This window comes from Schistocerca americana, chromosome 3, assembly GCF_021461395.2.
Source record: "Schistocerca americana isolate TAMUIC-IGC-003095 chromosome 3, iqSchAmer2.1, whole genome shotgun sequence".
NCBI lineage: Eukaryota > Metazoa > Arthropoda > Insecta > Orthoptera > Acrididae > Schistocerca > Schistocerca americana.
In genome coordinates, this window is record NC_060121.1 from 459,508,295 (window position 1) to 459,574,727 (window position 66,433).

The 66,433-nt window shown below is 39.6% G+C and overlaps 1 protein-coding gene across 1 annotated transcript; it reads left to right on the forward strand.

The window, feature by feature from the left end:
• Positions 1-32,270: 32,270 nt before the first annotated feature.
• LOC124607214 (putative DENN domain-containing protein 10 B) lies at positions 32,271-60,709 on the forward strand. The gene is made up of 8 exons (XM_047139484.1): positions 32,271-32,717; positions 32,840-33,039; positions 33,161-33,389; positions 46,595-46,698; positions 49,853-49,951; positions 54,466-54,583; positions 57,450-57,585; positions 60,462-60,709. Exons 1-8 carry the CDS (start codon positions 32,678-32,680, stop codon positions 60,595-60,597), a joined length of 1,062 nt encoding a protein of 353 aa, XP_046995440.1. The 5' UTR covers positions 32,271-32,677; the 3' UTR covers positions 60,598-60,709.
• Positions 60,710-66,433: the final 5,724 nt, after the last annotated feature.

Here is a 66,433-nt window from a genome sequence, read left to right on the forward strand (position 1 = left end):
AGTTGGCGCGGTGAACACTTAGTGTGGTTGTTCTCGAACGCGTGGGTAATGGGTTTGTGATCGGTGAAAATGGTGAACTGTCGGGCTTCTATGGACGGTCGGAAGTATTTCACCGCCGCATACACCGCAAGCAACTCTCGGTCATAAGCGCTCCAAGCACGTTGCGAATCGGAAAGCTTTTTAGAGAAAAAACCGAGAGGCTGCCAACTCCCGCCGACGCGCTGTTGTAACGCCGCGCCGATGGCGGCCTGGCTAGCGTCCACGACTACAGCTAAGTCCGCGTCATGTACCGGGTGCGCGAGCAGCGTCGCTTCCACGAGATTCCTTTTTGAGTCCGTGAAGCTCTGCTCCATTGCATCTGTCCAATTCACAAGGGTCTTTCCTTTTGAGGTAGGACCTTGTAATGCCTTAGTCAGCGGCTCTTGCACTGCTGCGGCGTTGGGCAGGTGTCGACGATAAAAGTTCAACATGCCGAGGTAACGTCGTAATTCTTTGTGCGTCTGCGGACGCGGCATGTTCTGTATTGCCTTCACTTTCTCCAGTAGTGGTGTCGATCCGGTGGGTGTAATTAAATGGCCAAGGAACTCAATTTCCGTCACACCGAACTCGCATTTAGCTGGGTTAATGACGATGTCGGCTTCACTCAGGCGCTGAAAGAAGGTCGTTAAGTGGCGGCGGTGGAGTTCGGGCGACTTGGAATACACCAAGATGTCGTCGAGGTACGCGAAGCAAAATGGCAAGCCTCGCAAGACGCCGGCCAGGAACCGCTGCCAAGTCTGGGCAGCATTCCGAAGACCGAAAGTCATAAACAGGCTTTCGAAAAGCCCAAAGGGCGTTACGATGGCTGTTTTTTCGATGTCTTCGGGCGCCACCGGAATTTGGGTGTATGCCTTTGCGCAGTCAATCTTGTTGAACACCGCGCAGCCCGCCAAGGCGTAGCTGAAGTCTTGAAGGTGTGGGACTGGGTAGCGGTCCGGCACCGTTCGCGAATTAAGGGCGCGATAGTCCCCACACGGGCGCCACGAATTGTCTTTTTGGGCACTAAATGCAACGCCGATGACCATGGGCTGCTCGATGGTCGCACGATGCCTTGCCGCAGCATGGCCTCGAACTCTGCCTTTGCTGCTGCAAGTCTGTCCGGCGCGAGTCGATGTGGGCGACACGATGTGGGGGGTCCGGGTGTGGTTATTATGTGGTGCACCGTCGAATGTTTGATGTCTCTCGGTGCACCGGCTGGGCGGGTGAGGTCGGGGAATTGTTCAAGAATGTCAGCGTACGGTCCGGGGCACTTCACGGGTGTAACGCTGTAGTATGCAGCCTGCTGGCGCTGTCCCGCTGTCTTTAAATTAGTCGTGGCGTCGATGAGCTGGCCGTTTGCGATGTCGGCTAGTAGCCCGTAGTGGCCGAGAAAGTCTGCGCCCAGGATCGGCTCATTGACGTCGGCCACGGTAAAAGTCCATGAGAACGTGCGCCGTAGGCCTAGATCTATATTGCGGCTGTGTGTGCCGTAAGTTTTAATAGCGGAATTGTTCGCCGCTGTAAGGCAGAGTGCCTCGACCCGCCTGCGGTCTCGTAACATAGAACGGGGGAATATCGAGAGGTCCGAACCCGTGTCGACGAGGTACCTCACGCCTGCCCCCCGTTCCGCAACAAACAGACACTTCGATATCATATTGCAGCCGGGTGCGCCTAGGTCCGGTCGCAGCTGGCGTTTGGGTGCGAGCAAGGAGTGCGGCACCTGGTTGCTTCGTTGCCGAAGTGGGCGTGGTACCAGCAGTAGCTGCTTTGTGCATGCTGTGACGTCGGCGGGGTACCGTTGGAGCGGCTGTTGCTGCATTGCCGGCTGCGCGAGCCATGCCGCCTGTCGCCCAGTCTGCTGCCGCTGCGGCCCGTGCTGCCCTCTTGCTGCGAGCGCGCCAACCGGTCGACTTGCGTCGAGAGAGCTGCCACCTGTGCGGTCAAGTGTTGCACTAGCTGGTGCAGGTCGGCATCCGATGCGGGTGCGGGAGGCGCTTGCCGCCACGGAGGTGGGAGGGACGGAGTCGTAAGCTGCCGCAGCCGCGGTGCTAGGCGCCATTGTCAGCGCGTCGTGTACCCTGTCGGCCAAGTTAGCGACGGCGTCCAGCTGCATCTCCGTCTGTGTGGCTATCACTGCCTGCACCTGAGCTGGGAGGCTGCGCACCCAGATAGTGCGTAACAGTGAATCTGGCACCATATCGGACTGCGCGAGTCTCCGCAAGTGGCGCAGGAACTGCGAGGGCCTCCGATCGCCGCATTCCTCTTGCTGCAGCAGTTGGTGCACTTGCTGTTCCTCTGACGACGAAATCCGCCGGATCAGCTCTTCCTTGAGCCATTTGTAGCTTGACTGCGTCGGCGGGGCGGTGATTATGTCCTGCACTTCGGCCGCATAGTTCTGGTCCAGCTGGCTCACTACGTGCCCAAATTTCGCCAGGTCGCAGGTCACGTGGTTGCTCATAAATACCGCCTCAACCTGGCTGAACCACATCACACGGTCGCGCGGCCAAAAGGGAGGCAGCCTGATCAATGCCCGTCCAGCGCTTGTCGGCGTTCCGGCGGTCATAGGAGGTGTCGGTGTGGCGGGGATTTGCGCGCCAACATTGTCCTGAGCTGTCTGCGGCTGCGCGGCGTCCGCGTGTGTAGTCTGTGCCTGTAGCTCATTCTCTAGCCTCGTGTTGCGTGCGAGCAGTTCTTCGACGGTCTTTCGCAACTCCTCTAGTGTCGCCATCTTAGTTCAGAGTCGAATCCTCGTACAAGAGGAAAGTACACAGTGAAAATAACACAAGGGAAACACACGAAAGGGAAAAAAAAATAACACTAAGCAGTCCGCGATCAAAATATACGCACACAAAAACAATACAAAAAAAAGTTAGTTAAAAAAATTTTTAATACGGAGCACTGTTCGGCGCGGGCGTATACGCGCAAGCCTACTCGCGGTTCCACGTATCTCGTACCGACGAACGTTCGTGACCACGTGTTTTTTAGCCTCAGATCACGTCGGGGTCACCAGTGAAGCGGGAACGTGTTGTATCTCCGCTTACAGTCGCTCATGTGCAGTGAACCGGCATTTATCGCCGCGTCCACGCTCTATGCTCATGGGAGAGGCTTTGTGGCAATAAACGACTAAAGCGGCTTCTGGACAGGACACATTTATTCTTCCTGCCGTTACAATAAATGACAAATAATATACTTCGCTTATGTCCGTCTATATAGGCGCGTTGCACTGGCGGCACGGCTCGGTCACCGATCCCGGAGGGTGTACACTCCAGTGACGAGCCCTGGCGCGACCGCGTGGACCGAGCGAGACAAAAGGCCGCGTCACAGAATGTTCTGCTCTTGGCGCGACCGGAGGCGCCGTAACGTCCGCGAAGAAGCGAAAGACAATTTAACGTCAACTGCGTTTACGACCGCGTGTATGCATTTACGGCGGACTCACGTTGACTCGAAGCACGTGGTCCGCGGCGGAAGAACTGGGGAGACGTGTGTCGCGTCGCGTCGAGTAGCTCGAACTGCTGGCAGCTTTGTTCCCGTGCGGCCCGGTGTGCGACGCACCGTTGTCGAAATTCCGCTTAACAGTACAGCTGCCCCTACTTGTGTCAGCAGTGCCGTAGTTCAGCCCTTCGTGCGTTGGACGGTGCTGCCGCCACAGATTGACTGTTTATGTAGACATTGTTAACATACACAATGACTTTTCTATTATCATAAATACTCATTAAACTGGTTGAATTTGGAGGGTATCGCATACTTCAGTAAAGTAAAGCCTTTAATATGTTCCGTTACAGGGGTCAAGATTGAGGAAGGTAGCATGTTGGGTTAAGAAGGACAAATTGAAGTGTTTCTGTGGGAATAAAGATGGGGTGTCCTTATCCTTGGTCCAGATCAGTCTGGCCACAGTAGACAGAGACAGTGGTCATGTGTGTGTGTGTGTGTGTGTGTGTTTTGTGACTCTGTAAATATGTATGAGTTTTCTATTTCAGAGGTAGGCCTTTTGTCTGGAAGCTTAAATGTATTGCAGTCTTTTTGTTGTGCCTGTCTGCGGTTCACCATCTCCTCTATATAGTGAGCAGCAATTTGACGTTTTTCATAATATTGTTGTTATTCCAAACTGGACTCTCCATACCTTGGCACATCAAATGGACTTGCATTATTGTAACTACACTTAAAATATCTGTGAATAAACATGGATCACTATGTTCAGAGTAAGTTGAAATTCAGAACAGGGCTTCAGCTATTGAATTACACAATTTGTTTTTATTTTACTTGCCTCAGAGAAGGGGACTAAGAGTATTTTCTGTAATTTAATTAAAATAGCCCAAAAACTTCTGAGCTATTGGAAAAAATTGTATGGAAAAGCTTATGGCAGTGGAATAAAAAGTCATAATGTGACACAATTCATTACAGAAAACTGAATTAATTTCAAATGAAAATGAATCTTCTAGAGTTTTTAGGTAATGAAGCCATCATCTCATAAAGTATTGGCAAAGAGTATGCAATGAAAATGTTATTAAGTCTCTGAGACAGGCCTTAGTTGAAGTTGTTAGAGCAGAGGTCATGATACCAATAAATTACTTCTGATTTTCTGCTTGAAGTAGGTAGTTAATAAACATAATATATCATACCCCCTAATATTAAATGTGATAATCACACAAAATGCAATGAATTAGTCATTAGAATTAACATTGAATCAACTGTAGGTTCTTGGTGAAACATTATAAATTAACTAAATTAGTAATGTACTTGAAAATGGGCTTGTAACTAAAAACCTAGGTTGTGAAGTAACCATAATAAAATATGTCTGCTTGTGTCTGTATGTGTGGATGGATATGTGCGTGTGTGCGAGTGTATACCTGTCCTTTTTCCCCCTAAGGTAAGTCTTTCCGCTCCCGGGATTGGAATGACTCCTTACCCTCTCCTTTAAAACCTACTTCCTTTCGTCTTCCCCTCTCCTTCCCTCTTTCCTGATGAGGCAACAGTTTGTTGCGAAAGCTTGAATTTTGTGTGTATGTTTGTGTTTGTTTGTGTGTCTATCGACCTGCCAGCGCTTTTGTTCGGTAAGTCACCTCATCTTTGTTTTTATATATAATTTTTCCCACGTGGAATGTTTCCTTCCATTATATTGATATCCATAATAAAATTTGTAATACAAGTCAAAAAACAGTATTTCTTTAGTTATCCATTAGCCTTTGTTATATTGATTAAAGTAATTCTTTCAGTAATGAATTACTGTTGACTAACTTTGGCATACATATCATATTATACAAATAAAATGAATTCTGTCTTTCCTGAAACAAATTCAGTTTCTGGAGAGAGTAAGATTACTTTTATGATTTGTACTACTAAATCCACTGTGATTCCCTAGAAAATACAGTGCAATGGGGAAGGATATAAACACAACAAGTTTGTGTTCTTTTGGACATCAAGTTTCTGAGAAATGTAGCCTTTGATCTGTTGGATAAGAATGAGAGAGGGAACTGACTCTTACTGTGAGTGTGTAATCATCTTGACATTTGTCTGAAAAAGTTTAGGGAAATCATGCAAAACTTAAGATGGCTGGAGGTAAATTTTGAACTTCAGAATACTGGTATCAAGCATCAAATTGACTTAGCAAAATATCAAAAATCTAATTAAGGGAGGTAAGATTGCTATTTCGAGCTTAGAAGTTCCATGTATTTCACTGTATAGATTTCAAGCCTTAATGCTAGCTGATTTAGCATATTATTGGTGTCTGCTGTTGTCTGGATGTTTTCTGCCACAATGGCACAAATGTAAAAAGAAAGAATTATTCATTCAAGTAAAGTGAGCATTAAAAATATTGTTTTAAGAAGTTAACTGCACTTCTTTCCGAGACCTCTTCAAAGATTTGGAATCCTTAGTCTCACTTTTCAGTGCATTTACTTTCTGTTGGTACTTGTTGCTGGTAATAAATATCAATTTTAAATGAGATGCATTTAAGATAACCACAACACAAAATCCCAGAATCAGTTTGTGCGTATACTTCTCTTTTCTAAAGTCCAAGTGAAGTTCTATATTTTGGTGGGAAGGTGTTCAGTGAACATACATCAGACATTAGCAAAAACCTCTGAACAAATTACATGATGATCAAGATAAGATCAAAGATCTCTATCATTTGGATGAGCTTGGCTTCCTCACCTGATAGCTGAATGACTAGATTGGCATGAGACTGCGATTGCAATTTCATTCATCTCAGAGATGACATTGGTGTTTTCTTACTGACCCAGCAAGAAGTTGTATTCCTCATCACTACCTTGGCGTACGCCTTCACAGTGCACAAGACTTTTCATATCTGGGTCAACTCGAAAAAAACAAGAATATCATTCATAACAGATGCACTCAAGTGAGTCACTATATTAGTACATTAGTAGCTTACTCATTCACTAATACATATAAAAACAGAAATGAAAAAAGTGACTGACAAAGCTCATGAGATAATTAGCTGTGGAAAACACCATAGTGGTCTAGAATGAGGATGGAAATTAGGAGTTATAAAATGCATCTTCCAGCAAGCATTCCATGTGCGGCTCCATCCTATATGTACTATCAGCCGAATTCCAAATCAACATCTAGCACATCTTACTTATTTCAAAAAAAAAAATCAAAAACAAATTTCATAAACAAAAATAAATTTCAACCACATATAAAAATAATAAAAAATCAGAAAAATTATAAATTTTAACTGAATACGAAAATAAATGAAAATAAGTAAATTAAGTATTTTTAAGTGAATCAAAAAGCCTGCACATGAAAAACAATTAAAATTTCTTGAGAATAAATTTTAATTTTTTTCACTTTTCTTTTTCAAATAAATTTTTATTTTTTGTTTTATTAATTTTTTATTATTTCTAATAAATGTTTATCTAGTAAATTATAATAAATAAAACATGACTTATATGTGGGACAAATTTAAATGTGATAAAAATATTTTTAATAACCCAAGAAAGAAAAATTTGAATGTAATATTTGTATTGTAAACTATCTTTAACTATAGAATATTTGATAAGTAAAAAACAAAAGGAGGGTATTGATTATATGAAAGAATACGGTTATGAATTTAATTTTACTTATAAAGAAAATATTATAGACATTTAGGAAGAAATAGAAAAGCCAAATTCTCTCTTTTTCATGACATTTACTCAAAACATATAGAGTTTATTATAGTTTGCCAAATATAATAAAACATTATATAGATGTTTATATATTATTTGTAGAAGTTTTTCGAAAAATTAATATAAAAATTAAACATAATTTTTTAAAAAATTTAAATTCTATTATTTTTTACATTTAACGCCCATGTTTTTAAATGTTTACCCTCTGTTTAAGTTTCATTTGACTTTCTTTTGACATTTTGTTAACTTTCCTTTGATCTTTGTTAATCTTTGTTTGTCTCCAAGATGCCCTTTGATGAAATGTATGATTGGCTGTAAATAATAAAATGTTAAAAGATTCCTGTCCTTCCTATGATTATTTTTCTATGGTAGTGTTAGAAATGTTAAAATTTAATCCCTCTGGTAGAATTCCTAAAACATTGACACAAAAATATAAAGATTTAACTATAATTTTTACTTTAGGTTCCGGTGCTGGAGATGTTATTCTTAGATGACCTGATAAAAATAATGCTGGAGTCGAAATAAAAGATACAACACCAATTGAAGCCTAAAATGTTATTGAAAATGTGGAAATTACGGTGCCTATTGTTAAATGTGATCCTTATTATGAACTATGAACTAGAATGAGCACATCGAAGATTTAAATGTATATATTATTTTTAGAAGTTTCTCAAAAAATAAATATAAAAATTAAAGAAGATTTTTTTTTAAATTTTCCATTTATATTCTATATTGAATGTCATAAGTTACACTCTTTTTTCCATAAAAATTATACAAACTAAGGTATCACTTGGGATTTTATCATTAAAAATAGCTCATAATTTCATAGTCTTTTGTATTGTGGCCAAGTTGTTTGTTAACTCTTAGACTTGTTATTTGGCGAGCAAATTTATTGTAGATTTCAACTCTAGAATTAGAATTCATCTATCTTAAACAGTCTCTTCCAGTGTTGTCGTTGTTAACTATTAATAACTTCTTCTTTATATGGTCCTTGCATACAAAAATTACAATTATTTGTTAGTCACACATTTTCCCTTTAGTAGAAATACATGAAAAATCTTGTGTTATGTCTAAATCTTTTTCAAAAATATAATAAAATTTTTCTAATCTAATTGGTAGCTGAAAACGAAATGTGCTAAAAATATTATGTGTACTACAAATAAAAAATATTTGGTAAGAGAGCTTCTTGGAAATAAAACAAATCACCAAACAGAAAATTTAAATAATAAAGATATTATATTAAAAATTTAGCAGATATCATCTACACAAAAGGAAAAAATATATTGGAAGAAATTAAACCAGTTACAGAACCATTTTGCGACTCTATTATGATTGTAAAAATAACAAACTTTTTTAGATTCTAAAGGAGAAGCGAAAAATGGAAATATCTTTAATTTTATTTGGTTTATTAATTTTAATTAGTTGATTAAGATCTAGATTTTCTAAATATCATTTGTCTACTCATGGAGTTAAAATAAAAATTCCATATTTGTTAGATTCCTATTTAGCAAATTTAGAAGCAAATGTTACCTTTAATCTTTTGTCTGGACAATTTAAAAGATCTACCTATTATTATATTTGGCAAATTACAATAATCACAACAGTTTTTGAGTAAATCATAATTATCACAATAAAGAAGTATTAATAAATTATCATTATTTTATGATAATTTACATTTTTTTTCCACTCAAAGAAAGAGAGATTTGATTTTTCTATTTCTTCCTGACTATATATAATATTTTCTTTATAAGTAAAAATAAATTCATAACCATATTCTTTTATATATCAATACCCTCATTATGTTTTTTACATCTCAAATTCTATAATTAAAGATGGTTTAAAGTATTGTTTATTATATTACCTTTAAGTTTTTCTCTTTTGGTTTATTAGAGATGTTTTCATCAAATTTGAATCCGTCACACACAACAGTCATGTTCTTATTTGTTATAATTTATGAGATAAAACATTCATTAAAAAGTAAAATAATAAAAAGAAAAAAGAAAAATAACAAATAATAAAGAAATATCAGAAAAATAAAAATGTTAAAATTTATTCTCACAAATTATTGATTAACTGATTTTCTTTTATTTTCATATTCAATTAAAATTTATTATTTTTCTGATTTTTTATTTACATTTGGATAAAAATATACTTTTATTGTTGTTTTTATTTATTTTTATTTATGAAATTCAGTTTTTTTTTATTACTATCGAAATGAATACGAGGAGCTAGATGCTGATTTGGAATTCATCTGATAGCAGATATAAAATGGGACTGCATGCAAAATGTGTGTTTCCAGAATGTGTGTTGGTTGCCACATTTTATATCTAGTGAAATTGATGAAGTCCTTTCCCAATCAGCTCTCCTTGTTTCCACCTTAAGTAGATTAGAGGAACTGTGTGAAATTTAGATTTTAATGACACGACAGACTTTTAAAGTATGCTGTTCTTGAACATGAGTCAGTGCACTAACTACTAAGCCAAGTTTCTGAGTCTGAAAAGAATCTGTGTTGAAGAGGATATGCTGCTTTCATCATTTGTGATTCTGAGGTGGCAGTTATGTCACTTATTCTACTACCAACAAAGCTGCATATTGTAGCATTCCTATGACTTGATCAATTAAACTGTAATGTATCTTCTAAGCCTGTAGTGCTGGAGTTTCATAGTATTAAGTAACTAATCTGGATTTTTTTATGTACATTAACTGCAATGTAGGGGAATGCTGAGGCACATCCTGTCAGTTTGTGGGTGAATATGGTGCTGTAACTCCCCCATATAATTCACCAGTTCACAGTTCCTTGTATATTACACTCTCGATCATGACATCTACAATTTACATCTAGATTTACACTCCACAAGACACTGTACAGTGTGTAGTGGAGGGCATTTTGTGTACCGCTGTCACTTTCCCATTTCCTGTTCCAGCTGCTACTGGTACATGGGAAGAACGACTATTGGTGACATTTCATGTGTGCTTGAATCTCTTAGGTTTTACCTTTGTGGTCATTCTGTGAAATTTATGTTGGTGGGGTTTTCTAGGAGCATACTACATTCTTGGAATTTAATAGAAAATGAAATGATCATGTACAACTGTCTTGTAGCGTCTTCCACTGAAGTTGGATAAACATATCTGTGAGACCTAGACACTTACTAAATGAACCTGTAATGAAACACATTCCTTTTCTATCACTCTTCTGTAGGGCTGTTCTCTCTACTACTCCTACTTTATAAGAGTCCCATACTCAAGTGGAGCCTACTGGTTGCATGGGATTTTCCTGAGCTATCAGTGACCCATGACCTATGCAGTTTGGTCCCTTTAATCTTCAAACCAACCGACCAACCAACCTGAGCTATCGCATTCATGAGTTAACTAGACTTACTAAGGGTTCTTCTAATGAATGTCATTCTGTCATCTGGTTTTCCTATGCTAGTTTTATGTGGTCAGTTCACTCTGTGCATAAACACCCAGATGTGTAAGTGTTTCAACTGTTTCCAGTAATTGTTTGGCAGTCATGTAATCTTTTAGCCTATTTGTCGGAAGGTATTACATTTGTTGTGTGTTGACAGTCAGCAGCAAATCCTTGCAGCAAGCACTGAAGCTCTGTAGACATTCCTGCATTTCGCTACAATTTTCTGGCATTGAAGTTTCTCTAGGCATCATCATCAGCAGCAGCACCAAGCAGCCTCATACAGCTTCTGATGTAATTCGATTCCAATAAGTCGTTTAGGTACACTGTGAGCAGTAATGGCCTTAAGACACTCCCATGGGGTATGGTGGAAGCTCTATTAAGAATTATATACAGTGTTCTCTGTACTGGAAACTCTTTGGCACAGTCACAAAGCAGTTGTGATATTCTGTGTGGTAGTATTTTGTTCACCAGATGACACTCTGGAATTGTACTGAGTGCCTTCCATAAGTCCAGGAACATGACACCAACCTAGGCGCCAGTAGGGGGACATATCTTCTGCCTTACAGGACTCATGGATGGCTAGGGTGAACTGGGTTTTAGATGAGAATTGTTTGCGAGATCCTTGTTGATTATTACAGAGGAGATTTTTAGTCCCCAGGAATGTCATAATAGGTGAGTATGAAACATTGTCCAAAATCATAAGTGAACAACGTTAGAAATATAAGCCTATAGATGTGTACATCTGTTCGCCGACAGATCTTGTAAACAGGAATGACCTGCACATTTTTCCAGCCACATGCTTAGTTCATTCCTCCAGCGACTTAACAATAAAACTGCTGCTAGATGAGGGACAGATTATTTTGCATACTCTATGTAATTGTTCCACCAGATCCAGTCATCTTCTCCTGTTGAGCGATTTAAATTGATTTGCCATCCCACTGTCACCATCTCTGTGTCTCTAATATTGGTGTTCATGTGGCCTAACTCAAGGAAAGAACTACAGAACAATGTTCCTTAGTGAAACAATTTTAGAAAACAGAATTTAGTATTTCAGTAGTACTCCTGTCATCCTCTGTTTCAGTGCCACTATGGTCTCTAAGTGATTGGGCAGTTGGCTTAGATGCACCGTCAACTCAACATAAGATTAAAATTTTTCAGGATTTTCTGTGAGATCTGTTAATAGAATTTTACTTTAGAATTCGTTGGATGCTCCATGCATCACCCTCGTTATGTACATTTTGACATTGCTTACTTTCGGTTTATCTATAAGGCAGGGCCGGTCAGGGAACATTCTTCCACACAAACAACATATCATTATATCATTCACCCATCCCCATTCACCCCCCCCCCCCCAGCTCCCACCTCCCCCTTTTCCCTCACACACTTTCACCTGCATCAATTTTCTCTACTAATTGTGATACACACCAGCTATGAGGGTGGTTTGATAAGCTGGTAAAAACAGCAAAAAAAATGTTTGTTTCATAACAACTCACTTTACTTCTCGACATAGTCTCCTTTGAGGGATATGCACTTAGTCCAGCAATCCTCCAGCTTTTTCTCTCATCAGAAAAATATGTCCTATGAAACTCTGCAAAATACTTGTTGACTGCAACTGTTTATTCTTCATTTGATGAAAATTTCTATCCAGCAAGCCAAACTTTTAAGCTAGGGCACAGGGAGAGGTCACATAGGGCTAAGTCTGGTGAACAGGGTGGATGAGGAACCAATCAAAAGCCCAATTCATGCATTTTCGCTATTGTTATAGTTGATGTGTGGGTTGGTGATAGAACATTCTTATGTGCGCCAGCTTGCTCTTTTTTCAGCCAACGAAAGTATCAGAAATTCAACCACAAAGAATAATAGTGTCCAGTTATGGTTCTGCCTTTTCCAAGTAATGTATGAGGATTATTTTTTGGGATTCCTAAAAAACAGTGGTATTCATCACCTTACCAGCCAACTAAATGGCATTTGGCTTCTTTGGTGCACTTTCACCAGTCTTTGTTCGTTGTTTTGACTGCTGGCTTGTCTCTGGTGTGTAATGATGGATCCAGGTTGCATCGACAGTCACAAATTGGAGCAAGAAACCTTGTGGGTTGAAATTAAATGTCGCCAGACGTTATGTTGAATTGTTGTACTGGATGTGCTTCTAGTCAACTGTGAGCAATTACAGTGACTGCCTCCCACACAGCTTCTTCATGGCCAATTCTCTGCACAAGATGCTATGTACTCACTTAGTTGAGATGCACATCGTCTCAGCAATCTCACGAATTTTTATTCGGTGGTCTTGCATTACCATATTGTGGATTTTGTCAGTGGTTTCCTTTTAGTCCTTCAAATCCTACATGTATAGAATATATACAAGGATATTGGACATGTTTAGGTATTTACAAGATAAAATACAGTTTGTATTGCAATCCTAAGGACTAGATATTGAAGTAATTTAGCAAAGATTCATACATACAACAAACTAGTGATGGGCTAAACTGCGATTTTCCGATATCAGTGATTTCTGTGGATGCTACTTTTCAGTATCTGTTATTCTCAACTGTGATTTGTCGCAGTTAAGGAACCTAGGTCGTGTATCCCTCCGCCACTGCTATTTCTGCTACTTCCGGGATTTCTGCGACTTCTGTGATTTCTGCTACTTCTGCGATTTCTGCGACTTCCGCTACTTCTGCGATTTCTGTTGCTCCTGCGATTTCTGCGACTTACCGCCGTATGAAAAAGTTACATCTGTCCACACAGAAAATTGCATCTCAACAAACCTGTCATTGGTAAGTATGTTTTACGTTTGTTGTTCCGTTGGCTTTAATTTTGTATTGAAGAAACAACTGTGAAAATATTAATAGTGTAATTAATATGTAAGTAGCCATACAGTAGCGTAATAGTTCGTGTTCATAATTAATGAATTCTACCATATTGTTATGTTCACAGGTACGCGAACTACATTTTAGTCACTCAGTAATGTGATAACTCAAAATATCATTGTCAACAGATCTGGAGAAATTGCCACTGCGTCTTTAGACCGTTTTCGTCAGACGAGAGGTTAGTTTCTAATGTTTCGATGGACTTAATTACTTCAGTGAGATCGTTCTTGCAAATGTGAAATATACCCCATTGAGTGGCTTTCATTAGAGCAAATTTTAGCACTCTACTCTGTCAATTATATTACTTGTAATTAGTGACAGCAAAAATTGTTTAATAATCCTTGCGATTTTGCAGACACAGTTCTGACTCTGATTACTGGTTGCTGTACGTATCTATCCACATCAAGGCTGTTGAGAGAGACTCGTGAAGATTCAAGACAGCTCTTAGAAGATTTTGCAGTTTAAAAGTGACATTATTGTGAAGTAAGTGTGCAGATGAGTGATTAAACTGTGATTTATTGAAGTTGTTGTGCGATTTTAAAGGAATAATAAATGTTAAATACAGTGAGTGAATAATGAAAATCTCATTTTCCACATGTTTAAGCCGTCCTATACCCGTAATTTTCCGCCACTTATTTACTGGTAAACACTAGTTGGAGAGTGACATGCCGCTCTCCCCCCCCCCCCCCCCTCCCCCTCACAACAATCTTGGTGTGACACTGACCTGTAACATATCCCAAAGTCTACAATATGCATTTTGAGGCTGTTGATATGAAAGTGAGAAGTACAGATCTTCCATTTAAATCAGGAATAGGTTAAGTGCATTACTTGAAAGTAACACAGGAAAAGCTTACTTATGTAGGTGGTAGTAGTGTCGGCAAAAAGTTCTTGTGTGTGAAGTTGCCATGTAGAACACCAGGTGTAAAACTTTTATCCCGAGTCTTGAACTGTGTCGGAACAAAAGTGAGGCATTCATATGACCCAATAATACTGTTTTCATTTCACTACACTTATACAGATGTCTGAGTTCCTCTGTGTTAACATTGCAAAGTCCTGTAGGCATGTGGAGTATTAAGCAAAACTGTCATATTGGAAGCAGAATCAAACACATTTGTTACGTTGCTTGATATTTTCGGGAGAGAAAGGCAATGTTGCTTCTTATTAATATAATACTTTCAGAGTCACAGCTGTGTTTGACCAACCATAACTGATGCTGAATGTGCACGTCGTCATATAATGTGAAGGGCTTATTTCAATAGTGGTACAAGTCAATTACCTCCACTTTTCTGTCTATAATGCTTCTGAAATTAATGATCCAAACAAACATAAATAAAGGTTCATCTCTAGCAAGAAGCCATATGCTTGAATATTTCTGGTATCTCAACTGCAGATTTTTCAGCGCACATTTAACTTTACGACTCTGTATCTCAACGTGAACAAAAATGCACACACAGCACACCGATCTCGTGAGGCACAAAGCTCTCATAACGAAGTACGTACGTCGGTCAACAGATGGCACTAGGAAAAGAATGTTAATTGCGCTTTTTAGTTGCTACTTGCGACTCTTGCGATTTGTCACAGAAATCGCAGTTTCTCGGTAGCGAATAGCGTAGCATAAACTTTGCTCAACAGATGGCACTGCTAACTGCGGTTTTTAATTGTTACTTGCGACAATTAGTTGCGACTTGTCACGGAAATCGCAGTTAGACTCGATATCGCATCGCACGGATAGACGTAGTACGAACCTTAGCCAACAGATGGCACTGTTAACTGCGCTTTTTAGTTGCTACTTGCGACTCTTAGTCGCGACTTGTCATGGTAATCGCAGTTGGACTCGACTACAGGCGTCTAAAGCTAGCGAAATGAGGGATGCTCAACTACCGGACCTACCGATAGATGGCTGTACCAGCTGATTACTGTCGTCTGTATTGCCCGCCATATTTGAATTTGCCACGAAGTTTTTTCTCGGTCTGTACGGTGTATAAGGAATTAAGGATTATCGAAATGGTGATTTCTTGTTCCGCTTTCAATTGTACGAAGTGATGGAGTAAGGAAAGTGACTTACCATTTCACAGGTAATAGGATTACCGATACAAGACGACAACAATACAGACTTAGTGTGTTTGCTAATTCGATGTTTTTGAACAGGTTTCCTCTGAAGCACCCAGAGCTGCTAAAGAAGTGGATTACTTTCGTGAAGCGGAAAGATTTTAAACCTACGTCTTGCAGTTTTCTTTGTGGAAACCTTTTCCGACAAGATGATTACGTAGTGAGCCCTGGAACGTGGAAGAAACGTCTCAGACCCGAAACAGTGCCATCAGTTTTTGACTTTCCGACACATTTGATGCCACCAAATAAACATACACGACGACGTGTTTGGATTTTGAGTGACAACGATGCTTCTCCATTTGAGGTAGCTAATTAATTTATTGCTATGTGTGTGGTTTTGACATTTGTGAATTTATTTCGTACGGACACAAATGGGCTACATAGGTCTAAGCAATGTTGTAATACAGTTCCATATTTTTGTTTTTAGCGTTCTGTCCTGGAGTCTGTGCTTCATTTGCCCTCTACAGAAGCTACTGATTGCGTGGAAAATGTTGTCAATGAGAATTCTTCCCTGGAAAGCATGTCCCATTTATCCAATGCAGAAGCTGCGAATTGTGTCGAAAACGTTAGTATAAGGATGTTTTCACACCCCCAAAGTTTTCTTATAATATTTTTCATCAAGCCTTGAGTTATTTCAATCATATATAACGAAATTATTTCTTTATTTCAGAGTGCAGTTGGTTCTCAAGTAATTGATTGTGGTATACAGTCGAAAGTAGAAATGGAAGACAAGTTATCCGAAACTTGCAATTTTTCTCAGACATTGTGCACGAATTAAAACGTAAACTGAAGTGTGTCTGTGAAAAACTTCGAAGAAGAGAGAAGAAAGTGTTTTCCATGGATGACATCATAAGTTCATCGAAGGAGAAGGGGCATCTTCCTGAGAAGTTACTTAACTTCCTCAATCATCAGAAAGGAACACAAGTGGAATCAGTGTGCAATTTAGTGGACAACTCTCTCTCGTTAATGGGTAATAGTTACACAACAAATGTGAAAATGTTTGCGATGACTGTGTACTTTTATTCACCAGCAGCATATGAATACCTGCAAAAATTAATGCCTCTTAAATCATTGATTTCCAAATGGGTGGCAAGTGTCGACTGTGAAACTGGCTTCTTAAAAGATGTTTTTAAGTACGTTGATTCGAACCCAATTGTAAGGGACCAGTTCAGCGATTCTTGTCTAATTGGAGATGGTGTGGCAATTAGGAAGCAAGTAGTTTGGGACCAAGGAACTATGCAATACACAGGTTTTTTAGAGTTTGGTGGGGAAGTGCCTCAGTCAAAAGAAGTAATAGAGGCATCTGAGGCTCTGGTTTTCATGCCTGTCCCTATTAAAGGCAAATTTATATGCCCGATTGCATATTTCTTTATCAAAGGTGTACAGGCAAATAATCGGCCACACTGATAAAATCCGCATTAGAGAAGCTGCATAGTTCTGGCATTAGGGTTTGGTGTGTTACATGTGATGGCTGCAAGGTAAATATAAGCACTTTATGTACACTTGGCCGTATTTTAAATTTTTCCAAGGGTGATTTTAAAAGCTACAATGTTTATTGTATCTTGGAAATGTCATATGATTAAGTTTGCCAGAAATGCTCTAGCAGAAGTATCTGCTATTGAGTCTCCAACTGGCATTATTAGATGGCATTTCGTTGAGGAATTGAACAAGGTACAGCAAGAAGAAGGTATGACATTTGCCATCAATCTATCAGGACAACATATAAGTTATGTAAATAGAAAAATGAATGTTTCATTGGCTCCACAGACTTTGGGTTCTAGTGTGGCAGATAGTATAGAGTTTTTGAGGAGGGTTGGTGATCAAAATATTAAAGAAAGTGAAGCAACAGTAGAATTTTTTTATAATATGGATAGGATTTTTGATATTCTGAACTCCAGAAATCCATTAGGTAAAGGGTATAAGAGCCCCCTGAGACTTGACAACAAATCTTATTGGCTAGGTATTTAAAAAAAATTAAAAAATAAATAAAATTTTAAAAAAAAGGCTCTGAGCACTATGGGACTTAACATCTATGGTCATCAGTCCCCTAGAACTTAGAACTACTTAAACCTAACTAACCTAAGGACATCACACAACATCCAGTCAACACGTTGGTATATTCAGACACACTGAAAATTATATCAAAAGCTTAAAAATCATTGGTGTTCCATTGCTGCTCCATGCAAGAAATACTTTTGCTTTGGGGATAATTTTCAATGTGCCATCAGTAAGGCACATAGCTCTGACAAGTATGCTTCGTGTTGAATCTCCTTTGAAGTATTTGCTAACATATTAACTGTCACAAGACCACATACACCTTTTTTCCCCTGCATTTGGTCCAGATGTGGTTGGAACAACAATCCAAATGCATACCAGTTTAAATGTGCCATGAGAAAGTTGCTCTTGGGTAACAGTGTCACTGCAATGAATGGGAATTTCTCAAATTTTAATGTGTGTTGTTTGCCACCTGTTTATGATTTTCATGCAAGAAAGCATGTAGTAGAAAGTGATGAAAGTGCTGCAGAAAATGAAGTAGAGGAGTGGTGTGCACTTCATGATGATAAGATAAAGTTCTCATTTCACAAGTAAAACATACTCTATTATATTGCAGGATATGTGTCATTGCGCCTTTCAAGGCAGATCACATGCAAAGACTGTCTTCACATACTGAAGCCACCAGTAGTTAAATCTGCATTAGAATGTGATTCTCTCTATGCTTTTCCCAATATGGCCAATAAAACTGCATTTGTAAATTTTGTTAACTGGGGAAAACTGGTTAAAACAAGTGACTACGTGTACTCTGTTGTAGAATACTCAGAAACTGTTTCAGATGTTTGTGATTGGTGGGGATATGCGACAGAAATACACTCCTGGAAATTGAAATAAAAACACCGTGAATTCATTGTCCCAGGAAGGGGAAACTTTATTGACACATTCCTGGGGTCAGATACATCACATGATCACACTGACAGAACCACAGGCACATAGACACAGGCAACAGAGCATGCACAATGTCGGCACTAGTACAGTGTATATCCACCTTTCGCAGCAATGCAGGCTGCTATTCTCCCATGGAGACGATCGTTGAGATGCTGGATGTAGTCCTGTGGAACGGCTTGCCATGCCATTTCCACCTGGCGCCTCAGTTGGACCAGCGTTCGTGCTGGACGTGCAGACCGCGTGAGACGACGCTTCATCCAGTCCCAAACATGCTCAATGGGGGACAGATCCGGAGATCTTGCTGGCCAGGGTAGTTGACTTACACCTTCTAGAGCACGTTGGGTGGCACAGGATACATGCGGACGTGCATTGTCCTGTTGGAACAGCAAGTTCCCTTGCCGGTCTAGGAATGGTAGAACGATGGGTTCGATGACGGTTTGGATGTACCGTGCACTATTCAGTGTCCCCTCGACGATCACCAGTGGTGTACGGCCAGTGTAGGAGATCGCTCCCCACACCATGATGCCGGGTGTTGGCCCTGTGTGCCTCGGTCGTATGCAGTCCTGATTGTGGCGCTCACCTGCACAGCGCCAAACACGCATACGACCATCATTGGCACCAAGGCAGAGCGACTCTCATCGCTGAAGACGACACGTCTCCATTCGTCCCTCCATTCACGCCTGTCGCGACACCACTGGAGGCGGGCTGCACGATGTTGGGGCGTGAGCGGAAGATGGCCTAACGGTGTGCGGGACCGTAGCCCAGCTTCATGGAGACGGTTGCGAATGGTCTTCGCCGATACCCCAGGAGCAACAGTGTCCCTAATTTGCTGGGAAGTGGCAGTGCGGTCCCCTACGGCACTGCGTAGGATCCTACGGTCTTGGCGTGCATCCGTGCGTCGCTGCGGTCCGGTCCCAGGTCGACGGGCACATGCACCTTCCGCCGACCACTGGCGACAACATCGATGTACTGTGGAGACCTCACGCCCCACGTGTTGAGCAATTCGGCGGTACGTCCACCGGCCTCCCGCATGCCCACTATACGCCCTCGCTCAAAGTCCGTCAACTGCACATATGGTTCACGTCCACACTGTCGCGGCATGCTACCAGTGTTAAAGACTGCGATGGAGCTCCGTATGCCATGGCAAACTGGCTGACACTGACGGCGGCTGTGCACAAATGCTGCGCAGCTAGCGCCATTCGACGGCCAACACCGCGGTTCCTGGTGTGTCCGCTGTGCCGTGCGTGTGATCATTGCTTGTACAGCCCTCTCGCAGTGTCCGGAGCAAGTATGGTGGGTCTGACACACCGGTGTCAATGTGTTCTTTTTTCCATTTCCAGGAGTGTATATACAGGCCAAGATTTTGCATTGTGTTAAAATTAAATTTGTAGATTACCCATCTCCTTCTCCTGCTCCTGCTCTTGGTCATGGTTACCATTGTGAAATTGGGATTGAGGACTTACATCAAACTCAACTTGTTTGTAAGATTGCATCCCTATACTCCTGCATACGCTTAAAAACATGTGGAAAAAAAAGCCTGCTGAGAAAATTTTAAACAACAAATCAAGTATAAGGCAGAAGTTAAATAAGCTCATATTGTTTAATCATGTATAGTGCTCAAATTGGAAAAATTATGTAATGGGACATTCCATGCAGATGGGTGTGACATTTTGACAGATTTTTTAAAACTATTTTGTTCATAGATTTGTTGTTGTATTACACAACAACAAAACTTCAAAAGATGAATCACATTGAAGTAAAATTAAGTCTTTACGTCCTGTGTAGATATTGTAACAAAATTATAATTGTTTATTATATAAGCTTATTTTAAGATGTTTGGCATTACAAAATATGCACTTGCATTAAAAATGGGTGATTTGTGTGAAATTAATGAAAAAAAAATGTTCTGTGACTTATTTGACAGATGGCTTTCAGTGTGAGAAAATATTTCCCTCAATCACTATGTTAACTTGAATTTTTCACTTTAAGAAAACAGTTTAATCACAGAATGGGTGTGATCTAATGGAGTATGCAGTGGCCCTATGTTTCAAACAGTAATGTTTGTGGATACTCTGCAACATAAGAGCAATAAAATTGTTACTCTGTTAATTCTTGTTTTAATTCTTCCTATAATGAACACAATGTTCCAGTTGATCATAAGCATTCTTATTACTTTATAACAATTCTAGAATAAGGGGGCCTGAGTCAGGCAAAACCTAATTTTCTGAATCTTGTCTTTATTTTGCTAGGATGTCTTTCTATTATATTTTCCTGTGTTGAGGGGAGGGGGGAGGGGGAAGAGAATGCAAATAATCATATAGAATTATCTTTCTAGCACTACAAAGGGAAATACGGAAGCGTCTGATCCCACCCGTCTGCTTTGACCCATGACGTCACAAATATGGCGGAAACAAAAACAAACACACACACTTCCCACAAGAAGCCTAATGACACTAACGGGACAAGCGCGGGAAATGGGGTGTTTTGGGTGGAGGGCAAACTAAATATAAACAAATTTAGACGCCTTGCGTAGCTACAACGTGTAAGTGAAGACAGCCATGCATGAATACCCACCCACCTCCCCAGGGGTCGTAACCCCTGCAACCCATAGAAGATAAAGATGCTTCAGTAGCTGATTAGTGTTTTTTGTCTTAAAAAAAAAAATCTCACGGGATAGAACGAACAGATCAGAAAGATAAATATAATAAACTAAAACAGAAATTCGAGGAAACAGATTATTAAAATAAGCAATAAGTGTTTTTAAATTTTAAAAAAAATCTCACGAGATAGAACAAACAGATCAGAAAAGTAAATAAAATAAGATAAAACAGAACTGGAGACAGCCACACTCAAACCAAACTCCGCGCCGTCATGACGTCACACACGACAACACCCTTACGTCACGGGTCAAAGCCGACGCGTTGGATCGGACGCTTCTGTCGACCCCTATAAAGTACAGAATACAGTGATTACAGGTACACGTGGAAATCTAGAAAATATCAGTATTCATGTTACATGCCTAATTTTCATCAACATTTACCTTAATTATACGGTTACACTTTTTGCTGATTTGAACTGTGTACTACATGTAAAAAGATTTTGTTTGGTCATAGTAATAAAAGCATTTCATTTTGTTAGTTCTTATGTCCCATACGGAACTGAAATTATCGAGTTATGATGACAAAGGAAGGAAATAACATTAATGAATCTTACTTTACAGAAATTATGTAACAATAGTTACACTTTTTGCTAGTTAACTTTAACATAAACCATTTAGTTTTCCATTAAGAGTGAAAGCAGTTGCATGAGTCACATAAAGAACATAGTTTCCCATAGTGAACTAAAGTATTTTATGTTTGAGTTATTGCAGACCCAAAGTATTGTGATCTTCATATTTCTATTTAAAAATGTTTGTAACTCAAATACACAGACATTTTGGAATCTGTACATACATGTGTGTAGCAAGGTACTTTTCATGTGCCATGTGGAACCTTTAATTTTCTGGTTTAAATATAATTTATTTCATGAATTACCTTTAATACCAACACTGTCTGAATGCATTATTTACCATTTAGAAGAAGAAATATTAGTGTACAGAATAACAAACCTCATGAAAAATGCGAGAGATTGTTCTGTACAGAACTTGTAATGGCTCTTTATCAATAGCAGGTAAAAAAGAAGGCTTCTATTAAATGTTCAAAGAAACCAATTAGTACCTCTTTAATTCACCATAGAGGTGATACAGTAATAAAACAATTTACTTTTTTCAGAAGTATTAAAAGTGTGGAGACCTATTCAATTAGTATTTGCTTTACCAATAACCTGTAGTACAAGCACACGTATAAGCAGATAATTATGGGAGTCAAGAGTTATGTTAAAATTAAAGATAGTGACTGTTATTACTTGCTCACAAACCATTGTAGTTGCTATACAGTTTATGCTGTATGTGGTGTACCCAATGTGATTCCTGGAGGACATAATATTCTGTTATCCTATGGGAGTGCACTGGTACCACACCTATTGAAAGTACGTTTTGCTGTGGAATAGTTGTATCAGATGTCTGTACCAGAAAACAAATCTCCACTGTGACACCCTCATGTTCTTGGTATGCTATTAGCTATTATTACAGGAATACTCTTCACATGGAGGAGGAAGCATAGTGAGATTTTCTTTTTCATCATTTCCAACATTGTACACAACTTTCTTGCACTTTTGTGTTATCACATTTTTCCCTTGATAATCGAAAAGAGAGAGAGGGGGAAAAAAAATTTAAGCGAGCTTTCATAAAAACTGAAAACTCTACTTGTGTCATTTGTTATTTTCAAAATGTTACTCCCTTTCCAAATACTGTTCTATTTCTTCAAATCAATTTTGAATTTCTCAGGTTATTACATATTATTTACTGTACATTGTCCACCAATACTTCTGTTGTTACCAGGTAGTTTGTAATGTGGCACTACCTTTGTGCCACTGGTATTGGCTAGTGTACTTTTGCAGATAAGAAAATCGACTGGACTATAATGGATAGTATAGGACAAATTCAGACAATATGGAACTTTTTACACTAAATTTGCAATATAATGTCACCCTTGTCTCACACAGATTGTAGCAGCCATTTGGGTGCCTGTCTGGCCAGCTTTCACTTTCAGGTTTGTTTTTTGCTTGGGCCGTATACTGACAACCAGTCATTCCAGTGATTGACACCATGTCAAAGACTTTTTTTTTTTTTTTTTTTTTTTTTTTTGAAACCTGTATTACAGGCAGGCCTGCAGCAGCACACTACGCCGTTCTTGGGCCGCAGAGAAACACAAATAGACAAATGAAGACATTTCGAGAATAAACAGGGTGGACATAAAAACGAAGACAAACACTTTTTAAAATACAAGGTGCCGCTCACGCACGTAGAGTCCAAGATAAAATTGTGCATACACTTGGACACAGACAGAGATGAAAATTGGCACACGTGAACGTAGGTGCACAAAACGAATAACACTGAAGCACTTAAGCACAAAACGACGGCACACACAGAACACGAGGCGTTGATCTCCGGCGCGCTAATGTTCACTAACCGTGTACGAGTCTGGGGACCTGCCAAGAGAGGAGGGGGTGGGGGGTGGGAGAGGGAGAGGGGAGAGCAGATGCCACGGGCAGGGGAGATAGGGGGAAGGTGGAGGGGAAGCCCGGGGGAAGAGGGAAGGAGGGAAGGGATTGGGGAAAAGGAAAGAGAAAGGAGGGAGGGTGCCTAAAGGAAAGGACACCGGAAGAGGGGGGAGGATCAACGTTGATAGGAGGGGTAGAAGGAGGGGAGGAGGACATCATCAGGGAGGGGGAGCTGGCGGAAGCCACCTTGGGAGAGGGTGTGGAGGGTGGAGAGATGGAGACCAGGTGGGACGTGGGAATACAGGCATGGCAGCGGGCGGGGGTGGGAGAGGATGGGTGAGACAAGCGGACGAGGAGGATCGAGTTTGCGGGAGGTGTACAGGATCCGTATCCTTTCAAGGAAGAGGAGGAGGTGGGGGAAGGGGATGAGATCATATAGGATCCGCGTGGGGGAGGGGAGACGGATGCGATTGGCGAGGCGGAGAGCATGGCGTTCAAGGATTTGGAGGGATTTATAAAAGGTAGGGGGGGGGGGCGGAGATCCAAGCCGGATGGGCATAACAAAGGATAGGGCGGATGAGGGATTTATAGGTGTGGAGGATGGAGGAGGAGTCCAGACCCCACGTACGGCCAGAGAGGAGCTTGAGGAGACTGAGTTGGGAGTGTGCCTTGGCTTGGATTGTCCGGAGGTGGGGAGTCCAGGAGAGGCGACGGTCGAGGGTGACGCCAAGGTACTGAAGAGTGGGAGTGAGGGCGATAGGACGGCCATTGATGGTGATGTAGAAATCAAGGAGGCGGAAGGAAGGGGTGGTTTTGCCTACAATGATAGCCTGGGTTTTGGAGGGATTGACCTTGAGCAACCACTGGTTGCACCAAGCGGTGAACTGGTCAAGATGGGATTGGAGAAGGTGTTGGGAGCGCTGCAGGGTGGGGGCAAGGGCAAGGAAGGCAGTGTCATCGGCAAACTGGAGAAGGTGGACGGGGGGTGACGGCGGCGGCAAGTCCGCCGTGTACAAAAGGTACAGAAGGGGGGAGAGGACGGAGCCTTGGGGCACACCGGCGGAGGGGAAAAAGGTGTAGGAATCTGTGTTATGGATGGTGACATAGGAAGGACGGTGGGAGAGAAAGGAGCCGATCAGACGGACATAGTTAATGGGAAGGGCGAAGGTTTGGAGCTTGAAGAGGAGACCGGAATGCCAGACGCGGTCATAGGCACGTTCGAGGTCCAGGGAGAGGAAGATTGCGAAGCGACGGGAATTAAGCTTTTCGGAAAGGAGATGAGTGAGGTGAAGGAGAAGGTCGTCGGAAGAGAAGGACGGCTGAAAGCCACACTGGGTAACGGGAAGGAGGCAGTGCTGGCGGAGATGCTGGTGGATGCGTCGGGTGAGGATAGATTCCAGGACCTTGCTGAAGACTCAAAGACTGGAACCAAGATTCACAGAAATAGAATTCTATGGTTGTAATTCAAACTGTAATTAATTTTGCTCACTGACATGTTTTGAATTCAATTCTAAAATGGTTTGGGTGTCAGACTGGAAAATTACAGTTTTAAGACACCCCAACCTTAAAATTAACAGCTGTGATCAGGGTTATTTTCAACAAGTTCCTTCACTTACTACATCATCATGGATCAGTCCAATATAGTATTATTACTAGACTTAACTTCCAAATGATACAAGTCATGCATTTAAGAGGCGCCTTAACGTTGGGCTTTGTGTTTGTCTCATTTAAATGTATTTCTTGTCTCGTATCAAAGACTGAAGCACTGTTAAAAACTAGTGCTTCTACCATAACACTCAGTTTAAATACACCGCGTCATGTACAGGCGTTAATAAAATCATGGCATTTAAATTACTGATCAAAGAGAGAGCCAAATTCGTAAGTGCATGTTGCAATTACAGTGTCAGCATATATCCAGATTGGTAATGCATCACTTCAGATAAAGAAAAAATAACGATTTTTTCCATTTATACGTAAGTAACACTTTAATAGTTCAGTTGTAATTTCTGTTGTCAGTAAAGATACCCCTAAGCAAACGATGTCAACTTTTTTCAAGAGACGTCTTCACTGTTGTCCACACTTGATTTTCCGAATTATACCAGTAGTTAAAAGCCTCGGCAAGTAAGGTAATTTGTTGACCTCCATTGAATCTTAAAGAGTGTTTTAAAACGGGCAAATAAGTAAAGCACTCATAAAATAGTAAACAATTTATAGGTCAGCTTGTCAAACTTTCAAAACACACTCGAATTTAGGAATTTCTTAGCAGAACTGTCACTGTTTTTCTCGCTAGATTAGAAACACTTCATTATGTTGATGTGTAGATATCTAGAACATCCAATATAAAATACTTATGAGAGCGCAGAATGAAAAACATTTTCATCCGTGTTTTGACACTTCGTTTTTTGCCAAATTCAGAACAGGCGTCTAAAGCTAGCGAAATGAGGGATGCTCAACTACCGGACCTACCGATAGATGGCTCTAGCGCGTGCCGGCAAGACGTTGTATAATTGAGTGTCCGCCATATCTGAATTTGGCAAACAAACGAAGTGTCAAAACACGGATGAAAATGTTTTTCGTTCTGCGCCCTCATAAGTATTTTATATTGGATGTTCTAGATATCTACACATCAACATAATGAAGTGTTTCTAATCTAGCGAGAAAAAACAGTGACAGTTCTGCTATGAAATTCCTAAATTCGAGTGTGTTTTGAAAGTTCGACAAGCGGACCTATAAATTGTTTACCATTTTATGAGTGCTTTACTTATTTGCCCGTTTTAAAACACTATTTAAGATTCAATGGAGGTCAACAAATTACCTTACTTGCCGAAACTTTTAACTACTGGTATAATTCGGAAAATCAAGTGTGGACAACAGTGAAGACGTCTCTTGAAAAAAAGTTGACATCGTTTGCTGAGGGGTATCTTTACTGACAACAGAAATTACAACTGAACTATTAAAGTATTACTTACGTATAAACAGAAAAAAATGTTATTTTTCTTTATCTGAAGTGATGCATTGCCATGCTGACACTGTAATTGCAACATGCACTTACGAATTTGGCTCTCCCTTTGATCAGTAATTTAAATGCCATGATTTTATTAACGCCTGTACATGACACGGTGTATTTAAACTGAGTGATATGGTAGAAGCACCAGTATTTAACAGTGCTTCAGTCTTTGATACGAGACAAGAAATACATTTGAATGAGATAAACTCAAAGCCCAACATTAAGGCTCCTCTTAAATGCATGACTTGTATTGGACTGATCCATGATGATGTAGGGAGTGAAGGAAGTTGTTGAAAATAACCTCGATCACAGCTGTTAATTTTAAGGTTGGCGTGTCTTAAAACTGTAATTTTCCAGTCTGACACCCAAACAAATTTAAAATTGAATTCAAAACATGTCAGTGAGCAAAATTAATTACACTTTGACTTGCAACCACAGAATTCTATTTCTGTGAATCTTGGTTCCAGTTTTTGACATGGTGTCAATCACTGGAATGAGTGGTTGTCAGTATACGGCCCAAGCAAAAAACAAACCTGAAAGTGAAAGCTGCAGAAGCTGGCCAGACAGGCACCCCAATGGCTGCTACAATCTGTGTGAGACAAGGGTGACATTATATTGCAAATTTAGTGTAAAAAGTTCCATATTGTCTGAATTTGTCCTATACTGACAGGACAATCTAGTCCAGTCGATTTTCTTATCTGCAAAAGTACACTAGCCAATACCAGTGGCACAAAGGTAGTGCCACATTACAAACTATCTGGTAACAACAGAAGTATTAGTGGACAATGTACAGTAAATAATATGTAATAATCTGAGAAATTCAAAATTGGTTTGAAGAAATAGGACAGTATTGGGAAAGAGAGTAACATTTTGAAAATAACAAATGACGCAATTAGAGTTCTCAGTTATGAAAGCTCGCTTAAATTTTTTTCCCCTCTCTCTCTTTTCGATTATCAAAGGAAAAATGTGATAACATAAAAGTGCAAGAGAGTTGTGTACAATGTTGGAAATGATGAAAAAGAAAATCTCACTATGCTTCCTCCTCCATGTGAAGAGTATTCCTGTAATAATAGCTAATAGCATACCAAGAACATGAGGGTGTCACAGTGGAGATCTGTTTTGTGGTACAGACACCTGATACAACTATTCCACAACAAAACGTACTTTCAGTAGGTGTGGTACCAGTGCACTCCCACAGGATAACAGAATATTATGTACTCCAGGAATCACATTGGGTACACCACATACAGCATAAATTGTACAGCAACTACAATGCTTTGTGAGCAAGTAATAATAGTCAGTATCTTTAATTTTAACATAACTCTTGACTCCCATAATTATCTGCTTATACGTGTGCTTGTACTACAGGTTATTGGTAAAGCAAATACTAATTGAATACGTCTTCACACTTTTAATACTTAGCAGAAATTCTGAAAAAAGTAAATTGTTTTATTACTGTATCACCTCTATGGCGAATTAAGAGGTACTGACTGGTTTCTTTGAACGTTTAATAGAAGCCTTCTTTTTTACCTGCTATTGATTACGAGCCATTCCAAGTTCTGTACAGAACAATCTCTCGCATTTTTCATGAGGTTTGTTATTCTGTACACTAATATTTCTTCTTCTAAATGGTAAATAATGCATTCAGACAGTGCTGGTATTAAAGGTAATTCATGAAATAAATTATATTTAAGCCAGAAAATTAAAGGTTCCACATGGCACATGAAAAGTACCTTGCTACACACATGTATGTACAGATTCCAAAATGTCTGTGAATTTGAGTTACAAACTTTTTTAAATAGAAATATGAAGATCACAATACTTTGGGTCTGCAATAATTCAAACGTAAAATACTTTAGTTCCCTATGGGAAACTTTGTTCTTTATGTGACTCGTGCAACTGCTTTCACTCTTAATGGAAAACTAAATGGTTTATGTTAAAGTTAACAAGCAAAAAGTGTAACCATTGTTACATAATTTCTGTGAAGTAAGATTCCTTAATGTTATTTCCTTCCTTTGTCATCATAACTCGATAATTTCAGTTCCGTATGGGACATAAGAACTAACAAAATGAAATGCTTTTATTACTATGACCAAACAAAATCTTTTTAACATGTAGTACACAGTTCAAATCAGCAAAAAGTGTAACCGTATAATTAAGGTAAATGTTGATGAAAATTAGGCATGTAACATGAATACTGAAATTTCCTAGATTTCCACGTGTACCTGTAATCACTGTATTCTGTACTTTGTAATGCTAGAAAGATAATTCTATATGATTATTTGCATTCTCAGTATGTGAAGACAGTCTTTGCATGTGATCTGCCTTGAAAGGCGCAATGACACATACCCTGCAATATAATTGAGTATGTCTTACTTGTGAAATGAGAACTTTATCTTATCATCATGAAGTGCACACCACTCCTCTACTTCATTTTCTGCAGCACTTTCATCACTTTCTACTACATGCTTTCTTGCATGAAAATCATAAACAGGTGGCAAACAACACACATTAAAATTTGAGCAATTCCCATTCATTGCAGTGACACTGTTACCCAAGAGCAACTTTCTCATGGCACATTTGAGCTGGTATGCTTTTGGATTGTTGTTCCAACCACATCTGGACCGAATGCAGGGGAAAAAAAGCTCTATGTGGTCTTGTGACAGTTTATATGTTAGCAAATACTTCAAAGGAGATTCAACACGAAGCATACTTGTCAGAGCTATGTGCCTTACTGATTGCACATTGAAAATTATCCCAAAAGCAAAAATTTTTCTTGCATGGAGCAGCAATGGAACACCAATGATTTTTAAGCTTTTGATATAATTTTCAGTGTGTCTGAAAATACCAACGTGTTGACTGGGTGTTGTGTGATGTCCTTAGGTTAGTTAAGTTTAAGTAGTTCTAAGTTCTAGGGGACTGTTGACCATAATTGTTAAGTTCCATAGTGCTCAGAGCCATTTGAACCATTTTTTTTTTTAATTTAATTTTTTTTTAAAATACCAAGCCAATAAGATTTGTTGTCAAGTCTCAGGGGGCTCTTATACCCTTTACCTAATGGATTTCTGGAGTTCAGAATATCAATAATCCTATCAATATTATACAAAAATTCTACTGTTGCTTCACTTCCTTTAATATTTGGATCACCAACCCTCCTCAAACACTCTATACTATCTGTCACACTAGAACTCAGTCTGTGGAGCTAATGAAACATTCATTTTTCTATTTACATAACTTATATGTTGTCCTGATAGTTTGTTGGCAAATGTCATACCTTCTTCTTGGTGTACCTTGTTCAATTGCTCAACGAAAGGCCATCTAATAGTGCCAGTTGGAGATGATGTACCTTGTTCAATTGCTCAACGAAATGCCATCTAATAATGCCAGTTGGAGACTCAATAGCAGATACTTCTGCTAGAGCATTTCTGGCAAACTTAATTATATGACATGCCCAAGATACAATAAACATTGTAGCTCTTAAAATCACCCTTGGAAAAATTTAAAGTACAGCCAAGTGTACGTAAAGTGCTTATATTTACCTTGCAGCCATCACATGTAACACACCAAACCCTAATGCCAGAACTATGCAGCCTCTCTAAAGCGGATTTTATCAGTGTGGCCTGATTATTTGCCTGTACACCATTGATAAAGAAATATGCAATCGGGCATATAAATTTGCCTTTAATAGAGACAAGCATGAAAACCAGAGCCTCAGATGCCTCTATTACTTCTTTTGACTGAGGCACTTCCCCACCAAACTCTAAAAAACCTGTGTATTGCTTAGTTCCTTGGTCCCAAACTACTTGCTTCCTAAGTGCCACACTGTCTACAATTAGACATGAATTGCTGAACTGGTCCCTTACAATTGGGCTCGAATCAATGTAGGCCTACTTAAAAACATCTTTTAAGAAGCCAGTTTCACAGTCGACACTTGCCCCCCTTTTGGGAATCAATGATTTATGGGTCAGAGGCATTAATTTTTGCAGGTATTCATATGCTGCTGGTGAATAAAAGTACACAGTCATCGCAAACATTTTCACATTTGTTGTGTATCTATTACCCTTTGACGAGAGAGAGTTGTCCACTAAATTGCACACTAATTCCACTTATGTTCCTTTCTGATGATTGAGGAAGTTTTGTAACTATTCAGGAAGATGCCCCTTCTCCTTTGATGAACTTATGATGTCATCCATGGAAAACACTTTCTTCTCTCTTCTTCGAAGTTTTTCACAGACACACTTCAGTTTACGTTTTAATTCGTGCACAATGTCTGAGAAAAATTGCAAGTTTCGGATACCTTGTCTTCCATTTCTACTTTCGACTGTATACCACAATCAATTACTTGAGAACCAACTGCACTCTGAAATAAAGAAATAATTTCGTTATATATGATTGAAATAACTCAAGGCTTGATGAAAAATATTATAAGAAAACTTTGGGGATGTGAAAACATCCTTATACTAACGTTTTCGACACAATTCGCAGCTTCTGCATTGGATAAACGGGACATGCTTTCCAGGGAAGAATTCTCATTGACAACATTCTCCACGCAATCAGTAGCTTCTGTAGAGGGCAAATGAAGCACACTAGCACAGACTCCAGGACAGAACGCTAAAAACAAAAATATGGAACTGTATTACAACATTGCTTAGACCTATGTAGCCCATCTGTGTCCGTACGAAATAAATTCACAAAAGTCAAAACCACACACATAGCAAGGAAATTAATTAGCTACCTCAAATGGAGAAGCATCGTAGTCACTCAAAATCCTAAAATGTCGTCGTGGCTGCTTATTTGGTGGCATCAAATGTGTCGGAAAGTCAAAAATTGATGGCACTGCTTCGGATCTGAGACGTTTCTTCCACGTTCCAGGGCTCACTACGTAATCATCTTGTGGGAAAAGGTTTCCGCAAAGAAAACTGCAAGACTTAGGTTTAAAATCTTTCCGCTTCACGGAAGTAATCCACTTCTTTAGCAGCTCTGGGTGCTTTAGAGGAAACCTGTTCAAAAACATCGAATTAGCAAACGCACTAAGTCTGTATTGTTGTCGTATTGTATCGGCAGTCTTATCACCTGTGAAATGGTAAGTCACTTTCCTTACTCCATCGCTTCGCACAATTGAAAGCGGAACAAGAAATCACCATTTCGATAATCCTTAATTCCTTATACACCGTACAGACCGAGAGAAACTTCTTGGCAAATTCAAATATGGCGGGCAATACAGACGATAGTAATCAGCTGGTAGAGCCATCTATCGGTAGGTCCGGTAGTTGAGCATCCCTCATTTCGCTAGCTTTAGACGCCTGTAAATTCAGATATGGCGGACACTCAATGATATAATCTCTTGCCGGCACGCGCTAGAGCCATCTATCGGTAGGTCCGGTAGTTGAGCATCCCTCATTTCGCTAGCTTTAGACGCCTGTGACTCGACTGCGAATCGCAGAGACGAGCGTAGTACAAACTTTCGCCAACAGATGCCACTGTTAACCGCGCTTTTTAGTTACTTCTTGCGACTTGTCACTGAAATCGCAGAAAGCAGTGCTAAATTCGACCAATAGATGGCTCACATCTTTGAATGTGAAATACTACTTGCGACTGCTAACTGTTTCTGAAATCGCAGTTAGATTCTGTAAAGTTGTTATTGTAATATCTGCGACTTCTCAGTCACTGTGATTTCTAACAGATACGCGATTTCCTGCCCACCACTAAAGTAAAGAGTAGTGGACACTGGCGAATTATTCTGCGGTATGCTCGTTCGCATGTGTTTACAGTGGATTGACGTGACGTGACGTGACGGACAGTGTGAATTGGCCGTTGCAAAAGCTCGGACGTTAATATCATTCTACAGTAAAGGAAGAAGGAAAAGTTTTGCCTAATGCCAATATATACGTCACCATTAAACAAACTTCCATTTCTAAGATATTTATTTATTTATTCAAAGTAATTTTTATTCCTTTCTTGCTGTCAAATACTGCACCACTGATTGGCCGAAACCACAAACCACATGATACGAAGCAAGTAAACAGTCTAAACACTCAATTGGTAGGCGTAGGAGAATAGGAGTGTCGTTGAAGACTGTATCGGTCATCGGAGTTATTCTGTCATGACTGGAATCGTGGATTTACTTGCATGCAACATTATAGGTATTTATTTTTTTGCGATGGATTTAAGTATATACAGGCTGATGTCGGGGCAAAGAGGGAAATAGGTCATAAAGTGATTAGTTGCTGTAATAATTCTACTTAGCTGTTTTATCTTCCTGCAGAGCGAGATAGTAACGGTGATGTATTGTGGACATGGACATATCCGTCCATCACGGACGCGCATCAGCAACAGCTGATGATAAGAAAATGTGGCCTGGACGGCGATCACGTATCGCCGCAGCCGTTTGTATTCGGTCGTTACGGGAAGAACTGGTATTATATCAACTGCACCGAAGTGTTCGAGTCTGACAATCTACCAAGGGTCTGTTTTCTCATTGACGTTTGTAGATCTGGTACAAAATCCGAAAGCAACATGCTTCATGATTATTTGTACTTCAGCAGAGAGACGTGGATCAACGTACGCATTTCTTTATTTCCAGTAGCTGAAGCAGTTTGCCTTAATCTTATGGGCTAAGGACTTGAATCCGGAGAAATACGAGACATTATGTAGAATACTGAGTAAAACCTACTGCAAGACTGGAAATCCAGCTGTCATGTTACAGCTATATTTGTCTGTAATCACGAGAGGATCCTGCACCACGGAAGAAAATGGAACTTTTCTGGCAAAGGATTTTGAATCTAGGAAAAACATCCCACACACCATGCTTAAAGGTTGGTAGCTATTTAGTCATAGATGGCAAGAAAAATAGGCCTAGTATATAATTTGAATAGAACTGCGTTGTTTCCAATATCATTAACTTTGTTTTTAATAAATGTCTTAAAGGGAATTCTATATGGCCACAAGAGCACTTTTCAGTATCTTATACTGATCATGGTTTTGCAGTATTATGGTACTGCACTGGGGATATTGATTTGAAACCCTGCCTAGCCATCCAGATTCGTGTTTTATAGTGTTTCTTTAAATCAGCAAAGCAAATTTCAGTTCTTATGAAAAGGACAAGGTAAATTTCCTTCTCCAATGCAAGTAGTAGCTCAGTTTCTTATGACATTGCTGTTGTTGTGTTTTAGGCTCTAATGATCCTTCCCTTCAAAGACTTGTCGATTTCAGTGAACACTCACTGTCAGCAAAATAAGACGCAACAACGAGTGCTGTAAATGTAGTTGATATATAGTGGATCTGGAAACAATTACCTACATAACAATGTGATAAACATAATTGCAAAGATCTCCAAATACTGTTGCACAGTCACAGCAGGCGTGATTGCCAGAAGTACAGAAAATATCAGTGGTGTTACATTCTTCTTTTCATTTTGGTTCAGGCAAAATAATAATTATTGATGCGTGTTTGGGAGGACTGATATTAAAAGGACAGCTTTATTATGTGATAATTATGTATATGTGTCAAAGAGTAAAACAATTAGTATATACATTGGTTTTTGTTTGTATGTCTCCTGTAACTATTTTTTTCTTCAGTGTAACAGTTTGAGAAGTATTGTACAATCTGTTCTTCACAACACACATGAGCAATCTCCAAATAAGGGAGGGAAAACAAAGAAACTACATGCACACATTAAATCTTGTCATGAGCACACTGGTGCATATGTGATCAAGATTTTCAATTAGTTCACAATAGATTCAGCTAATATATAGTGTCTTAGCTGGCTTCTTCCTCTTGTTAACATGATTGTATCTTGAAGACAGTTTCTTTCATTTGGTTGCCTTAGTGTGGCTTTCATTTGCACTATTAGTTCCTTTTGGTTGTCTGCCCTTCCAAGGTTGCCAATAGTTCTGCAGTGAATGTTGAGGATCACTGATTTTGTGTACTGTACTCAAGACTTGGCTATACTTATTATTGTTGATGTAGCTGTAGAACATAGCAGTTGTCCTCTGGGGATTGCAGAAGAGTAATCAGGATTCTCCATCTGTTTTAATACATGCAGAAAAATGGGTGTGTATAAGAGCAAAAACTCCTAAAATCAGGAGAGAACTCTGTATTATAAAGAGCATTTGTCCAAACTCACACCTTGCCACCTGTATTTGCGGCATCCAAGTCAGTGAACAGCTTCACATTTTGTTGTATTCTATTTCAGAAATGTCGAATATACAGACTTCTAAGAAAGAACATTAATGCCAATGGTTTTCAACATCTGTACCAAGGTCCATGCTGCTACTTGTATCAACTAACTGTTTATTGATATACCCAGACTTTGCTCATTAAAGATAAGCATTTCAAAAGTGTCACCAAGCAACTCATGCTGTAGTTAGCAGATTAGCATTCAAGAGGACTGAAGTTCAAATATTTGTCTGATGACTCACATTTCGGTTTCTTAAAATTGCCTATGACACTGGTGGGTTGATTACTTTGAAATGGACAAAGTTGTGTTCTTTCCCCATGGTTGACCTTTCGCAGCTTTTACTGAATCTCTAATGACATTATTTACACAATAAATGTTGAATAAGATGTAATTTCTTTTTGTATTAAATAATTCATGAGAGAGGTAGTGTTATAATACTGTAGTCCCATGTCGACAGTTGTGAGGAATCAAATAAGCTGTGTTGCTGGAAAGGACCTTAGGATTAACTAAAGCCTTCAATACCACTTCGCCAACTTAGAATCAGACTGTCAGTTTTCAATCTAATGAAGGCCTCGGGATAAAGTACAGATTAATATTTCACAACTACTAAGGTTTTGTATTCATTCGCTAGCACTGACAACTCAAAACTAAATTGTCATCTGTGAGCCTATGCTATACCTCTTATAATGCCAGTCTGTCATCACAACCTATGTTTCAAGATATCGGTGGAAAAAATATTATCAATACTCTGTTCTTTTTTTGGTTTGCTTATAGGCATCACAAGCCACATCATTCTACCGTGGAATGAAACCTACTAGCTGGTTATAAATGAAGTGCAGCTACTCTTAGAGCTCCAGTGTTGGCTGCAATTATTGTATGGCAGCAAAACTTGGAGGATATGCTAATGAGTTAATGCAGACATGGTACATGCTGGAAAAAAAAATTAGTTCCAAATTTTGCTGCCACGTCCAAATCTGGCTCTGTGAATGCAAGAAAGACATACATAAATGTTTCCAAACGTAATGGATTAGGGACAGGACGTGGCCAGAAAAGGTAAAATAAATGCTCCATCCATAAAACAATGTGATCAGCAGTTGCTTGCAGGAGTTCCAGTTGAATCTAAGCGACCTGTTCCTGTACACTGGCTTTCAGACCAGGTGGAGATTGAATGTGCCATGGGTAAATGCATTCTTTTAGATATCCCCAGAGCCAGAAGTCACATGGCTTCAGATGAGGTGATCTTGCAATGCATGCATCTGGGAAACCTATGGAGACAAAACGTTTATGGAAGGTTTGCAGTAAGTACAACTTTCATTAGGCAAGGGACACAGAGTGTTGCCTGCCCCATCTTGCATGAAAACAGTGGTTTCCTCAGTTTTGCTCTTACAAAGCAGGAATCACATTCTGTACAAGTAGGTCTCAGTGATGTGCAGATGTCACGGTACACCTGACAGATCCCCCTGGATGTATTCTCTTCAAAGAAGAATAGACAGTTCTTATGAATCCACACCACATAGTCACATACAGTGAGTGTAATGGATCTTCATACGCAGCATGCGATTTAACAGTACCACAAATTCGGCAGTTCTGTGTACTCCCTGCACCTTGTAGTGTAAAGTATGCCCCATCCCTCGACAGGATATTGAATGGCCACGTCATCAATTTCGATCCATGCCAGAAACCAAGAGAAAATTTTGAATGTTGCTGCAGATCATGAGGTTTCAGTTGCTGCAGCTTTTGGATTTTGTAGAGGTTAAATAGACCACAAAACTTTCTGCACTATTGATCAGTGGATGAACAGTCCTCGTGACACTGCAAGCACTAGCACACCCAGGGTACGTGTTGTATGGTCAGTTACAGCAATAGCAACCTAGTCATTAACTTCCACCGCGATAGCACAGCTCCCTGTTCCAGGTGCCACACCAAGCTCAGCTGTGTTTTTGAATTTCATTATCATCTTTAAGTCATTTAATGACATCTGGTGTCTCCTCAGACATTCAGTTGGTGATACTCTCACTGCAGCATTGTAATTGCCGCCATTCACATAAAACAGTTTCACACGGTCTCTCTTCTCGAAAGCCATACCATTCACTCATGTTATGGCTTGTCAAATGACAGTGTCGATATCATACCTTCATACAGTGTACAACACCAGATTTGCATCTGGTGGCAAACATTGAAACAAATTTTTTTCCAGTGTAGGTTCTGCATAAAATTCATTAGCATATCTACCAAGTTTTGCTGCCTTACAATAATTAAAGCCCCCACTGGACCTCCATAAATAGCTGCACTTTTATTATAAGTACCCTGTTTATCTGGTTGATAGGTTCGGTTGGTTCGGAGTTATACATACGGATGACATTTGCTTCATAGCTTGAGATAGTGTCTATAGTAGTGCTGTGGAGTATAAGTAGAATGTCAGAAGCTCACAGCATGACTAAAGTTATGTGTAAAGACAGTGTTAAACATAATTATTTTCTTCCTTTAGATTGGCAGTGCATCAGTGTAGGTGTGTTAGAGACAAAAAAACTGACTAGCCTACTTGTTTTCGGTACTGAATGTCAAAGCTTTCAGTGTTGGTAGCAGTTTGTTTCTTATTCTTCACGATTCCTTTCAATATATTACACAGCCAGAGATAGTGGTTACATGAAATTGTGGAAGCAAAGTTTAAATTGAACAGCTAGCAAAGAACTACAAAACACACTTGCATCTTGAGTTAGTTGTGAGGCTTGAACATGAGAAATTTACTTAGCTTTTTACCACCAAAGCTACTGTGTTTTACAGTTCTACAGCAGCTGTCACATATTGCTGACCATTTTGTTTCCAGATGCATTATGGTTGGGATACATGGGATTAGATAAATTTATCATAAGAAACATTATATCTGATATTCTCATACTGGGTACTTAAAACTAGCTGATGACACACCTTCTGTTCCCATTCCATCTTTCACGAAGTGCTCCCAACATTGCCTGAGCTCTGGTTCACACTGAGGTGATACAATATGTGGTTCAATATGTAATGCGACTTATGATACAACACAGAAGCAACCCATGTTGGCAGAGTGCCTAGGGATACACTTAAGTGACTTAACTGGTGCACATCAGGATGACAGTGATATGATATAGCCATGTACCTCTATCGTGACACCCAGTGCAATACGCAATGCTGTTTCCTCCACGCAAGTCATCGTACAGTACACGATAAGGTAAATTTCATCTCATTCAGTGTGCTTAAAAAAATGTTTTGTGTAGTGAAGCAGAGGTACATTTGTCTCTGTAGTTAATTTCTAAGGATAACTTTTCCTTTTTGAGTGAAAGATTAGTAATCACTGTTTGGGATTTATGCATGTTCTCCATTATGCAATCTTTATCATAATCTGATATCACAGCTTGATAATGCACTGATTTCTTATGGTTATTATACATAGTTATCATGAGCCTTCACAAAGTAGTAAACCACTGGTCATATTTTGAAAAGTCTGCAGTGAAAATGCAGTTGCAGGCTAGTTTATGTTTGGTGAGTTTTAGGTAATAGGATGCTACATACAAAATTAACTAACATAACAAAACCTTAAATCAAAAACTTATGAAAATGCACTGGGAGTCATCAGCTGATGATGGTCCCTGTTTTTTTTTTTTTAATGCTTCCTGTGTAAGAGAGAACTGACAGCCAAGCTCCTATTACTTCTGAAAGAGCAACTAAGTGAAGCTCAGGAGGACACTGGGATTTTTCTTATCATGGGCTTCTATTTTTTCACATACTTTGTCTACCCCTCACTGCTACATAGTTGAGGTTGACTGCTCTCTCTTCAAATCCAGCAATGTTTCTCCTCAATATTCCTCAAACTGAATTATATACTACTTTGTGAAACTGAACATTTATAAAAATACTGTTATAGTTTTATTAATTTGTTGTCATTGTTTACATATGCACCACATTGAATGAAGCACCATAATAGATTATCTTACAAAAGTTTAACTTTTCATATGGCATTTTTATCACCATTCACACTTCTGCCAACTTAGCCTATTGCTGTGAATACCCCTCTGCAGGAGAAATAGCAAGTTGAAAATTTGTCTCTTTCAGGGTAACTGATACTAGTTGCTCCAAAAAGGTGGAAAGTCTGGACCCATTCTGTAGAATTTGTGGAATTATTCATGTTGAGAGACCCCACAAGAAACTACAGCTGAACAATGTTTTGATGTATATAGCACTGAACTAATGCACCCAGTATATCCTTTATTTTTACAGTTTTGAGTTCTGAATAATAAGCCGCAATAATGTCCACTGAAGAAGAGCTCATGATCGCAATTGTAGCTGAAATAGAAATGTGATATGTGATTCATGCTATCATGTTGCTTACGGTATGGTGAGTCGCATTGTCATATTGTATCATTCCAGTGAGAAAATGAGTCACAATGATAAGTGTTGCATTGTACGACCTTTATTGCAATGTGTCATATCGCATATTGTATCATCTTGATGTGAACTGTGTCTTACAAAATACAGTAGTAACAACTTCTATCAAGAGTTCCCCAAGACACTTTCTTTATACATTCATAAAATAATGCTCCACACTATTAACTAATCCTGTTGTATTTAGCAATTAGAGATGCACTTGTTAGTGAAAACTCTTGTGAGCTGGACCAGTTTAAGGCTCAAGAGACACAAGTGAGCACTTGGAGCCCCAAGCAAGTGGGGGTGCCAGAGGCATCTGTGGAACAAAACTTATATACAAGGTGTATCATAATTGGTCGCACAGACAACCCATCTCCACACTCGCAAAACTTGAATTTATTTTTGACAACCGTACTAAGAGGTCAAGAAAAGGCAACTAATGAGAGAGGAATGAAAGAAGGGACGCACCAAATGATATGTCGCTTGTGGAGAAAAATGGATGGGGGGTTACCAACTGATATATCACGTGTGTGCAACAATGTTTTCGAACCAGCCCTGCTTATATATTTATATCTTGTAGAAATCTTGATTAATGTACTTATGTTATCCCAAAGCATTATTTTCATTCTGGTGCTGGAAAGAGATAATACCTATACACAAGAAACGTAGTGCCAGTATTTTAGATTGTTAACTGTTGGTCATTGTGCATTTAGCCCCATCAGTTATGTCTCACTATGAATAAGCTGGACGAAGTGTTACTGGAAACTAGTGTTTTATTTTCTACTTTGAAAATTGCTGTTGTAGCTATTGGGCATGTGTGAGCAGACCGAAAAAGTCTCATTTCAATTGCAATTATGTTTTTATTCAGGGTCAACCAGAGCTCCATTGACCATCTTTCAGAGGTGATTCAGGTCTACCTTCTGAGTATTTTGTTGTAAGGCTTCCACAGTCTCCGTTGTCTCCTTACACAGTAATAATGTACGTGATTTATTGAGTATGTTAACACAATCAACCTGGTTTCTGTGAAACGACGTTAAGGACAGCGAAGAAACCTGTGATATGCAATAACCAAAATGTACAACACAGGGCACTGCAACAATCCTCAGACGAAACATATACGCTTTTATTACAGTGTGTACAATCTAGTCTGTTGGTGTACTCTACGGCAGGCAACAAATGCTTAACTGTTCCCTTACATGTATTGTTAAAAATGCCGTCCACCATGATCACAGCAGTGTACAGTGACACACTATTGAATGTCTTATGTGCTCAAGAATTCTAGGAGTGTGGCGTACTACCTCTGTGGTTGCAAATAATCCTAACAACCAGATCTGTCATAGTATCGACCAGATTCTCATAAACATGCCCCCAGAAGTAGTCCATTGACATCATGTCGGGTGACCGAGCCGACCTTCACACACGACCATCACGACAAATTCATTGTCATCCAAAATGTACTTCAGTGTGGTTCATAACATTGAGCGCAAAGTGTGCTGGTGCTCCATCATGTTGAAATCACGTGAGCTGATGAATTCTGAGTGGCACACCTAGGAATTGAGGGAGAACATGTTGAAGGAATGTTTTGTACATAAATCTGTTCATTGTGTCTGGAAGTAGTTAAGGTCCAGTCACAAAATTGTTTACAGTAAAGGTCTGTATCATAAAAGTTATATAATGGACTCCCCCCCCTTTTTTTTGCGTTTTTCTTAGTTTATATAAGATATATGTACACAATAGGCATCAAAATACTCATCAGAGAGTTGTCCATTATTTGGTACAAATTTCCTGAATTTTCCATGCATCTTTAGTTTTTTAACAGAAACTGCATTAAATATGTCAAATTAATTTCAATATTGCATGAAAAATAAACATTTGGATGTGCTACAGGTCAACCTGTTAACACAACCAAGGTATCATCTCTCAACCTAACCTAGACCTTGGGCTGTGTTACAGATCCGTGTGTCATTGCGAGCAAGATTTCTGGGGGTTCCAATACAACACTTTAGCTAACTTATACATTCACAGCAAACATCTTTTGATAGAATTGAAACACCAATGCATGTGGATTTTCGCCGTCCCATACAGGGCTATTCATACTGTGAGACATACCCTCTCTTGTAAACACGGCCTCGTCTGTAAATAACATGGAAGCAGGGAAACTGGGGGTTTCAGTAAGAACCAATTTGCAAACTCCACCCAAAATGGGAAGTTCACTGGCTGCAAGGTTTGGATCTTCTCTGATTTGTAGCAAAATGGAAGGTCTAAACCAGAAGCTCAAGTGACTCTGTGACAGTATCAGATGAAAATTGCTGGACCTCCCTTTCCGTTAATAGGTCAGGCGTGCACTACACACAGGAAGCAGCTTCTAGGGTAGCTGACTTCATGTGGCAAGCATGTGGGCCTTTTTTAGGTTGGAGGAACCCTTCTTGGAATCTGCAATGAGTTGTCTGCCAAAACCAAAGAGACATCAGCCACATAGTTCTCGGAAAATGCTCGTCCTTGCGGATCAGGTATGGGAAAGTTTAATATGATAGTAAACTGCAAGAGTGTCAAAGGACAGGTCAGTGGGTTAGTATCATGTATTGAAGGTTATAATGCCCAGACAGCATTAGGAACAGAAAGTTAATTTAAAATGGAAGTAAATAGCAATGAAATCCTAAGTTCAGATTGGAATATTTGTCATAAGGATAGGTTAGTAGCCAGTGATAACGGCATAATTATTGCAGTAAAAAAATTGATAATATTTAGCGAGGCTATCACGGATTCCAAATGTGAATTAATCTGGATGAGGTTAAGTGTCAAAGGTTGGTCAAAAATGGTAATCAGATGCTTTTATAGATCTCCTGGGTCAGGATCTGTAGTCTCTTCAGAGGGAACGTGCAGAATATCATTAATAACTTTTCTGATCATGCCATTGTAATAGCAGGTGACTTCAACTTGCCCGGTATAGATTGAAAGAGTCGAGCTTTCAAAACTGGTGCCAGGGACAGGGATTTGTGTGATATTATTTTGAATTTCCTTCTCGAAAATTACTTCATGCAAATTCTTAGAGAACCAACTCATGAAGGTACTGTCTTGGATCTCCTAGCAACTGACAGACTTGAACTTATAAAGTCAGTTAACATAGAGGAAGGGATCAGGGATCACCTGTGATAGCAACTTTACAGGTTTAACAAGGAATGTTAAGAAAGGTAGGAAGATGCTTTTGCTTAGTGAGAGTGACAAGGCAAAAATTTCAGAGATTCTGAGTAGTCAGTATAAAATATTCAACACTGAGGATATGTAGAGCACAAATGTAATAAAATTGAAAAGCATCATTCAGTACGCCTTAGACGGGTATGGGGCTGAGCAAGGTCTTAGGGTTTGGGGAAGGCCCACCATGCTAGAAAACTGCTAAATGAAGAAAGAGGACTTGATCACAGATTCAAGAGAAGTCAAAACCTAGCTGATGAACAAAAGCTGAGTGAAGTGAAAATGAGCAGGAGGAGAGCAGTGAGAGAAGTAATCAATGACTTTGAAAGTACAATTTTCAACTGATACAATTAAAAACCCTAAGAGGTTTTGGTCTTACATAAAATCTGTAAGTGGTTCGAAATCGTCTGTTCATTCACTCAGTGACCAAACTGGTACAGAAATGGAAGATTACAGGAGAAGGCCGAACTGCTGAATTCAGTCTTTCACTGCAGAAGGTCATGATATGGTCCTGCCTTATACTCATCGTACTAAAGTCAAAATGGTAGATACTGAGATAACCGATTGCACAGTGGAAAAGCAACTACAATGAGTAGTGGAAAGGCATCATGTCCACATGTGACAACTATAAGTTTCTACAAAGATTTCGCAAAATAACTTGCTCCCCTTCTAGCAGCAGTTTATTGTAGATCACTGGATATGTACGTAGCAACTGGAAGAAAAGTACAGGTCATTCCCATCTCAAAGAAGGGTTGTAGGACAGATGGACACAATTATACACCTTTATCATTAAAATCTATATGTTGTAGAGTTACGGAACAAATATTATGCTCAAGAATTATGACTTTTGTTTTGGAAAAATAAGATCTCCTCTATAAAAATGAGCATGGATTCTGCAAACAGAGATCTTATTAAAGTCAACTTGCTTTGCTCCTCCGTGATATTCGTAGCGCTGTAGACAGTGGTGATGAGGTTGATGCTGTGTTCCTAGACTTCAGGAAGGCACTTGTTACCATCCCACACAGCTATTTAGTAAAAACAAAAATACTGTCTTTCTGAGTATTGGACCAGATTTGTGACTTGGTTCATGAGTTCCTTGCAAATAGAACTCAACAAGTCACTCTTAATGGAATGGAATAGACAGATGTAAAAGTAATTTCAGGAGTATCCTGAGGAAGTGTGATAGAACCATTACTGTTTGTAATGTATTTAAATTATCTAGTAGAAATGTTGGAATTCCTTAAGACTGTTCACAGATGATGCAGTAGTCTATAAGAAAGTAGAAACACCAGAAGACAATATCAGTTTGCAAAATGACCTACAAAGGATTAATGAATGGCGCAGTCTTGGCAGTTGACCCTGAACGTAAATAAATATAACATATATACACACACATGTAGGAAAAGAAATCCACTACTGCACAAAAATGCTATTGCAGACAAATTGTTGGAAACAGCATCTGCCCTAAAACCTCATGGAGTAACTATCCAGAATGACCTGAAGTTGAATGACCACATAAAACAAATATTAGGAAAAGCAGGTGTTAAGCTGAGATTCATAGGGAGAACCTTAAGGAAATGTAACTCATTCTTGAAGGAAGTGGCTTATGAGGTCTTGTTCAATTGATTCTTGAGTAATTTCCATCAGTCTGGGATCCGTACTGAGTAGGGCTAATATGGGGGATAGAGAGAGAGAGAGAGAGAGGGGGAGAGATGATGCAGTAAAGAGTTGCACGTTTCATCACATGATTGTTTACTCATTGCGAGAACATTGCAGAGATGGTCAGCAAACTACAGTAGCAGACATAACAAGAGAGGTGTTATGCATCACGGAGAGATTTACTATTGAAATGTCTAGAGAACGCTTTTCGGGAAGGGTCATATCGGAGCGTTCTATACTAGTCCCTTCGAGATTCTTCATGCTGAAGCCAGTGAATTGCCACTAACCTACTGGCGCAATATACTGCTTTGTCGGTATACCTGTCGGCTATTGTCAATGCCCGACCACCCGTTCTTATCGTTCCTTTTTTGACGACTCTCTCGACTGTCAATACGGGTTGTATGTATCTGCCCTGCTACCCCCTGGAGTTCACTTTCGCCGCCTCCTTCAGCAACTTGATTTTCCGCTCCCTGCAACCTTTAGAGTGGGCGAGAGCCAGACTCCACCTTGGCTCCAGGCTCAGGTTCACGTTCACCTTGAACTCAGCTCGCTAGCAAAGGAGATTACCCCAGCTTCGGTATACCGCTCGCGGTTTGTCAAACTTCATTCGCAGTTCATTAATATGATCTTCATTTATACAGATGGCTCTAAGACCATTGACTGTGTCGGGTGTTCTTTTATTGTCAGGGCACACAGTTTCAAATACTGGCTCCATGGCCATTGTTCGGTCTTCACAGCTGAGCTATTGGCCCTCTATCAGGCTGTTCTTTACATCTGTCGCCACCGACATTCTGCTTATGTCATCTACTCTGATTCCCTGAACGCCATCCAGAGCCTCAGTGATTCGTATCCGGTTCACCCTTTTGTGCACCGTATCCAATGCTCTCTTCAGCAGCTGGCGGATGACAGTTCTCCGGTTACCTTTCTGTGGGTTCCTGGCCATGTCGGTATCCCTGGAAACGAATCTGCAGATGCTGCGGCCAAGGCTGCGGTCCTCCAGCCTCGGACAGCTTCTTGTTGTGTGCCTTCATCTGATTTTAACAGGGTCATTTGTCAGTGTATTTTATCACTGTGGCATGTTGATTGGTCTACACTTACTGAAAACAAGCTTCGGGCCTTGAAACCTCTTCCCATGGCTTGGACGACCTCTTCACGCCCTTCTCGGCAGGAGGAGGTCGTTTCGGCCCTGTTACGGATTGGACACTGCCAGTTCAGCCACCACCATCTGCTGACGGCTGCACTGGTGCCGTTCTATCCATGTGGGCAATTGCTGACGGTACGCCACATTTTAATGTCCTGTCCAAATTTTAATACGCTGCGCATTGATCTTGGCCTGCCATGTACTCTGTATGAAGTTTTAGCGGATGACCCAGGAGCGGCTACTCACGTTCTTCGTTTTATCCACTTGACAAACCTGTCTAAGGACATTTGATTATGCTGTTTTCTTTTAATCCCTTGCCTGTTAATGTGCCTTTTATAGTGTTGTCCTTTTTAGTTGCTGTTTTAACATTGTGTCTCGCAGTGCATTCATAATTTAGTCTGGGCGCTAATGACCACTATAGTTGTGCAACCTAAAATCACAAAAAAGGGAAGGGTCAGACAACATATTACTTCCTCCCACAAATACCTTGTGAAATGGCCATGACAAGAAAATTCAATAAATTAGAGCTAATACAGAGTCTTGCTAACAGTCATTCTTCCCACATGCCATTAGTGAGTGGAACAAGGAAGGGGGGATCAGTTTGTGGTACTAGGAATACCCTCTGCCACACACTGTTAGACTGTATGATGTATATGTGGATGATACAGATGCAGACTTTCAATACAGTTTATCGGCTTTTATTCAGAGCTCATGCAACATGCTGGCTACTAGAGGCAGGAGTCTCACCAATTGTGTGTAACACATTCTCTTCTATATTAGGTGTTGTGTTCTAGCGTACCTCACATAGCCAGCAACTTACATTCTAAAGTGGAAAGTTCCAGTTCCTCATAGGCACCTACATACATATGCAAAATTACTGTGATGTGGTTGCTGTCAATCCAGGGACAGTTCAGTGTATTGTTGGTGTGCTGCTTTTCCATTGTTTACAGTGAACCCATGCAAGAGCTGCATTTCGGACCACTCTTCATCAGTAAGCCTGTCCATAATATTGCTGTGTATAACTGTTAATGCACAACTAACACCACCAGAAGACAAAATCCCCAACAGAACTGAGCAGTAATTGATGCAAACTTGTGCTCAAATAGAAGCGCTACATTGTTGTCAACATCAGGTACTGTGAGTGAATGTAAACTTGACACATAGTGCATACCGTCGGCGTTTGCAATGTTATGCGCTGTTTTCAGTGCAATACATGTTCAAAGCTAACTGGGGCAAGAAGCCAAACAAAATGTAATTACTATGTAAGAGACCACCAGTCACCATTTGTTCCTTGTACCAAAACACTTAGTAGATGACCCTGAACAAGCTCTGAAAGTTTATCGGTAGGGTTCTGGTACATTCTGTGTATACACTTAGTGACCTGCAATGAGAGTAAAATAATTTTCACAGTGTGCTCACTAACTTGTAATTACCTCTCTCAATTGCAGAGCTGATACAGACATTTGGTTTAGAATCAATATTAATATATACTGGCCTGCTGCTGAAGAAGAGGATCATTGTTTACCATCACAGCTTGGAAGCACTGTTGAAGGTAAGTCAAAATCAGCAGGTGTTCTGTGAGGTCAAAGTCCACTTACAGTGTCAGCGGCTCTTGCATTGCATGCTACTATTGGTAATTTGTTCCTGTTGGTCATAGCGAACCAGGTGATACTATGGAGTAGACCAGGAGTCTCTGAATCTAATGACTTATTTAGATAGAAGATACGAACTGATTACTTTTGAAACTATCATATATAATTGGATACATAAAAAAATCTACTCACCAAGCCATGATTACTTTTGTTTTTGACATGTGTAGCATGAGACTGTCGGTTTTTGATGTGGCTATTATGGTTATAAAGTTGATAACTGGTTTTCACGTGTATTGCGTGTATTGTATGTTCCTTGGGATATTATTTCATATTCCAATGTTATTGTTTGGTTCTGGGTTGGTGATGCCAGCAAATGTGACTGGAGGAAAAGTGGCTGTGGAAATGGACTGATCTGTTGCATAGCCCAATGAGGTTTCAGAAAACTTTGTGGAGGTTCTTTTGAAATGTCCAAACTTCCAAGATTGTGGTTATCCATGAACTAAGAGTGCAGTTCAAATTTGATGGAATAGTCTATTTTATATGACAACCTTCTGCACAGTATATTCCATTATGCTGCCATGTTATTTCATACTCTGCCCATTATGATGATGATCTTTATTCAACACTACTTTCTCATTGGTTCATCCGTCTTGTCTAATTGTTCATCTCATAATTCATTGTGTTTACTTCCTATCATTCACCACATAAATAGTTGTCAACTGCAGCACGTAATGCAAAAATTGCCAACACTATTGGTACATTTCTAACTTCTGTGAAGTAGTTAATCTGGAAGTCAATAGTAAGGAATAAATTTTTAACATGAACAGTAGCAACTTATTTTAACTAATTGTTTCACAGCACGCACCCCCCCCTCCCCCCCCCCCCCCCAAAAAAAAAATCGACACTCTTGTAATCACTTTGAAACTCAACCTGTTAACCTGTGAAGTTCTAAAATGAATGATTTGATATTTGAATAAAAATAGGGAGAGAATTTCTTTCATTAAAGACTCGTGCAGTTGGCTTATGCTCATTGTAAGTGTATGTTTGCCGGTCTGTCCATTTGAGAGACTGTCACATTTTAAGACACTAATGTTATGCATCAGCTTGTCAGGAACATATTTTACAATACACAGGTTTCAGATTTTTAAAAATTGTGTCCACCAATGAGCAGTGCTGTGTTGTAGTAATATCTGTATGGTACAAATAAGGTCATGAAGAGCCATCAATAAATTTTCCAGCTGCTGTACCATTAGTGGTGATGTGATGAACTTTGTACATATTTTATCTCGCAGTATTTGAGCAACTGCATTGTTATTTTCCTTGAATCTTAACAACACATTTTGTACAATTACAGTAGATTCAGTTTTGTTATTTGAGGGTTTTTTGTGAATGTGTGAGTTCATGGGAATGAGAATGGGCAGACGATAGTGATGGATTTTAAATTGTACTATCCTGCAAATGCTGACTACTAAGAACCGTAGGGGTGCGAAGCCTTTAATTACAGAGTACTGAGGATTAAGGGAATCAACAGGGGTAGATTCCAATGTCCAATCCAGACATTCATACTGTGCAGCTGTTAGTATCCTAGGCATAAAGTAGAAGAATAAATTTAATAGGGAACTAATGTGTATTTTAGACAATGTGGCGAGTTTATGTTTGCAACCCTCCAGGCCAGATTTAATTGCATCATGTGTCTTACAATGTCTCTCTGCTAAATGACAGCGTTGAGGGAAAAGTTGAGGCCTTTGGTGTTGCATGATCAAAATGCGAATGTGTTGTAATAACCCAGGTTCAGAGACTACTGGCTGACCTTGACCCATCGTTGTGTGTGGCACACAGCCAATTTCAGTGAAACAGTTTCTATTTGAGGTGGCTTGCCATATTTAGTCCTGAATTGTCTCTAGGCTGTAGTAGTAAATTTGGATTCATGAAACCGCAAACAGCACTGCACATACTGTGCACCATTATACGACTCCATGATTGTTGGAATAACTCGTTCACCTTTGCCATGTAGCGGGAATGTTGGGAACTGACTGTTAGGCAGGAATAAAACTTGGTGTGCTGCATTGAGTGCTGTATCAAACATTTCTGTAAGTTATTTACCCTTTTCACAATTAAAGGTTACTTTTGTATAACTAATTTGTACACACAATGTTATGAAAAGCCAGAAGCAGTGGTCATGTGTGCTGAGCTGCGTTTGCATGAATGTGTGTGTGTGTCTGTTTTTTATTGAAAAAGAAGGCCTTCTGGCCGAAAGCTTGTGTGTTTAGTAGCTTTTTTTGTTACGCATGTCTGTGTCTCAACATCTTCACTGTATGGCAAGTAGCAGTGTATCCTTTTCATAATATTGTCATTGTATCATCTTAGATTTTCCATTGTTTAATTTATAATTTATAAACACACTGTATTGCCACAGCTATTTTACGATGCACATGTTCCCACTGAGATGCCATATACTATATGGTTTCAGCATTATGGAGGCCCTTCACATTACAGGCATGATGTGAGTCCCCATCTGAATGCAATTTACTGACAACATTGGATTGGGCAGGGTGGTCTGGTGCATTGGCCAGTGAGATTGCCAGACCTCACTTGGACTTGACTAATTTGTCTAGGGAAATGTCAAGACCCTGGTGTACAAAACCCCTATTAACAGTGCCGAGGAACTTGTTGCACACACCGTGAGCTGCTAGGCGAGTGTGGAACATGCGTGGTATTTTCCAGAACATCAGATCTTCCACCCACTGGTGATGTGAGGCCTACATAAAGATCTGTACTTGTAACTTTGAACACCTTCTTTGATGGCAACCACAGTTTATTTTGGTTCTTATTGCTTGGTCTCTACTGTACTAAGCATAATAAATAAGTTTTCTCACCCTGTCAATGTCCTTCCTTTCTTGCGTTTTGTGTGGTCAGTTCCATACCAGGAAAGCGTTTCTGACCATGCATTGCTATGTGATTTTTCCCATCATCCAAGTGTGCTCTCTCTCTCTGGCGTGTGTGTGTGTGTGTGTGTGTGTGTGTGTGTGTGTGTGTGTGCACGCGCACGCACGCATGTGCATAACTGCTGTGCAGAAACACTTTGTGTATATGATTTTTCTTTTTGTGCTGCAGTGGATCCGTACTTTCCCTGCTATGATGTGGCATCGAAAATCAAATGATATACTCCATCCATGGGTTGATAACACCCCTGAAGAAATTCTTGATCTGAAGGTAAATGCTTTAACTACTGTGATCACTTATGGAAACTGAATTTTAATAGTAAAACTTTTCTAGAACAGGAGTTACACTAAATGTCTTGAAGTGAAGAGAACTTAGTGTTTGTTTGATACGATAATGGAAAATCTTGGGTATGAACAATAGTTTTAAATATAAGTGATAGTTAAGACAACCACTACCAATAAAAATAAGATAGATTACCAATGGTTCACATTATGTTTATGTTTCTATAGTGTTTGTATATTACATTACAACGTACAGCTGATATTGCAACATATTTGCAGTTTGGAAATCCATTTTGTAGAAGGTGGACCCTACAAGCTGGGGGCAGAGGGAGTGTAATATCCAATTGAGTTTCAGGGGTAGATGTACAGATTTGTTATATGTTTCAATGTGTTTATGTATCACACATATTTGAATCATTTAAAGGTAGTGTTGCTGACAAAAATTTTCCTGACTCAAAATATACAATGAATGAACTGGTTGACAGGGAGGAGGTGCAGTGGGTTGCAGCAGTGGGCTGAATATTGCATTTGGGATGAAAGTTGCAATGCATTGGTGGCAAGTGGCGCAGGGCCCACCACTGTGTATGGCTGCAGGGTTTAGCTATGCAACAGTGGTTTGGTGACTGGTGGTGTATGCCCTGTTGGTATCACCCCATGGGAGGTCTCTATAACTGCAACATTCTGTCCAGCACTTATTAGTGGGAGCCCCGGAGAAATGTTCACATAGTAAAAGAGAGGTTTAATAATGTTTTATTTTGACTATAACCGTAAGTTATGGGGATTTAAATTAGTTCTACCCCTTGCCACTGCAAGTTGTGACACTGTGGCTAAAGGTCATTTAGGCTTGAGCTATCCCTTGCCATTTGTATTTGAAACTACTCCTTATTCACTGCAACACTCTGTCCAGCACTTATTTATTCACTAGGAACAAAATTACTCATATAAAACCTAACAGATCCATTAAGGAAAGTTCACTTTGATACAAACATTGACAAGTATAGTGGTTTGTACAATTGTATTTTCTTGAAGTAATTGCTTCTCTAGATTGAAAATCGCTAATACACTCACCTTCAATTTACATTCATCATTCATAGTTGAAAGTCATACGAATAATGCTATAACTGCGTGTAAATATCTGGGGGAGGGGGGGGGGGGGTCAGGGGCAGGGGCACATGCTCATTGATTGCTGTTTGCTGTAGTTGCCTTTTGGCCAACACTCGGGTAAAATTTGTTGAGGCGGTTTACAAAGGCACCTTTGCAAGGGATATCTGGAAATGGAGGTTACAGTGGCTGTAGCTGTACCAAGGAATTAAATTTTTTTCAGTCAGTACCGCTGTGTGGGGAAGAGGTTATGTCGTGGCAACGTGTGACATAATGAATACAGAATTTCACTTTCGGAAATACAGAAATTCATGATGGAGAGAAGTGGATGCCTGTCGGCGGTCTTTCAATCAACAGATGAGGTCAACCTGTATGCTTTTTTGCTGTGTGTGTCCCTTCTCATTTCCACTTCACTATCACATTGGAAACAATGGACTTAGGGATGTTTAACAGTGTGGAAATCTTGCGTACAGATGCATGACAAATGACACCCAATCACCTGACCGCGTTCGAAGTCCGTGAGTTCCATGGAGCACCCCATTCTGCCCTCTCATGATGTCTAACATCTACTGAGTCGCTGATATGGAGTAACTGGCAGTAGGTGGCAGCACAATGCACCTAATATGAAAAATGAATATAATAGAGGGAAACGTTACACGTGGGAAAAATATATGTAAAAACAAAGATGATGTGACTTACCAAGCAAAAGTGCTGGCAGGTCGATAGACACACATACACACAAAATTCCAGCTTTCGCAACCAACGGTTGCTTCATCAGGAAAGAGGGAAGGAGAGGGAAAGACGAAAGGATGTGGGTTTTAAGGGAGAGGATAAGGAGTCATTCCAATCCTGGGAGCGGAAAGACTTACCTTAGGGGGAAAAAAAGGACAGGTATACATCGCGCGCGAGCGCGCGCGCGCGCGCACACACACACACACATATCCATCCGCACATACACACACAAGCATGTCTGCAAAGCAAGAGATGAAAAACAAACCTTACAGGGAGAACATTCAATGTCAATTCAGCGGAAGATCAGTGACAGGATGCAAAAGCAGTGGCTAATAACATTCACATTAGTAGCGTCGTGTGAAGATGGTGGCATGGACACCATGACTTTTAGACAGTGGTGATGGGATGGTGACAAAGCTCATACCATCACCTAGCCCCTAATGGCCATGGCAAGGCCAGGCAACAACAGTACTGGATGCAGCCTTTTATTGGGCAGTGGAACAGCAGCAACAGGCAATGTTATGGTGGGCAGTGTTGGCCTGGCAGCAGTGTGGTGGCTACTATTTGCAGGGAACAAGCGCAAGCCAGAGACAGCTCATACACATTTGATGTGCGTGTTAGCACACGTATGTGCTGAATGTGCATTGTTGGTGGAATCCACTTCATGTGTGGACAGGGCCCACACATTTCTCAGCACTTGTTAAAACAAGTCAGATGTGGTTGCAGGTCATGCAAAAAGTTGTGCTCCGCTCTCAACTTTGCTCACAAATTATAATGGTGACAACCAGCCATGAAAGCACTACTATTCTGTATCAAAGGTGGGAACATATCCCACTTATGTGACACCAGTTTGTGCAGGATGGCGGGAGTGGGTTAGATGTGGGGTGTCCAGATCAGTAGGGTTCCTCGAAGTAACCAAGTTGTAGATTCAAACAACAATGCCAGAGGGTTTATTCATGATAAAAGGGGTCCAACGGAGGTGTCTGGGGAAGCAATCAACAACTTGGAAAAGTGGCCACTATAGCCAAAGTCCCGGGATGGCATGGGAGTGTGGAAGAGGACCATGTTAGCATGTCAGAGGCTGGTGTGGTTGAGAATGAAGTGATCATGTTATATCCCCTGGCTATCCACATCCGGCCCATCATGTGATTTCCCTCTCACACATCTATTGGCCAGGGAGTGTGAATGACATCCACCTAATGCACACCCCAATCAGAAATCCTTACCATGTGAGCAACAACAGGTCAGCAGCATGTGCTGAAGCCATGGGTGGACTGTGAACAGTTTCCACAGCATCTCAACTTGAAGTAAAGGAATGAAAGTTTTCAGTGGCTTTTTTTTTTTTTTTTTTTTTTTTTTTTTTTTTTTTTTTTTTTTTTTTCCACTACCCCTTCCAGGCAGGTGGCTCCTGTACAGTGCTTTGTTCCAATGACCTTGTTGATAGAGCATTAAATCCTAATTTTACTGGCTTCCCCGTGTGTGGTAAGTTTGCTATTAATGCAAGACTAAGTTTACATTTGTTACAATGAAGTTGCAAGCAGATTTGATATTTAAAAAATAAGGCATTGGTAGTACAGTATCAATGAGCCTTTGGAACATTTCTTTCCTGTGAAATACCAGGTGTAATAATGCATGTTGTGTTGGTGAGTAACTTTTGCACTATTAAGTGAACATCCTCCTTAATATTGACTTCATTTGAGTAGATCATGACATGACTTCACTTGTGATTTGTAATATAGTGGATGATGCATCAATATAAAACATGTAGTAACTCAGAACTTGCAAATTTTATGGATACAACAAGCATTGCTTTAATGCCAGACTGGAAGTGAAAAATGTGCTAATTTATAATTGAGAAAACCATCGATAACAGAAGTAGTGACGTGTCAGAAACGAACAATTGCAGTATATGATATATGTATATGATGTATGATATACAGAGTCTAATCATGTAGGTAACTCGAAAAGTGGAAAGATCTGCATTTAAAGGCATTTATCTGATCAAGAAAACTAAAAATTGCTGCTTATTAATCATCTGAATTCCTGCCCAACATGTTGTGCAGTCAGCAGGGATTAAATTACTTGAGAATTTTGTCAGAATAAATTACAGAATTTGTAAGTTACAACACTTTACTAATGCATACTTTGAGCTCCAAAGCAGATGACACTGATTACATTGATATTACTTGGGTTTGCACTTTGTGGGCCAGAACAGAGTTTTTTTTGTTTTGTTTCCAATTACACTAACAATGTACATGTATTTTTGTTGGCAGATGTGTGTCTGTAATTCCTGCATGGTAATTGTATTGGATGTGTGAATTAGTGGTTATTATTAAAGATTGGCTATTATTTTAATTCCTGTTCAGCTGACTGTTGGCAGCCTCTTTGCAAATATAATTGTTGATCACATTTTTCTTCTTCTTGCAGCCAGCGTTTCTCATGATTATCGCAAATACAAAATTGTACACATTTTCGGATGAGTTATTGGATATAAATATAAATGTTAATGCATAGTGCAAATGATACATAAATGGGTGAAATCTCTTATGTGCTCATAGTTAAACTCAGTTTCACAAAATCTGCATTAATTTTTGTAGCACATCAGTTTTATGAATTCGGAACTGGATTCTCTCCCAGAATAATAAAGTATGCACTTTTATTATCTTGCAGAGTAACACTTACTATATAGCTGGATGCAAAGATAGTGCTGTATGTTCCCGACTGGATTTGTTTGATTTGTTAGTGAATCTCCCAGCTAGAGAGATTACAGTAGCGCCTCATGCAAAAGGTGAGTCTATAACTTCACTTTCATTGCTTCCTGTGTGAGAGCAAAATGCAACAGGTTTCTTCTAAATGTTTGATCAGTCTGATATTATGTTAATCAAGGGCACCCATACAATATTTTGTGATGATTGTGCATGCGTGCATGCCTAGTCGGGTAAGTATAGCTCATGATGTGCAGAGTCGCTGCTGAGCAGAGAGTACACAGAGGGGCATGGACAGGAGCGCGCATCTATGCATTGTACTATAGCAGGAGCTATACAGTACGCAACATGTACGAGGGTAATCCCAAAAGTAATGTCAATTTTTTTTATTTATTTATTTATTTTGTTGTTGTTGTTGTTGTTGTTGTTGTTGTTGTAAGTACATAGACCTGTTTATTTCTACAATGGTTTACATCAGTTTGCGGCTTGAACATTTAGGTATTTTTCAACATAATCACCATTTTTGTAGACGTTGTGCCAATTTTTGTATGCCCATGTCATACCAGCTTGCTGCCATGCTGTTCAGAAAGCTAGGAACCTCTTCTTTCACCTTGTTGTCGGAGCTGAATCGCTTTCCAGCCAAATGTTCTTTTAATCTAGGGAACAGGTTATAGTCACTGGGTGCCAAGTCAGGACTATAGGGTGGGCGGGTGGGTGATTATGTTCCACTGAAACTGTTGCAGAAGCGCAACGGTTAGCCAAGCGATCTGTGGGCAAGTGTTGTCACAGAGAATGTGCACACCGTTGCTCAACATTCCTTTACTTCAAGTTGAGATGCTGTGGAAACTGTTCACAGTCCACCCATGGCTTCAGCACATGCTGCTGACCTGTTGTTGCTCACATGGTAAGGATTTCTGATTGGGGTGTGCATTAGGTGGATGTCATTCACACTCCCTGGCCAATAGATGTGTGAGAGGGAAATCACATGATGGGCCGGATGTGGATAGCCAGGGGATATAACATGATCACTTCATTCTCAACCACACCAGCCTCTGACATGCTAACATGGTCCTCTTCCGCACTCCCATGCCATCCCGGGACTTTGGCTATAGTGGCCACTTTTCCAAGTTGTTGATTGCTTCCCCAGACACCTCCGTTGGACCCCTTTTATCATGAATAAACCCTCTGGCATTGTTGTTTGAATCTACAACTTGGTTACTTCGAGGAACCCTACTGATCTGGACACCCCACATCTAACCCACTCCCGCCATCCTGCACAAACTGGTGTCACATAAGTGGGATATGTTCCCACCTTTGATACAGAATAGTAGTGCTTTCATGGCTGGTTGTCACCATTATAATTTGTGAGCAAAGTTGAGAGCGGAGCACAACTTTTTGCATGACCTGCAACCACATCTGACTTGTTTTAACAGTGGTCACACGAATTAGAATAGCCTGAGAGAGAGAGAGAGAGAGAGAGAGAGAGAGAGAGAGAGAGAGAGAGAGAAAATTGCCCGTTTGAGGTTTTTCAGTCTCACATACCTGTCAGCATTAATTGTGGTCCCAGCGATTCAGCTCCGATGACAAGGGGAAAGAAGAGGTTCATAACTTTCTGAACAGCATGGCGGCGAGCTGGTATGACATGGGCATACAAAAACTGCCACAGCGTCTACAAAAATGCATTGACAGAAGTGGTGATTATGTCGAAAAGTAGCTAAATGTTCAAGCTGTAAACTGATGTAAACCATTGTAGAAATAAACAGGTTTATGTACTTATAAAAAAAATAGGAGACCTTACTTTTGGGATTACCCTCGTACATTATGGAACAAATTGTATGGAAGTATGGATTAAACACATTGAAGATTGTAGGGGAATTGTATTCATTACTTTGAATCGTATCACATAGCACATATCAACCAATAAAAGCATTTTCACAAATATGAGAAAGATCAAAAGTCAAAGTGTAAATAGCTATTTGAACGAGTAAATTTCTTTCACTAATTTAGGTAATATTCTTCAAATCAATAAATATCTTGTACTACACACCTCATAAAGTAGCGTATATTCTTCCTCGTGATTCAAGCTATTTCCATTCCAAATTTCATCAAAATCGTTTCAGCAAGTCGATCTTGAAAACATAACAGACAAAGTTCCTTTCACATTTTTAATATTAGTAAGGATAAAACTAAAACTTTCAACTAATATATCTTTTTTCCATGATCAGATTTTTGTGAAATAAGGCCTGTACAGTGCCCCAAGGTACGCTGAAGTTGCCTGCGAAAACCTCATGAAAATTCATGAGTAGTTTTGTGTCTTCAGACAGACATGACATTTTCACAGTTTTATTATTAGTGCTGATGACAGAATGAGTGATGCTGTAGTTATGTTGATTTCCTTTTTAAAATATCAAACTGTTTGTTTATTTATCCAATTACATTACATAACGTATCTACTCACCAAGTGATGATGAGAGAGCACACACACAAAAAAAGGTTTTATGTATGCAAGCTTTCGGAGTCAGTGGCCCCTTCTTCTGGCAGAAGGCTTGAAGGGGAAGGAAGAGGGGTGAAGGAAAAGGACTAGTGAGCTTTATTAAAAGGGTTAGTGTTTGGGAAAGTCACCCAAAACACCAGATCAGGTGAGACTAACTGGATCGGATGAGAAGGAAAGACTCCTTTTCCTAAACCTCTCCAGTTCTTTTCCTTCACCCTTCTTCCTTCCTCTGCAACCCTTCTGCCAAGAGGAGTCACTGGCTCCGAATCCTTGCATATGTGTCTGTTTTCTCCAGCCACTGCTTGGTGAGTAGATTTGTTAAAAATTATTTTCATTGCTAAGTTGTTATATTAGATGAATAGTGTCATCAGTTTTATGTCCTCTAGTAATTACTCAATTCTTCATGATATCGTTAATCATGGTATCAAGTTTTCTGTTTTAAATAATTGTTACAGAAAGTATGGCTATGACTAAAACACACAAAGACATAGCAGTCTTCATGGTACAGCTGGCAGACCAGCCTAATATTACAGAAGCACAGATGATCAGAGAGCTTGCTGAAAAGACGAGAGATCTTCTACAGAATCTAAGGTACAATACAAATGAGATTGAAACACTTAAGGAGATACGGAATCGGATTTTGGGTTAAAAAATCGAATTTTTTTTAATTGGCGTATTATATTCTGCCATGTTTCCTCTTTAAAATGACGTATCATACATAGCTCTACTACAATTATAACTATTTTATTTTTATATATTTGTGAGATCGGGTATTGCGCTTTAGTTATACACGTCTCTCGTGGCTGATCATGAACTTTTTGGCAGTACCTTTAAAGTGACATGAATTCAAATATCCCGGTTTCCAGCGACTATTTATACACTAGTTGCCCGAAAATGTTTCTCTCTGGTTTCCTCAAGTTACTCTTTGACTTTGTGGCGGGACTGTTTTGTAAACAGTGTGATATAAGAAAGTAGTTGTTGTTGAGTTATTTCGTATTTAGTGCTTCATTTTCGCAGTGAAAATGCCTAGAGCTAAAGCAAAAGTATTTAAAAAGCGTGTGAACTGGCAAAAGAAAAGAAATAATGATTCATTAGCAAAGCAAAGCAGTTCATCATCATCACTGTTGGAAAATGTGAATCCACTTATTACTGATTTGCCGAACGAACTTACACCAAATGAAAACAGTGCTTCTCATAAAAAACTAAGAGATTTGGAAGAGAAATATAATTTACTTGATAGAGGGAATGAAGTTTTTGAACTCATTGATACGAATATATTGTGTGAAGCTCTTGAAAACAGTTTGTGCTGCAAAAAATGTCATGGAAACGTTTCTCTGAAAGTAGAATCCCATGTTGGCCTGGCTGCCCAGTTTAATTTAATATGCAGTGTTTGTAAATACAGCTGTAAGTTTCCAAGTTCGGTTTCAGTAACTGTAAATAATGGATACGAGAAAACTGAACTTTATAGTGTGAATATTAGGTTAGTTTATGGATTGCGAGCAATTGGTAAGGGCAAAGCAGCTGGTGATATGCTATGTGGTGTTCTAAATCTTCCAAGTGCACCTTCAAAGTTTGAAGCTTACAATTATGTACTAGGATCTGCAGTTGAAGATGTAGCACAGAAGTCAATGCAGGTTGCTGTGGAAGAAGCAGTGGAAGAAAATGACGGCAGTCGTGACCTCACAGTGGCGTTTGATGGCACGTGGCAGAAAAGGGGCCACACCTCCAACAATGGTGTTGTAACAGCAACTAGTGTTGATACTGGCAAGGTTATTGATGTTGCAATAATGTCTAAATACTGTAGGTGCACAGGCAGGCTGAAAAATGAACACAGTGATGACTGTATTGCTAATTATTATGGTAGTAGTGGTGGCATGGAGGTTGCTGGGGTGAAGAAAATTTTTCATCGCTCTTCACAGTGGTATAATGTTCGCTATGTCAAATATCTGGGAGATGGTGACTCTAAAGCATTCAAAGAAGTTTTGGAAAGCAAACCATATGGGAACAGTGTAAATATAAGCAAACTTGAATGTATAGGACATGTGCAGAAGAGAATGGGTGCCAGGCTGAGAAGGTTAAAATCAGTTATGAAAGGGAAAAAACTAGATGATGGGAAAACCTTGGATGGCAGAGGAAGATTGACTGATTCCATAATAGACCACATTCAGAACTGCTATGGCCTTGCAATCAGGCAAAATACAGGCAATCTTGAAGAAATGAGGAGAGCTATATGGGCTTTATATTTCCACACCGCATCCACGGATGAGCATCCACAACATGGTTTGTGCCCCAAAGGTGAAAACAGCTGGTGTAAATACAATAGGGGACTAACAACAGGAGAGAAATACATTCACCACCACAGTCTACCATCAGCCATCATGGCAGAAATAAAGCCCATTTTCAGAGATCTGGCTGACAGAAGTCTTCTGATGAAATGTCTTCACGGAAAAACGCAGAACCCCAACGAGTGCTTGAATAGTGTGATATGGCATCGTCTCCCAAAAACAGTGTTTGTCGGAATTAATACACTACATTTTGGTGTGTATGATGCTGTGGCAACCTTCAATCTTGGAAATATAACTAAATGCCAGGTCCTTCAAAAGTTGGGTATGTGTGTTGGTTCCCGTACGGTACGTGCTATGTTCTTTTTAGATCAGCACAGACTAAGGCATGCTGATAATATAATCAAGACATTAGTGAAAAAAGCAAGACAGGTGCAGAGGGGTGCCAAAAGAAGACTTGAAGATGATTATGAAGACTGTGAAGGGGGTATTAGCTACGGATCAGGAATGTTTTAATCTTCTTTCTCCGTTTCCCGTAAGTTTACTTTTTACTTCATCTAGGAACATTATCTCAGGTACTGGTCAACCTAGAAGTCTGAAATTTTTATGACGTAGTGACATAGGTCCCTATTACATACTGAAACAACGATTTTTTAATTACTTGATTTACAAAAGACTTAGGGGTGATAGTCTAGTAAAAAGCGATGGAAAAAATTTACTTAAAAATAAATGTACAATATCTCTGTAAGAAAATACTTTGACAATAAACTGTTGTTTCAGTATTGTTGTAACATATGAATGCACATACAGTAAAATTTTTACCTCTCTGTCTCCAGTAGTTTGTGAGAAAATGTTCCCTATAGTAGGCATATATTAACATTGCGGGGATAGGTGATTCCGTATCCCCTTAACTTTCACTAGAATCGTATTATTTTAATTTTTCATTGGGGTATAAATTACAATTCACTTAAAAATGGAAAAACCTACAGAACAGAAAAAAACTTATATTTTGTGAATTTTTGTCGATCATGTTTAACACACAGTCTACATGTTAGCTAAATTTGTGTGTGAACAGAGCCCGCTTGCAGTTTCACTCAGTGTAGTAACATCAAGCTAGGCTGTTGCTAAGCATGTGACAGGGAAGAAATTTTTTTTCCTGTGCTTGACATTTTTGTGTTGTTGCAGATCACTGGCAACTGTAACTACACCAGATGGGAAGATGATGGTCTCAGTTGAAACACTCCGTGAGAAGAATTTTCCACAAGCATTGGACAATTTTCTTTTCAATCTTGCTGTTGCCGAGAATATGATGTTGCTATGAAATACAAAAATACATTTTGTTATGAACTTTATAAAAGCGTGTAACTTTATGTAGTTATGAAGCTTGTTCACAAGATACTTTGAAATGAAATTTGCTAGTTCCAACCATTTAATTACCACCTTTTTTTCACCTGTACACATCATCTGATATTCATATCAAAGAAGCTGGAAATTTTTGAAGAGTGTGTGTGTGTGTGTGTGTGTGTGTGTGTGTGTGTGTGTGTGTGTGTGTGTGTGTGTGTGTGAATGATTGTCTCACTGAATTTTACTTCTCATCGTTTGCAGTCCATACTGCAGACACAAAAAGGTATGCTTTCAGAAATCCTAAAAGCAAGCATTTTTCCAAGACCGCTGATAGCAAAAATGTAATTACTGCCTTCAGGGGTGACTGAATGGATAATTAAAATATCATACAATGTGCTGATTAGCAGAAAAAAATGCTGAGTTAAAGAATTAAATTGTTAGCTCAGCGATCTTCTTCTTTTCTCTCTCTCTCTCTCTCTCTCTCTCTCTCTCTCTCTCTCTCTCTCTCTCTCTCTCAGGCTATTCTAATTCGTGTGACCACTGACTAGCAACTGGGTTCCCACAGCACGGGTGGCAAAGGGTGTGCAAACAGCTGATGTACAGCAGTCAGGTGCTAGACTAGTAGTACAGTGCACTGGCTGTGAGCATGTGGGCAGGTGTGGTCAGTTACCTTGTGTATGCACAGAGTGAGTGCAATGGACTGTCTCGTGGTAACCTGTACTAACAACGCCAGCCTGCAAGCAAGCTGAAGGATGCTAGGGAGTGCCCACACCATATGGAGCAGTGTTTGAATAACCTGTTCTGTCTTACAACACTTGTGTTATCTATCTGAACGCATCTTACTTGGGAGTGAATTAAAGTATGAAAGTTTACCGTAAGTCATGTTGCTCTACGGCTCATTCAACTGAAGTGCTATTAATGGAGATACAGATTTCTACTTAATGCTGTTACATGGACACAGTGATTAGAGGAAATGTATTGAAGATGCTGTTTTTGATCAAATAAAGATCCTGAGTCATCCTTATGATTTTGCAAAAAAAAAAAAAAAATATTAATAATAATAATAATAATAATAATAATAATAATAATAATGGAAGCGTCCATGCACAAAAATCAGAGGATTCGAGTGTAACATGGGCTGCCAAACAACCAAAAAGCAATAGACAATAGACATACTTTAATGGATTTTCATTTTGATACCTGCACATGAAGTTTGAGTCAAAGTGATATAAACAAAAGCACCTTAGTTAAGCTGAACAGTCAAGATGAATGAAGTCAGATATGTAAGCTGTATCTTGTGCACAGATTTTATATACACCTTAAATGACTATGTGCAAATAGTGTGCTCAAGATGCATTATGCAATGCAAATAAAAAAATTTGTGTGTTAATGTTTGTGCTGTGCATTCTTAATATTTGTACCCAATAAATATCAAGCATTACTGCCACAGTAATAGAAAGAATGGAGAACAGAATGATTTTGCACGGAGCATGGAAGCGCAATCCTCCATATTAAATATTAGTGGGTGCTTTGTGCAAAGTATGTATTAATACTTGGCTATAAATATGGTACAGAAGTGGTACACACCGACTGCCATTGCTAACCACCAGATAGTTTTTTTCTGAGTATTTATTACAGAAATAATTTGGAATATTGCATGTACTATGCAACATTTTTAGTGTGTAAAGTAAAGATTTTGTAATCTCTTGGATTTTGGCAGTAAACTGTAATACATAAGAACATTATTCCAGTTACCACCTTAAACATTTCTGTATGTGAAATTTATATAATCTGAGCTCGCATCTCCTTCAGGATTGCTTATTAATGAGTGTTGCTCCACTCTGCCCAAACATGGTGGAGTTTCAGAAGACAATGAATGTACAGGCCTTATTTGAAAAGTTAAATCAAGTGTGTCAGATTCAGCTGATACAAATCTGTTATAACACTGAAACTGTGGACCTCTTTATGTATATATAAAATGGTGGAAGTGGTCTAATAGTTCACAGTGGCAGAGCTACAGTTCTTTTTTCTTCAATTTTAACACCTTAATTGCCAAAGATTTGGACATTGAAACTGATGTAGATTATTTTAATTTATAGTTATCACACTCACTAGTCATTGGATTACTTTTAAGATTAGACTAAAACAGGAAAGAAAATTGTTACTTCCATAAATTTTTCACACGTTGGTGCCACACATCTGTTTGTTGTCTTGTTTTTGCATTTTGGCACACTGCACTACTGTCCGCGTTTCTTACTCACTGGTTCATCTTCATTATTTGGCTCACTGCTGACAGCAGGAAATACTTTTTAGCGTTTATTTTTGATGTGTTCTTGTCTCAGTTTATGCTGACATGCAAAGGAACTTATTATTTCTTATCATCTGTGTGAAGCTGCTTTTGCTAAACATTTTCTAGCCATTTCTCTCGACTGGTATGTAAATTGATGTACTGTTAAAGCCCGTGTCACTTGGGACGGCGCTTCCGCACATAGAGCCGTAGCGGAGAGGGAGGGTGGGGGGATGAGAACTGCCCATGCGCGACAGCAGAGAGTGGGCAAACAAAGTCCACATTGCCAAACTACATTGCTGTGGATAACAGTCAGGCTATTTTGCATACGGTACATTGTATTATACGTTCAAATCTATGAGGGGTATAATTAATATTGAAACCAATTTCGATCAATCGTCATGAGAGAAATATTAATTCACATCATTAATTCATGGCCACTGCTCCAAACATTTACTTTGCGTGACGTCGGGAGGTGAGAGCAGCTGACACAACATTTTGAAGACATGAAGTACAATTTTTCTCAAAACAACATTGAAACTGCTTGCAATAATTACCAATTATTGTGATTTGAACTGCATTATAAGTAAAAACTTAATATACAACAAAATTAGCTTCAAGTACAAACCGAAATCATTATATTTGCTTAACAACTGCTTCTGCTCAATAGAATTTTTAAAAATGTGTGTGTGTATGCACATTTTTTAAACCACGAGACTTTAAAACTAAGAAATATTGTTACTTTGTTCCAAAGTCTACATCGTAATTCCATCGTCACTTCTATTTGACTGTTTGCAAACAATCTGATTTTAAATTTACGATGATAAGTTCAAGGCCTCTATCCATCATCACTTCCCTGTCAAATTCTTCTTTCTGAAGCTTTTCAGCGTGCCACACAGCCTGTGCCCATGCTACAGGTGGGATGTTGTCTGTTGTCTCATTGTCTATTGCTTCACGCACAAGTGATTCACTGTATGTTATCTTCAATGTTTTGTTTTTTTCTCCCAGATAGCCTTAAAACCCCTTGCCCAAGTTAATTCCATGGGTGACACATGGGTAAATGCAAAATTGTGTGACCCCATTCATGCGCAAGGAAGTCAAGTTTGTACGTTTTGTCACTTGACTTGTACAGTATAAATTAATGAGCTCCAGAAGATCGGCAGGAGTCTGGTTTATATGATGCTTAATATTTTTATTTTTAGGCCAGGGAAAAATATCCACTTTCCTGGTGTTTGTACTTGATTTTTTTTTTTCTCCATAAGAGTTGTTTTATAACTGGCAATAACAGACTTCAAAGCAAGGTGTGACAAGAATTGTGAATCAGATTGAAAGTGTTCATTGCCAAATGGTAATCACTGCTGTTGTTCTTGCACATAAATACAAGTTTATTCTCACAAATAAAACCAGAAGAAGAGTCAGCATGCAGAATAATTATCTGCGAACCTATTGCTATGAGAACTTCAAAACCGTCAGTACCATCACTCATTTTCCAGCAGATCTTCTTGGAATGATACTAATTGCCCCATGTTTCATCAAGGTAATACACTGTTGAACTACCACCTCCTCTTGTATCATGAATATGCGACACAGTTCGTGCTGCATGTAGGTCACTTCTTTGAACTGAAAACTCTCTTCTTAGCTGCATAACTGTAACACGTTTTTGTTATGTCGGGCATTCATCATTAACATGGAGCACTTTAAAACGTAGTTGTTAAAACTATCCATTTGTGTTACAAGTTCCTTGCTATTTTGATTCTTTCCAGGTGACACGAAACCAACTGTTTCTATGGTGCCTACAGCTCTGACACTTTCCTATACAATTCTCTTGGTCAACACCACATGGTTCTGGAGTCAATTCTTGTGTTTTCCAATGTCAACAGCAGGAGACCTGCTTTTAAGTTCATATTTGAAGAAGTTGATGTTGTTGTGGTCTTCAGTCCAGAGACTGGTTTGATGCAGCTCTCCATGCTACTCTATCCTGTGCAAGCTTCTTCATCTCCCAGTACCAACTGCAACCTACATCCTTCTGAATCTATTTAGTGTATTCATCTCTTGGTCTCCCTCTACGATTTTTACCCTCCACACTGCCCTCCAATACTAAATTGGTGATCCTTTGATGCCTCAGAATATGCCCTACCATGGGTGACACATGGGTAAATGCAAAACTGATCCCTTCTTCTAGTCAAGTTGTGCCACAAATTTCTCTTCTCTCCAATTCTATTCAATACCTTCTCATTAGTTATGTGATCTACCCATCTAATCTTCAGCATTCTTCTGTAGCACCACATTTCGACATTTCGAAAGCTTCTATTCTCTTCTTGTCTAAACTATTTATCGTCCACGTTTCACTTCCATAAATGGCTACACTCCATACAAATACTTTCAGAAACGATTTCCTGACACTTAAATCTATACTCAATGTTAACAAATTTCTCTTCTTCAGAAACGCTTTCCTTGCGATTGACAGTCTACATTTTATATCCTCTGTACTTCGACCATCATCAGTTATTTTGCTCCCCAAATAGCAACACTCATTTACTACTTTTAAGCGTCTCATTTTTTAATCTAATTCCCACAGCATCACCTGATTTAATTCAACTACATCCCATTATCCTCGTTTTGTTTTTGTTGATGTTCATCTTATATCCTCCTTTCAAGACACTGTCCATTCCGTTCAGCTGCTCTTTCAGGTCCTTTGCTGTCTCTGACAGAATTACAATGTCGTTAGCGAACCTCAAAGTTTTGATTTCTTCTCCATGGATTTTAATTCCTACTCTGAATTTTTCTTATGTTTCCTCTACTGCTTGCTCAATATACAGATTGAATAACATCGGGGATAGGCTACAACCCTGTCTCACTCCCTTCCCAACCACTGTTTTCCTTTCATGCCCCTCGACTCTTATAACTGCCATCTGGTTTCTGTAAAAATTGTAAATAGCCTTTCGCTCCCTGTATTTTACCCCTGGCACCTTCAGAATTTGAAAGAGAGTATTCCAGTCAACATTGTTAAAAGCTTCCTCTAAGTCTACAAATGCTAGAAACGTAGTTTTGCCTTTCCTTAATCTATTTTCTAAGATAAGTCTTGAAGAAGTTATAAATGCGGTAAATAATCCACCTCTCCTGCTTCTGAAGCACTTCACGTTTATTGCTGCCGCCTGACTTTTTTTTAATCACACTTAAACATTTACAAGATACACATTCACAGCTATACTGCTGCAAGAAAAAAAAGGAAACAAAAAAATTGATAGTTGAATGAATAATTCGGTTGTTGCGAAGTGCGGCAACAGTTTAGCATGTAGGAGCGAGATTCTTGAACTCTCTTCTAGCCGCTTGGAAAGTGAATGAATGTTATTGGCCGCCAGTGGCTAGTGGATGGGGATGCAGAGAACGGCTGAAAATTGGGGCGCCGCCTTACATGACACAAACGGTAGTGTAAGTTGTATTGCCTAGTAGTGCATCTATCAGGTTAAGTTGTGTATTGACCAGCTGTGGTCAATGAGGTTTTGCAAGACGTACAAAACACACT

Coding starts and splice junctions, on each gene's coding strand:
- LOC124607214 (XM_047139484.1), top strand. CDS start 32,678: ATGACTGGAATCGTGGATTTACTTGCATGCAACATTATAG. Junction 54,584..57,449: donor AGTAGCGCCTCATGCAAAAG/GTGAGTCTATAA, acceptor TAATTGTTACAG/AAAGTATGGCTATGACTAAA. Junction 57,586..60,461: donor GATCTTCTACAGAATCTAAG/GTACAATACAAA, acceptor GTGTTGTTGCAG/ATCACTGGCAACTGTAACTA.